The following is a 72,089-nucleotide window of genomic DNA, read 5'->3' as shown; positions in this document are numbered from 1 at the left end:
TGGGTCGGACACGACTTCGCAGTTAACAACAACAACAAGTATAAATTATTTTCCTTTCAATATAGATTTGTTCAAGGACCATCTTAATTTTTTCTTGACTCCTCTCTAAGTCACCATTATTGGATTATGATCTGCCCAAATATTAGTTTCTATCTCTATATCTTGTATCATTGTGCTAAGTTTTGAGGATGTCCATATCATATCAATTCTAAACCATGATTTATGTCTATTTGAATAAAATGTATATTGCAGGTTTTTTTGGATAATTTTCTCTTCATATGTCTTGAATATAGAATTCTTCTGCCATTTTTGAAAACGCTTTAGGTAATATATTTCTTCCTTTCTTCCCTTGTTTAGTGCTTTTATAGTCCAAAATTCCATCTATTATTGCATTGAAGTCTCCCATTATACAAAGATTTTGATAGTTCAACTCTAGTATTTTTTTATATAGTTTTTGTTAAAATTGTTCTTGTTTATCATTTGGTGCATATATTGCTACCATCAGTATCTGTTTTTGATCCATCATTATTTCCACCATTAATATTCTTCCCTCTTTATTCGCATAAATTTGTTTAGGGTTTATCATTTCTTTAATATATAGGGCTATTCCTCTTTTCTTTTGCTGTGCTAATGCAAAATGGAGTTTACCAATTTTCAGTTGTTCTAACAATTTATAGTGTTGTCTCTTAATATGTGTTTTTTGGAGGCAAATTTATTTTTTAATTTTTGTAGTTTCCCTTTTTGAAGAGGAATTCAGTCCATTTATATTCATTGACAGGATCCCACTTTCCTTCTCCATCTTTTTCAATTATATCTAGGTCTTAATCTTCTATTCAATCTTATCTGTCTCTGTTCTCTTGGTCTGTCCCTTCTTCTGTATATGTATTTTTAATTTCTTCTTCCTCTCTTGGTTTAGCTACTCCTTCTATTGCTGTCTCTTCCTGTCTCTTGTTTCTCTCGCTGTACCAGATTCAAAGTCACCTCCTTCCAGAAATGCTTTATGGTTGTCATAGAATTCCATTGCTTTAAGTGGCGTATCCAATCTGTATCTTTTCGTATCCCAATAAATTAAAATCCGTTCTGGGATCAGCCATCTAAAGTTCACTACTTTTTCAATTAATTTTCTAGTTAGAAATTGATATTTTCTTTGGGATTCTATTATTCTCCTAGGAATTTGTTTGAGAACTACAATTTCTTTTTCTTTATATTTCAAAGGGTCCTCTCTCACTCTTCTCAAAATCCCATCTTTTACATGTACTTCTCTAGGGACTTTTTTCCTTCTCACATAGTTTGAATTGACTCAATAGATTTGATCTAATTCTCCTTCCATTTCCCATTTTCCGATTTCTAATGTGTCAGCCAGTAATTCTGTTATCAGGTCTATAAGGTCCTCTTCCTTATCTTCCATTATATTTTGAAATCTTAAAAAGTAAGAAGCCTTTTCCATTTCCATAACTGCTATTGAATCCTCTAGTTCTCCATTTATTTGCATCAATTTCTGGTTTTCATCTTTTAAGTCTTCTAATTTCTGGTCCTCCTCTGCTAATTTATCTTCTTTTTTTAATCCTTTGTTTATTTTTTGTGATCATCTGTTTAAAATTTTCAAATTGAGAGTCCACATTATTATTATTATTATTGCTTCATTTTATCAAGATCATCTTTCATCTCTTCATGATTTTTCGTTGTAGCTGCCATATGAGTAGCAATTGCCTCTTGAATTGGCTGCAGTGTCGCTTGTGTTTCTTTCTGGAAGTTATTAGCCTTTTCTTGTTTGAGCATTGTGTCAATTGATCTCTGATAGACTGGACTTGCAGAGGTAGAGGAAGGGGCAGAGGGTACTTTTTTACCAGCTTTGGATAAATTTGGGACACTCATTTTAATCTTCTAATCATACTTTGTAACCCACCGGGTAGTTCAAAATTTATAATCCAATGAGCTCCTAACAGATAAGGAGAAGTAGGTTAAAAAAAAGGGAAAAGGGAAAAAGAAAGAGAAAAAAAGAAAAAAATATAAAATTTATAAGGTTCTGTGTTGTCAATCTTTCAAAATTATAATCCAAAGTATTTCACTAATAGTAATTTCTTGCCCTTCACTCTGTCTCCAAACAACTTATAAAATTCTAGGTCAAGCTGTATTTGCAATCCAAGGAAGTCCAATGACTTCAAAACAATTTATGTTTTTAACTATAATCCATTTTGTAGAGAAAAACAATCCAAAGAGATTCTTCTCTTTTTCCAGCCACTATCTCCAGGACTATAAATTCCAAGGACATCAAAGAGTTTAGTCTCTAAGCTATGTCTGGGCATCTAGCCAAGTTCTTCTATTCATTCTAGTCATGAGCAACATCATCAGATTATTGGAGGTGACTCTCGGAAGCAGTAATAGTAATTCTGGATTCATGTAAATTCTCCTTCAAGTCAAGCTCAGCTGTAGTAATTTTATGGGCAAGTTCGTGTCGTTTTCTTGGCAATGGCCAGAAATGATTGCCCAGCGACTTCTTCCCATATATGTTTTCAAAGCTTAGCCTGTAGCCCTCAGTCTCCAGTAGTTTCCCATCTGCATACTAACTTTAGGTGGTCCTTGAGTTACAACAATTTGTTTAGTGACTATCGAAGTTACAAAAGCATTGAAAAGAGTGATATATGACCAGTCTTCGCACTTATGACCATTGCAATATACTCACAGTTACATGATCAAAATTTGGGTGCTTGGCACCAGTATGTATTTATAATGGTTGCAGCATCCCAGGGTCATGTGATCACCATTTGTGATCTTCCCAGCTGGTTTCTGGCAAGCAAAATCAATGGGGGAAGCCAGTTTTTTTTAACTTCAATGTGATACATGTAACAACTGCAGTGATTTGTTTAACAACTACAGGAAAAAAGATTATAAAATTGGGCGTGACTCATTTAACCATTGCCTTGCTTAGCAATGCAAATTTTAGTTCCAATTGTGGTCATAAATTGAGGTCTACCTGCAGCTTACTACTACTTAGACTAGACAAGGTTAGCCAGGAGCTAACACAGAGAGAATCTCATATAAAATTGAATAAACTACGGCTCTCTGCAATCTGTGACTCTAGTCTATTTTTCATAGGGCCCCTCACAGGCTATTTCATTCACTTACTTATCTTTGTTATGAAAGGAGGAGGAGGAGGAGGAGGAGGAGGAGGAGGAGGAGGAGGAGGAGGAGGATAATGATGATGATGATGATGATGATATTTTTTTATTTTCTCCAGTTGGCAAGGGAGGTAAATAGGCAAAAGACCTATGAATAAATGAGACAAAGTGAAAAAATGCAACAGCTGCCCTTCGTTTGATGTTTTAGTGCATTTTATGGGATGCTATCCTAGCTCCTTTGTTTGACTGGTGTCTTATTTTTATTAAGATAATAAATGATTTCTTAGCTCAAGTGATTCAAATGCTCAAAACAAAAAACAAATCTTAAGAAACAAGAATTCACATTTGGCTCAGAAGAAGAAATTACAATTTATTACAATTCTCATCTGAATTTTTTAAAGCAACAATCTTACATATCAGTTCGATGCTTAGTCAATGACTGATATTTCAATTGACTGTGTGTTTGTGTATAGATATAGCTTAGATTCTCCAGCAATTGGAAAATTCAGTTACTACCAATGAATAAACTAAAAAAAAAAACTTTTCAAACAGATTTTTATTGGAAGTGTATTCAGCTATAATTACTATCAAAACCCCTATTAAAGTAATTAAGATTCACGTTGAAAACTGCCAATTTTTGATGGGATTGCAGTATGATTTAATTATACCCCAAAGGCTGAACAATTGTGAGAAAGCTTCAGCACTGCAGTCTAGCAGAAGATTTTCTTTAACTCTGATTTAGATTAGAAGAAAGCTTACATAGCAGTAGACCTTTCTTCCTATAAAATGCTTCTCTAAATGCACATTATTGAAGAGCAAATAAGAAACAAGTCTCAAAGAAAAGGAACTGAGCAATGACTCCCACCTAGTGGTAGGGGATAAAAAAAACACCTTCTATTGACAGTTACACAGTAAGCTAAAAAAAATGTCCTTTCCAAGATCTCTCTCTGCATTTTATTTTCCTCCTTCCAGTCTGAATCTTTAAGGGATTGGGAAAAGGAATATTGATTATTATCAGCTCAGCTCTGTATATGCTTTTCAATTCTTGAAGCGTCTCTTTCAGTCTCTAGATGTGATGAGCTACAAATTCCCTAAGACCCAGTCAGCTTGGTCAATTCAAACTGATTGTTTCTTAAACCCAAATTTAACAGAGATGCCAACTTTCCTCTAAGCATCCACTTAAAGACAATGCAATATTTTCACAATGATGTTTACACATTTTTTGCAGCTAAATCCATGTTCTATCAGTTTCCTTTATTAATGCTTTATATTAATGTAAATGTTTGTTTTGAAATGACATTTCCACAATTCAATCAAATGTACCGAGAATTTACTCTTGTCCTAGATGGTTCCTGATGTTCCTGAATATTGTTTTAGGGAATTATTGTATATTTTAAAAAATATTTTTACTTAACTATGGATAACTTTTAATCAGTGGTAGGAACTTAAGATAGATATATCTTAAGCTATGGTGGTGCAGTGGTTAGAATGCAGTATTACGAGCAACTTTGCCCATAGCCAAAATTTTGATATTGACTGGCTCAAGGTTGACTCAGTCTTCCATCATTCCAAAGTCAGTAAAATGAGGACCCAGATTGTTGGTGGCAATATACAATATTGCTGTATAGTCCCTTGGTATTCTCTGTGACATTCTACAGAAGTGAAAGTTGAACTTTAGAGAAACTGATAGGAAAAATGCCTTTGAATTTTGGTGGTGGAGAAGAGAATATTGTGGATAGCCAACATACCAAACCGATGGATTATCACAAGTCAACCCTGAGGCACCAATGATTAGGCTCAAACATCTTACTTTAGACACAAGTTGTGAATACCCAGCCCTCTGAAAAAGGCTCTAATGCTAGAAAGGTAGAAGGAAAGAGAAGAAGAGGACAACCAGCATCAAAGTAGATGTGCAATGAGTGCACCATTGGGAGACTTGAAAGAACAGGTTAGGGATAAATCACTGGGGGGGGGGGAACTATGTGGTTGTTAGGAGTTGAAAACAATTTGAAATCATTCATCAATCAATAGGAGCTTAAGAGCTACAGTACATCTTTTTACAGGAATACAGGAAGCAATTAAAAATTGAGACAGATCACTGATCTATCTAGTGCAGAATTTTCAGCTCTAACTAGTCTTCCAATTTCACAAGTTTTTTCTAACCTGATTTGTTGATGTCAAAAGCTGTGATCATTTATCACTGAACTAAGGGTTACCATGTCCCTTTAATTTTGAGGAAGGTATTTACACTAAAAATGTCCCAGTTTCCAGGAGCCCAGCAGGTGGAATAGCAGTAGCTGCAGCCCAAGTAACAGTAGGATTCGGTTTTAAGGGTGGTTGCAGCCTCACACTAACGAGAGTAAGGAAAACACCATCTGCATTCATTGCTTGTATGGCTACCATAACTAGACTCCAAAAACCTAGCATTGAATACAAACAACTGAGACCCAGAGTGGCGTGTGGCATAGTGTACAATATGTCAAAATATAAACAGGGATATTTAAAAACACACACAAACACACACACAACAGAATTTGGGATATTGTATCTGTAGATGGCAACAGTGTTCATTGAGAAATCTATAACTAGAAATAATTCCATATCAATTATGTATGGGTATCAAATCAGTAGCGTAAATACAGATGATCACTGTATGGCATTTTTTTTTATACCTCTTCATTGTCATATAATGGTTTTTGGATTTTCTTTAAGCCCAAATGTGATAGTCATACAGCATTTATTTGATTCTATCCCAACATTCATTCTGGAGTTCTAACAGTCCTCCTTTTCACCACTATAGCCATCCTTTGAAATAGATCAGGCTGAGGGTGAGTGACTGACCTAAAATCATTTAGTGAGCCTCTGTAGGCTCTTATATTTTTACCACCAATTCACCATAATTCTTTAAATATTTCATACAGAATTGCTTCCATCTGCATACTTTGTAGTAAAAATTGCTGCCTTATCATTGTGAATTTCACAGCTCAGTGATGCAGCTCCAACTGCACTGTCATAAGTATTTGAGGTTGTAGAACAGCATTAATGTGTAAATTTATACAAATTAATGTATCATAGTTTTACTCTTGGAAATATCACTCTCACAATGAAGCAGTATCATTTAATAGTAGTAGTACCATAGGTAGTAGTAGTAGTAAAAATACTGGGCTTTCCTTAGTCTTTTCCTCTTCCCTTACCACTTGTCAGGAGACCTGAAGCCCAATCAGTTTTCACATCTTTTAATTTAAGGGCAATATGTCTCATTCTATTGTTATTTACATTCAAAATATATTTACATATAATAATATAACAATGAAATATTTCAAGCCTTTTCTCCAAGTTATTGCTGAAGAATTGTTTGTAAGGTATTTTGTCATGCAAGCTAACAATATAAAGAGGTGAACGTCACTGTTTTGTTTTCCAGTAAACATGGAACTTGTTCAATGATTTCCCCTTTTTGATATACAGTTAAAAGGAAACTGAATAGCTGCTTAATATGCATATAAGAAATTGCCACAAGATGATTGAGCAAGATCAGCATTTTTTGCTCTTCAGAAACCAAACTGAATATTCATGTGTGCTGTTAAAAAGCCCTCTGGATTAGCGTTCATAATAATACAGTGGAATTACAACATTTTATCAATTACAAAGATGTGGAAGTATCTCCTTGATTCATTGGGCACAATGAAATTGCATTGGTGAAGATTATCTGCATACCACACTTGCAATCTTAAATGAAAAGACCTCTTCAGAGACTTCTCATAATTGAATTGTCATGAACTGTATCATCAGATACATTACATATCCAATTTCCAACAAACTTCTATGAGAAAAATCATGTTTTCATCCAGCAGAAAAATCTAAATTTTCTATGAATAATTAATCATCTGTATAAAATACTGTACCACTACTCACAAAAAATACATTCAAATGTATTTTTTATGTTTATTTTTTAATTTAGTTTTATTCATTTATACCAGGGGTGTCAAACTGCCAGCTCATGGGCCGGACATATCACATGGAAGCCCCGCCCTCCCCATTGTCAGCAATGGCAAAACAGTCCCGATATGTTGCACGACATCACGTGACAGCGCAAATTTGACGTGTCTGATTTATAACATAAAATGTGAAAATACAAAAGCAAATAGTAGGGGACAACAGTAAAGAAAAAGAAAACAAAAAAGGTGTCAAGAAAGAGAGGGGTAGAAACAAAAGGCATTGAAATAATAATAATGATAATGATAATGATGATGATGATGATGATGATAATAATAATAATAATAATAATAATAATAATAATAATAATAATAATAATAATGTTGGAAGGGATCTTGGAGGTCATCTAGTCCAACTCCCGCTCAGAAAGGAAACCCTATATCATTTCAGACAAATGGCTGTCCAGTCTCTTCTTAAAAACTTCCAGTGTTGGAGCATTCACCGCTTCTGGAGGCAGGTTGTTCCACTGGTTAATTGTTCTAACTGTCAGGAAATTTCTCCTTAGTTCTAGGTTGCTTCTCTCCTTAATTAGTTTCCATCCGTTGCTTCTTATCCTACCTTCCGAAGCTTTGGAGAATAGCTTGACTCTTTCTTCTGACTCTCTCTGTTGCAGTAAAATCAAGGATTACAATCAAATCTCAACTTTTTATATTTCTATAGTAGTATGCACTAGCCATTTCTGTATTGGCAAATCAGTCTAATCAGTAAAACCCAAAATCATAATATCATTTTTTCCACCTCAAGCACAAAGTCCAGAAGCAGTTTCCAAGTAGAAACAAAGATATTTATGTTCTTTTCTTTTATCAGCACAGTCAATTTGGCCACCTCTGCTAATTCCACCAGCTTTTGTAACCATTCGTCCATTGTAGGAATTGAGGCATCCTTCCACTTTTGTGCATAGAGCAATCTTGCTGTCATCACCATATATAAAATCAGAGTTCCATTTTTTTTCCAGTTTACTTTCCATTAGACCCAGAAGGAAAGTTTCTGGTTTAATCTTTATGTTCACTTTAAGAATTTTCTGCATTAATGTACGAATCCTACTCCAATATTTCTTTGCCTTATCACATGTCCACCATAAATGATAAAAAGTCCCTTCTTTACATTTACATTTCCAACATTTGTTTGAAATACCTTTATACATTCTAGATAACTTATCTGGTGTTAAATACCAGCGATATATCATTTTGTAAAAATTTTCTTTAAGTTATAATTTAATGTGAACTTTAAGCCTTTTATCCACATATTCTCCCATTGTTCAAGCATCACATTACACCCCAAATTCCTTGCCCACTGGATCATACAATGTTTTACATGCTCATTTTCCAAATTCAATTTTAATAACATTTTATAGACCTTGGCAATTAAATGATCATCATTACCACATAATAGGATTTTCAATTCAGTTTTAGCAAACTCAGAACTATGGCTTTTGTTGTCTAGTTTAAATTTTTTCTTCATTTGTTGACAAGCGTAACTTCTAATTCTAATTCTTCCCTAGACTTGAGGATGGGGTCTCCAGAGTTGAAAGATACTATTTTATCATACCTCCACCAGTCCGGCTTCACTACCATTTCTTTTTTAAAAAAAGCTTCTTGGGGAGACACACATAGGGGCAATTTCATAAAAACCTTGTTTTATATATATTCCAAACTCTTAATATGATGCATCTAATAAAATGATTATTAAAATCAACATTTAACTTTATCGTACCATAAATACCCATACCATTCAAACCTTAATTCATGGCCTTCCAAATCACGCAGCTTCTTATTCTGGAGGTTCTTCCACTCTTTTAACCAAACCAAACAGCATGTATCAAAATACAATTCCAAATCTGGTAAAACCAGAACCTTCTTTCCTTGGCATTTTGTAATAATTTGTATTTGATTCTTGGTTTCTTTCCTTGCCATATAAATTTAGAAATATCCCTCTGCCACTGTTTAAATGGAATATCCATTGCAAGTATTGGTATTGTCTGGAACAGAAGGAGCATCTTTGATAAAACATTATTTTAATTAATTAACTGCTTGCTGTGACATGTAAATAGCTTTAACTCCTTGAATAAAGCTCTCTCCAAAGTCCATTTCTTCCAGGACTTTAAACTTAAAAGTCCAATTTAAATTCTCAAAGGCTTTCTCTACATCTAGGAATATTAAAGCTGCCTGTTTCTCATTGTGGTATTGTAAATGTTCAATGATATTCAGAACAGTCCTCACATTATCCCTTAACTGTCTTTTTGGCAGAAAGCCAGATTGGTCTTCATGAATATAAACCTGTAAAATCTTCTTTAGTCTTTCTGCCAGAATTGCAGCAAAGATTTGTAGTCATTGTTCAGTAGTGAAATTGGTCTGTAATTTTTTGTCTTTGTAGGATCTTTGCTCTCCTTCAGTAATAACACAATATTGGCTTCCTTCCACGTTTGGAGTATCCTTCCCTTCTGAAGTATATCATTCCTTATGCCCTTTAGTGGCTGTGGAAGTGCTTCCTTGAAGCACTTATAGTATTGACTTGTAAGGCCATCTGGTCCTGGAGCTTTACCTGGTTTCATTTTTTAAATAGCTTCTGGTATTTCGAAGAGTGTTATTGGGTCATTCACAAGTTGCCTCTGGGATTATGATAATTTAGGTAACCATTGTCTTAAAAGATATTCATCTATTTTAGACCTATCTAACCCCTGTTTTTTATACAAGTTAGAATAAAAATTATGAAAAGTCTTTTTAACGATTTCATTGTCAGTTATTACTTTATCCCCTTCACAAATTTTCTCAATCATTTGCTCTTTCTTTTCCTTCCTTAATTTATATGCCAACCATCTCCCTGGTTTATTTGCAAATTCAAAATGTCTTTGTTTCACATACTTCATTTTTGTTTCTATTTCTTGAACTGTTAACATAGACAATTGTTCCCTTAACAATTTAATTTGATGTGAAAATTTTACATAGGTGTCTTTTGCTACTCAATTTCTTTCTGTCTAATCTCATCTAATATTTTTTGCATCTTTTCCAGGGATTTCCTCTTCTCTGAACAATTATACTGTATGAAATAACCCCTCGTAACAGCTTTACTTACATTCCACACAGTTGTTAAAGCTGTTTCTCTACCTAAATTGCTATCAAAATACTCTTTTAATTTTTTTTACAGTCTTTCACAATCACCTCTTTTTGCAAAATAACTTCATTTAATCTCCATCTGTAATTCAGCTTCTTTCCTCTAAGTATCAAAAGCACTGGGTTATGATCAGAGAAGGATTTAGGTAAAATATCAACTTTTGAAAGTTTATTTGCAAGATTTTTAGAAACCCAAATCATATCAATCCTTGAAAAGGATTTATGTCTTTCTGAAAAAAAGTATATTCTCTAGCAGAACCATTTTTTAATCTCCTTGAATCTATTAATACTAAATTATCCATCATGTCAGAGAAAATCTTCACTAATTTACCTTGGTAGGGTGTAATCACCTTAGATGATGATCTATCTAAAGCTGGTAAAATCACTCCATTCCAGTCCCCCAACATGAACCAATTTACATATGAAAATACTATTAACTGGTCCATAAAATATTTCAAAAATTTACATTTATCATCATTTGGCCTCTATAGGCCTACTACTATTGATTTTATTCTCTTGAGCTCAATTTCCACTACTACAAATCTATTATAGTCATCTATTAAAAGTAACTTACATTTAAGTTGGGGTTTTATATATAGAACAAGTCCATTAATCTTCTTTAAACCAGCAGATATAAATCCCTCCACTAGTCATTTATTACCGTATATGCCGGCGTATAAGGCAACTTCCACAAGCGCTAAAATCGGTGCCAAAGACAGGGGTCGTCTTATATGCCGAGTCGTCTTATACGCCAGAAATACTGGTAGTTTCTGGCGTATAAGACAACGTTCTAGGAATGCGGCTCAGCGACAAAGACGGGGGTCATCTTATACGCCAGGTCACCTTGTACGCCGGCATATACGGTAATTATTTCTTATCTTGACTTCCAGTAGCGCTGGCCGCACCAATGGCGGCTATCTCTCAGCCGTCCACCTGAGAAAGTGTCAAAACCGTGGAGACAGCAGACAACAGCTGACCCGCAGTTCGGAACTTCTTTCCCCAGGCGAAGGGGAGGAAGTGAGCTCTCCTTGGATAGTGGTAGAGCTCCCCAAGACCCTAAAATTTCTTTTTTTGGGTCGGAGGGTGAGAGCTCCCATGACGTCCAAGGCTTCTCCACATCTCAGGTGTCTTTGTTCTTTTTTTGGACAAAGCAAGATGCTGCTTCCACATCTGCGCTTAAAGTGAACTTGTGAGTAAATTTTAAAGCAGACAGAGCTGACCAGGAGTATTTATAACTGTGATTATCTTGAAACTTTAACTCTGGAAAAGAATTAATTTTTCTCCTTTTCTTAGAAGTTAAAATGGCACTGGGATGTTTTTTTCTATGAACGAAAGGAAAGAAAGAACTTTCACTTGGCTACATTTGGCTACAAAGTTTGAATAACGTAATGGATTTTGGTTATTGATACAAAAGACAATAGTTTTACTTTTTGTTTTTTTATAGGGGGCTTTTTGCTTTTCTTTTTTCTCCTCCCCCCCCCCTTGTTTTCAAGATACTAGTTGAAGCAGTTTTATAAATTAAAATGGCTTCAAAGCGTCTCGCAACTTCTGCCGTGCCTAAAGCTTTGATCTCTTCTCTGGTTATACAGACTGTTCAACAAGCTAAACCCAGGTCACCACCACCTTCTCCACCACCAGCATTTACGTTAAAAGACTTACAAGATGCCTTGGGAAAAGCAGTCTGACAGATTAGAGGAGAAATGGAGGAACTTTTAGAGGACAGAAATAGGGAAATGAGGGAGGATATAGTACTTGCTTTGCAAAGACTTGCCTCCCATGTTGAGAGGCTGGACGATCGTATTGATGATGTTGTGGAAAAGGTTGCAGGTCTGGAAGATCGAGTTGGTAAAGTGGAAAATAAGGTGGAAATGTCACAGGATGAAATTATCATGTCTCAATATAGAGATATGGAATTTGCTTTAAGAATTAGAGGCTTGAAGGAAAACATGCAAGAAAATCCGAGAGAGCTGGTGGTGAAGGATATAACTTTGATTTTAGGGTGTGAACCTGAAGAAATATTGAGAGATATAGAAAAAATATTTAGAGTTAATTCATGGATTGCAAAGCAGATAAGAGATGTGGTTATTTATTTTGCAAAGAGATCGCTTCATAATGAAATTATACAAGCATTTTACAAGCAGAGATTTCAAATTGCTGCTCAAGATGTCATAATTTTAAAAGAAATTCCTCCAAAAATTTTAAGAAGAAAGGATTTTGCCTTCTTGGCTGATGAGCTTAAAAAACGACAGCTTCAGTTTAGATGGGAGATACCGGTCGGAATAGCGGTGAGCTATGTGGGGACACGTTATAGACTTAACACAATTTCAAAGGCAAAAGATTTTTATATTTCTGTCCTGGTAGCAGGCTCACCACCATCTCCATGATTTAAAATACCAGAGGAGAAGTTGGGAGAACAGTCAACTGAAGGTGCTATCTTAGTGGGGGCTGGAGAAATACAGGTTATATCTTCACAGCAGCCTTTTGAGATGAAAGAAATTTCAAAGGAACAGAGAATGACCCGAGCAGCCCATAGATGTAAAGAAAAGGAGCAACAGAAGGTGGAGGCAAGAGTATTAACACAAGAATCGATTACTTCTGAGCCTGTGGGAGGAGCAAAACCGAAGAGATCTTCAACAGCGGATCTTCATGCAGTCTTTTCCAGGCTTCAGGCCAGTAGGGATGGCAAAGCTCCTGACTTGGAATGTTAATGGCTTGAATTCTCCACAGAAAAGAAGGAAAGTATTTCATTATTTGAAGCAATATAATAATGATGTTGTATGCTTGCAAGAAACTCATATTACTTTAAAGGATCAAAAGTATTTGATTAACTCTCGGTTGGGTTTACATTTTATATCTTCTGTTCCAGAAAAAAAGGGGGTGTAGTTATTTATGTTAAGAAGCACCTATCAGCTAAATTAATAGACTCTGACTCTCAAGGAAGATATGTTATTATTGAATTAGAGTTGTATGGTAAGAAACTTCTTATAGTGGGTTGTATGCCCCTAACCAACAACAAAAGCAGTTTTATAAGTTTTTACATCAAAGATTAATCTCATTGGATTATAAATCTGTTATTATGATGGAAGATGATCTGGAATTGAGAGATATTTGGCGGGAACAAAATGTGGAAGATAGAGATTTTACTTTTTTTCTGACAGGCATCAATCATTTTCAAGAATTGATTTTTTCTTAATTACTACTGATTTATATTCTAGTGTTAAGAATGTTAAAAATTTTCCTAGGACATTGACGGATCATAGTCCTGTATGGTTGGAATTATTTGCTGAGAATGGGAATAGAAGATCTTGAAGGTTGAATGAGAACTTATTTAGATATGAGGTGACTTTACAGAAGTGTAGAGAATATTTGAAAGAATTTTTTACTTTAAACATGTATAAGGGTACTTCAATGACGATGGTGTGGGATGCCAGTAAAGTTTACATGCGAGGAGTTTTGATTCATATGAATAATGCTCATAGGCGTAAACTGTTGCAGAAACGTAAAGAGTTGGAAGAGGAGATTAAATTGAAAGAGAAAGCATTAATTTTGAATCCTCTGGATAATAAGTTAAAGGCTTCTATAAATATGCTTAAAGAGCAATTTAATATGTTAATGGCTGAGCAGGTTGCAACCAACCTACGTTATATGAAACATAATACTTTTTGTAATGCAAATAAGCCTGGCAGGTGGTTGGCTTATCAATTACGGAAGAAACAGAGGTTAAGGACTATAGATAGAATAAATTATGAAGGTAAAGTGGTTTTTCAGCAAGATTTGGTTAAAAAATCTTTTTTAGAATTCTATACAAAATTATATACTGGTGAAAAGGTACAGGCTTTGGATATAGACAAATATCTACAAGCAGCTCATTTTCCTAAGCTTACAAATGATCAACGAGATGAGATTAATGGTTTAATTACTTCTGAGGAAATTATTATGGCAATTAAACAATTAAAGGTTGGCAAAGCACCTGGTACAGATGAATTGACAGCAATTTATTATAAAATATTATCTGAAGAGATGATAGTACCATTAAAGGAACTTTTAAATAGTATATTATTGGGTGCAGAAGTACCTCCATCTTGGAAAAGGGCTTTTATATCGTTGATTCCAAAAGAGGATCAAGATCTTACTCAACCTAAAAATTATAGACCTATATCTCTTTTGAATACAGATTATAAATTTTTTTCTAAAATATTGGCAAACAGATTAATGTCCGTTTTGAAGCAAGTGATTCATACTGATCAATCTGGTTTTATAACTGGAAGATATATGAAAAATAATGTTAGACAGATTGTTAATTTAATTGAGTATTTGGATAAAAACAACTAGATTCCTGCAGCTTTAATCTTTTTAGATGCTAAAAAAGCTTTTGATCAGTTAAATTGGCAATTTTTGCTAAGAGTAATAGAGGAGATGAACTTTGGGGATAAAGTTTTGCAAGCCCTTATGGGCATTTATCAACAACAATTGGCTCAAATTATAATTAACGGAGGGTTAACAGAAGCCTTTCAAATTGAAAAAGGTACAAGACAGGGGTGTCCTTTATCTCCCTTATTATTTGTTCTAACATTAGAAATTTTATTAATAAAAATTCGTGAGTCAACTATAATAAAGGGAATAATAATAAATAAGAAGGATTATAGGTTGAGAGCTTTTGCTGATGATTTGGTTGTTACTTTATCACAACTGACTCACTTGGTTTTAGATTTATTACAGATTATAACTCAGTATGGGCAAGTTTCTGGCTTTAAGGTTAACAATAATAAGACTAAAATATTATCTTAAAATATGACTATTAAGGAAAAAGAAATGTTAGTTAACTTGATAGGTTTTGAAATAGTAAAAAAGGTTAAATATTTGGGAGTGTATATAACAGTGTCTAATGCAAAATTGTATAAAAATAATTATGAAACATTATGGATTAAAGTGCAGAAGGATTTAAATGATTGGAAAAAACTACAATTATCTTTGTTAGGGAGAATTTCAGCGGTTAAAATGAATGTTCTACCAAAATTTCTTTTTTTTGTTTCAGATGATACTTATTTTGAAGAAAGATGTTAATTTAGATGAATGGCAGAAGGGTATTAATAAATTTATTTGGGCAGGGAAAAAACCATGAGTTAAGTTTAAGATTATACAAGATGTACGAGAAAGAGGACTTAAGATGCCTAATTTGAAATTGTACTATGATGCTGTGGCTTTAACATTGGTTAGTGATTGGATTAATTTAACAAACCAAAATATACTTTCTTTGGAGGGATGGGATTTATTATATGGATGGCATGCATATTTAATTTATAACAAGAAAGTAGATAGGGCTTTTAAATCTCATATTTTAAGAATTGCTTTATTGCGTGTCTGGAAGAAATATTATTATAGATTAAATTATAAAATGCCAATTTGGGGGGTTCCTGGACACGCAGTAGAGGGGATATTGAGAGGTGTGAAGTTGGATAGGATTTCTTATAATCAATTGCTTAAATTGGAAGGGAAGGATTGGCAATTAAAATTGTTAGATGAATTAAGGCAGGAAAATATTGTTTACTCTTGGTTTCAGTATAGGCAATTGTTAGATAGGTGGAGTTTAGACCAAAAGGTTGGTATTACTTTAGAGGATGAGAACTTGATAAAACAGATTAAAGATCAAAGTCAAGCTCATATAAAGAGAGTTTATAATGTATTAGTGGAATTGGATTCAGAGACGGAATTAGTTAAAGATGGGCTCAAAATTTTCAAGAGCCGATTTTATTAGATACATGGGAGGCAATTTGGGTTGGGAATGTGAAGTTTACTCAGGCTCAAAATTTAAGAGAAAATTTTTATAAAATGGTTTATAGGTGGCATTAGGATCCCCAAAAATTGTGTCGCATGTATCCCAATTTACAGCCTAAGTGTTGGAGATGTGGTTGCTTGGATGCAACCTATTATCATATTTGGTGTATGTGTAGAAACATAAAAGTTTTTTGGGTTAAGATTTGGTGGAACATTCAAAAGATTTTCAAGAGAAAGATAACGTTTTCACCACAATTATTTTTGTTAGGTATTATTGTAGATTGTGATGCTAAAGAAACTATTTTAATGTTGAATCTTATTACGGCTGCAAGGTTACTGGTTGGGCAATATTGGAGGAAAGATTCTTTGCCCACTATAGAAGAATGGTCGCTTAAAGTTTCTAATTTAGCAGAAATGGCCAAAATTTCTGCTTATTTGAAGGATCATTCACAAGAAAGATACATCTCAGTGTGGAGAAGATGGATAAATTATGTACAGAATAAATATGGGATTAGAAAGTATCATTTAATTTTTGAATAACTTATAGTTTAAAGTGGGAATTGTCTATATTGTTATTTTTGTTTCTCTTTAAAAAATTCTTGTATTTAAGTTAAAGTATTTTATGGTTTTGGTTATTGGTATAGTTGGATAAGCTTAGTTAGAATTTGTTTGCTTATTTGTAACCCTGTAATCAGCTCTGGGAAGTGAGGGGGGGTTAGGGTTAGGATGGGGGGGAGGGAGGGATGTTGTATTGTAATAATTTGTATAAAACTTTTCAATAAAAATATTTCTTATCTTGTTTCTTGATATGTGTTTCTTCGAGGTAAATTATATCAACATTAAGTTTCCTCAAACAATGAAATAATACATATTAAACATGGCAACCAGGAAAAGTATGGAGAAGACTGAGAGATTATCAGGAGATTTAGAACTGTTAAAACCATTTATGGATGAATATACAGCCAAAACACATGAGTTAATTCAGAACGTGAGAAGAAGCATCAAAGCTAAATTTAATGCTTTGGCAAAAGAGCTGTGTGGTGAAATACAATACTTGACTGGAAAGATTAAGAAGGTTGAAGTGAGAGTTGACCTTATTAATCATGAAATGGAAAAAGTGAATAATTTGCTGGAAGCTGACTTGGACCAAAATGCAATTTTGGAATGTCGGATAAAACAGTTCCAATTAAGATTTCAAGCTATTCCTGAACAGACAGGAGAAGACATTAGATTAAGGATGGTTAAAGCCTTGACTCAGTTGACCAATTGGGAAGAAAAAAATATGAACCTAGAGCTAGATAACATGTAAAGAGTAAACTCCAGATCTGCCACTATGAGAAGATTACCAAGGGATGTGTTAGTTCACTTTGTAAGAAGAACAACAAGAGATTTTGTTTTGGACTGCCATTTTAAATCTAAACTGAGAATAGAAAATATGGATATTATTGTGCTGAAGGAAATCCCGTTGAGAATTCTGAGAAAAAGGAAAACATATGCTTTTCTTACTGATATCTTAAAGAAGAAAAACATCCCATTTCGTTGGGATAAACTTGAAAGAGTGATATTTACTTATCAGGAGCAAAGATTCAAATTGAACTCTATTTAAAAAGCCAAGGATTTTCTGATTAGATATAAACGAATTTTAGAGTTAGCTGAGGAACTGGATGGAGATAAGAAATTTGCAGCAGAACAATGTCAAGAGGATAGTACTGTAGAAGAGGATAAGGCCGAGACAGTGGTACAGGATTCTGCTACTTTATGCAAACATGGAGATTAAGATGGCCCCCGACTGAGAACAGGCCTTCTTGGCCTTTAGGCAACTCACACACAAGCACACAATAGGTAGCATTTGCAGTTCTTTCTCACACAGTTCCCCAGGAACTCCTACTGCTAGAACTACTATAATTCATGATCCCTACTACTAAAGAAAAGCATTTCTCTCCCAAACTCTAGTGATTCTCCTGACAGCTCTAATGTCCATTTTATCAAATCTTCTTTCTTATCTTTCGGTTTGTTTTGAAGTCTTGAAAGATGTCTTTTCCATATTTTTCTTTGTCTGGGTTAAGCTGTAATTTTCTTTATTTGTGGCTTCCATCTTTGGGTCACTTTCCTCTGGTTTTTGTTCTATTATCTGATTTATTTGTTCATTCTTTGTCACCATTTTCTGATAATTTTTTAATTGTGAGCTTAGGACAAGGATGTGCTCATTTATATCATCAAAATTATTTTTAATCTCATCTTTATTTGAATCAATTGTCATTTGTATGAGTTGCAACATAGCATACATTTCCTCCTGGAAGATATTTGTCTTGTCGTGAAATATTACTCCTGCAGATCTCTGATGTTCCAGACTGGGGATATTAGAAGAGAATATTGCATGTGGTTTCTTACCACTTTTAGTTGTATTTGCAACCTCCATTTTCATCAAACCAACCAGTCTTAAATTCCAAACACTATAGTCTTATATGTTTCTTATCTTTATAAACAATCCAAAATGTTCAACCCTTAAAAAACAATCCGGTAATTTCCCCCCTAGAAGAATAGCCAAAAAGTCAAAAGTTTTTCTTTCTCTGCAAACAATTCTTAAACTTAAATATCTGAGCTTATAATTATAATTATAATTGTTTATAATCCAAGAACGTTGGCAGTTTTCATAACAATTGTATTTCTCATTCTGCAATAGATAACCCAGTGTATTTTCTTTCCTCTATCAGCTGTTCTCTGTTTAGCTAAGAGTCACTGAGGATCAAAGGGATGAATTGTGCTCTGTTTCTGGGCGTCTTGCCAATTTCTGAGGCGGGGCAGCTGTAGTTCTATACTCTGTTCCACCACTAGATGTCAGTAGCTATTTATTTTCTAACTTTTAAAACAAAAAGATTTTCTTATAATTTCATAAATATTCTTTTAAATGGAAAATCTTAACAATTTCATAGTTTTCAGTTTTATCCAGATTATAGCTTTACATTAGTCCATTTCGATGCATTTCTGTCCCCCATAAAAATTAAATCGCCACTTCCATCTATGGAAGGGTGGGGTTGTAATCCCCTTCTCACTTTCGGAGGATTTTTTGCTTCTTGAGGATCTTTTCCAGGAAATTCAAAATAGAGAAGAGAAGATCAATATCTCACCCAGCTCCAATACACTGTTCACAGTTGTTATTAGTTGGTGCTTTTGGATTTTGGATGCCAGTAGCTTGGGCTAGTCACTGGAGTGCAGCTAGCCTTTCTCCTGTTGGGTTGGAGGGCTTCTCCTGAATCAAATAGATCAACTGCTGTCTTTCCGTGATCAATGGGGAGCTCCTCCTCCATAGCAAAACCAGTCATGGGGTGCGGAGCTCCGCAATCTCTCGGCCGTGTTGCTACGACGAAAAACTGGACATCTTCTTTAAAAAAACATTTCTGTCTTTTAGCACTCAGCTGCTCCCAGTGGCTCTGTTCCCATAGCAATAGAAACCATCTCCCCTCTCACTTTCCGAACAATACTTACATCATCCACCCCCACTCAGCTGCCTCTTTGCTTGGTTTTTATAGCTGTTCATTGCTGGGCAGCTTGGCTGGCTAGGGGAGGTTATGTTATGTTAGAGTTAGGTCTTAAAGGGGAGGGCACCATCAGCCCAGCTAGCCACTTTTCAGGCAGCCTGCCCTTTCACATAAACTACTGAAACAATAAACCATATAAAACGTTAATTTAGCATAAGTGGATGGCAATATCTATCCAATCTTGGCTGATTTTAAAAGTGATAAGCAAACTAGCTTGGACTTGGTTACTACTTCTATTAGATATTAACTAGAAATCTCAGAGTTGTAAAACAGACTGGGAAACAATTATAATCTCTCTCTATACTACTAAAACTCTCATTGCATTGATCTGTTTGTACCCTCAAGATAGCTCAAATGATGCATTTATACCATAACAATTTTTGAATCAAGGTACCTAAAATCTGCTAACTTAAAGAATACATTAAAAAATAGGACCCATGACTCCTATGGATTTGACATTTCCATGATGTTCAGACTAATTTTATTCACAAAATCATGGCCAGTGTTGTGTCCTGAGCCTGCAAATGGTCCTGGGCTGTTGCAAGCTGCCCAGGACCAGATTGAGTGGTGCTGGCCTAGCGTGCATGTGCGAGGCATGGAAGCACGCCAGATTGTTACCTTTTTGCCGGGGATTCTATTAAAGGAGACAGAGAGGCCTGCGAGCCTCAGAGTTGTGTCGAAGAGAGAACTACTGAGAATAAAAGGCTGTTGGAATTACAGAATGTGTGCTCTTCATTCGCCGTTGACTCGAGGACTCAACACTGGCGACGAAGGTGGGATCGCTTACAAGATCAAAGAAGAAGATTTGTAAGCTTACCCCAAGAGTCCTGGAGAGAGGAAGAAGGCGTTAAACTCAGCACCTGGCCTGCCAGTACAGCATCACTGGAGGTAAGCTGGCTGATAGACCCCTTCCTAGAATAAGAAGCAAGGATGACAAAGATAGGGAGATTGTCTGAATTCGACGTTACTCACCCAGAAAAATGGGAGTCTTATGTTGCTAGAGTAGAAAATTACTTTAGAGTGAATCAAGTTAGAGAAGATGGCTTGAAGGCCGCTACTTTGCTGTGTGTCTGTGGTCAAGATGCATTTGAAATTGCAGAAAATTTGGCAGCCCCTGCTCCTCTTGAATCTGTCACTTACACAGATTTAAAGAAGTTATTGAAGGAACATTTTCAGCCCAAGTTGTCTGTTATTGCGTGGAGACACACGTTTGAACAGAGGGATCAAAGAGCTGGTGAATCAGCCAAAGAATATATTGCAGCCTTGAGAAGAACAGCTAAGCCTTGTGACTTTAAAGATTTAAAAGAAAGGCTGAGAGACCGATTTGTATGTGGGCTTAGGAACAGAGACTTGCAACAGAGACTCTTTGCAAAAGAAGACATTTCTTTCCAAGATACTTTGAGAGAGGTCACTGCAGAAGAGGCAGCAGGTGGGGTGGTCAAGAATATGAGGCCTATCAGGAACAATCCAGAAGCAGTCTCCGTGCACCATGAGGGAGTCCAGGAGAGCTTGGAGGAAGATCCTGAAGATGAGGTGGATCATCTCTACCCATCCAGAGAAAGGAAGCAGAAGGAAGGCAAAGAAAAGTCTTCAGCTGTACCCAAGTGCTTCAGGTGTGGAGGTTGCCACAAGAGGACCGGCTGCAGGTTCCGTTCTGCAATCTGTAGAGCATGTGGCAAGCAAGGCCACATAGCAGCTGTGTGTCTGGGCCGTCAGAAGGTACAACCCCGAGAAGAATTGCGCCTGAAAGGTACCAGGGTCCCCAGCCAAAACGGTGGGTTTCTGTGCATCACGTAGAAGCATCTATAGAAACTGTCACTTAAGGTGAGGTTGCAAGGAGTTCCATTGGTTATGGAACTGGACACTGGGTCTGCCCTTTCAATCATTTCTATTCACACTTTCAGAAAGATTTGCTCTAGCAGTGGGTTCCAGGCCAAACTTAGGCCATCCAATATAGTCTTGACAGACTTCCAAAATTCCAAGGTGTGTGTTAAGGGGGAGGCCACCCTTAAAGTACAATACAAGGATTTTGAAGGTCCATTAGATGTATTAGTAGTTGGGGGTGAACGAATGAGTCTCATTGGACTCGATTGGTTTGAGGCCTTGGGAATACAAGTTACAGGGCTACACAATTTGCAAACGCCAGGCCTACAAGAAGTCTGCAAAGAGTTTGCAGATGTCTTCAGCCCCCAGCTAGGAGCTTACAAAGGCCCCCCAGTTTCTTTGAAACTGGACCCCACTGTCACTCCCATTAGGGTGAAAGCAAGGAGAGTACCCTTTGCTTTAAAAGGGAAAATTGATGCTGAATTGGACAAATTGATCCAGCAAGGTGTTTTAGAACCTGTTGACTCAAGTCCATGGGAAACCCCCATAGTTACGCCTCTCAAGGCTAATGGAGACATTCGCATCTGTGCAGACTACAAATGCACACTAAATAAGGCATTGCAACAGCATGCATATCCTGTACCTATAGTCAGCCATATTTTGGCCTCCCTCAAAGGGGGGGCGTGTTTTTGCAAAGCTAGATTTAGCACAGGCTTATCAACAGTTACCTGTTGATGAAGCTGCTGCTGAAGCAGAGACTATTGTAACTCATAGGGGGGCATTCAAAGTCAAAAGACTACAATTTGGAGTAAATGTAGCTCCTGGAATCTTCCAAAGTGTAATGGAAAACACTCTGAGAGGTATACCAGGGGTTTGCCCCTATTTTGATGATGTCCTTATTGCAGGAGAATCCACTCAGAATTTAGCTGAGAGATTGAGGGCTGTTCTGCTGCGTTTCAGAAAAACAGGTCTCAAGCTTTAAAAAGACAAATGCAAAATTGGAGTGTCTTCTACAGATTTCCTGGGATTCAGAATAGATGCCAGGGGTATTCACCCTGCTGAGTCTAAATTGAAGGCTGTACTGCAAGCTCCTAGGCCTAAGTCTAAAGCTGAGTTACAAGCTTTCCTGGGCCTCTTGAATTTTTATAGTGCTTTCATACCTAACAAAGCTAATGTAGCAGAGCCACTTCATAGACTCCTAGACAAGCAGGCAGTGTGGCAGTGGTCACAAGCACATGAAAAAAGCTTCAATGAGGTTAAGGCCTTACTTACATCAAATGATGTGTTTGCACATTTTAATGAAACTCTTCCTGTGTGCATCACTTGTGATGCTTCCCCTTACGGGGTGGGAGCTGTAGTTAGCCACTTAAGAGCTGATGAAACTCAGGTTCCTGTTGCATATTACTCCAGAACCTTGTCCTCTGCTGAACGAAACTATGCTCAGATAGATAGAGAAGCCTTGGCCATTGTCACTGGAATTAAAAAATTCCATGATTTTCTATATGGCAGACACTTCACGGTCTATACTGACCATAAGCCTCTGTTGGGGTTGTTTACCACAAACAAACTCCCCATATCATCTCTCCTAGAATGCTGAGATGGTCTATCTTTCTGTCAGCCTATGATTTTTCATTGGTTCACAAACCTGGCAAGGAAATGGGCCACGCTGATGGCCTAAGCCATCAACATTCTTTCCATTCAGGCATTGCCTGAGTCTCCCTTAAATGCCAGGGATGTGGCTGCTGAATCAGCCACGGATCTCACACTCACTCGTGTGCTGTCATGGGTTTTGTCTGGATGGCCTGAGAGTTGTCCAGGTACTGAGTTCCAGAGTTTCTGGCTCAAGAAGCATGAGTTATCCACTTTCCAGGGTTATCTGTTGTGGGGCAGCAGAGTTGTTATTCCTACCTCAATGAGACCTAGAGTCTTAGCTTTCCTCCATGAGGGTCATCCTGGCATTGTCAGGATGAAGGGGCTTGCGTGTAGCCATTTATGGTGGTCAGGTTTAGACAGGGAAATAGAGGCCCAAGTGCATGGATGCTCATGGTGCTGTGTACAAAGAGAGAGGATTTAGGGATTCTGCGGGCAAATATGTGTTACATGGAACTTGATAAAGCGTCTTCTCGATGCAGTACAAAAGCCAGCAAAGGTTTCAGTTATGCATTGTAAAGGGCCATCAGGGGGGAGTATGGACTCTGGAAATGGTGCAGGAACTGAATAGGCAGGTGGAAAAATTTAGACACTATGTTATGGAGCAAACACTGCCTAGGTTAGTAACAAGATGTCATCCTTTTAAACCTGGGGATAAGGTGTGGGTGAAACATTGGAAACATAAACAACTGGAAGAGAGATGGAGAGGGCCTTATGAGGTGATAATGGCCTCTCCTTTAGCTATAAAGATTGCAGAATCTAAGTCCTGGATCCACTGGACCAGAGTCAAAGCAGCCGCAGAACCTCTGTGGACAGTGACCAGGGATCCAAAGGTTTCTACCAAGCTCACTCACTCTTAAATGTGTTTAATGTGTTTAATGAATATTTTATTGTTTGTGTAACAGATATTACAGTAGCACAAGTGTATCCTGCACATATATCTACGGCTGTTCAGCTGGAATTCAACCCCTTGCTAAGCCACCCCGGAAGCTGGCTTTCTACGCACGGGAGAAGAAAGGATGAAAGGATTATTTCTGCTTTTATATAGTACTATTGTTGCATGTAGTAACGTTTGTCTTTTTAATCTAGGCCAATGGAGCAAGCCAGAAGAGGCTCCACGTATTGTTCAGTCTTATGCTATAGGCACTGGCACTTGTGATGGTCACCCCCCATTGGTTTTTCACCAGAATGTTGGAATGGTATCTTGCCTCATCCTTGTCAATTTCCACAAGCATTTGACAGAATAGTTAAAGAAACTTGCATGACAAGACAACCTGTCAATCCCGAAGCCTGTCAATATGCTGGGTATATTCTTAGAAAAGGCATATGTGTAAAGGCCCCATATAAAAAGCCTCCTCCTCCTGTCACATTGGAATGTGGGCCTCCTTTATTCTGGGGATGGGAGCGGGTCACCCTAGTCTCGCAGTTAAAGACGGGATGGAAGGGGACTTGCATTGTACGTGTAATTCCAGTGGAGTTTGGAGTTACTATCCAAAAACTTCAGAGGAAACGCCCAGAGAGAAAATGAAGTAAAAGGTCCCACCAAAAAAAGGATGTGCCCCATCCATTGGAGTCAAGGATGCAATATAATTTGTGGGTCCAATTGGCTAAACTAGCCAACGCAACAGATTTTTGCCTTTCTGAAGCATATGACATGGAGAATCTGCTGTCCACATGTTTAATACCAGTATGTGTTCCTGTCACAGCGGCCAAGAAGTTCAGTCAACATGAGTTTAAAGAACATATAGGCTATGAAACAATGTACAGCTGGGGTCACATTTCCAAGTTTCTACCACCCGATGCTTTAGCTTTGCATACACCTAATGTAGCCATTCCAGAAGACTTACAATGTGCACATATTACAGGTTGTGAGCAAAGTATACCCCTACCTCATTGCCTGAAGGTGAGCCAAGAAAAGCTGAATTGCACATCTTTCCAATCAGTGTCCTTTGGTTATGCAAACATATGGTTACCTAGAGGGTGGTTCTTCACTTGTGGAAAAGACTCCTTTAATTACATTCCTGCTAATCTAAGCACATCATAATGCTGTTTAAGTAGACTGACTACCTTTCTACCAGATAGATCACTTTTTACCTCCCCTAACACCACACAATACAAGAGGGCCAAGGTTCTAACTGAGGATTGTGATTCCTCTCGCACTCTTCTGAACGCGGCTGAATACAATGCTTTGGCTGTCTCATTGGTGGGAGTTCCTGCACTTGCCCTAAGGGCCCATGTCAATATAAATTCTGTTGCCTGCAACTTGGCTAAAACTATAAATGCCACTTCAATAGCCTTGTCTGACATCAATCAGGAAATGTTAGAATTACGTAAGGCAATCCTGCAAAATAGGGCAGCCATCGACTATCTGCTACTCCACCAACACATGGGATGTGAGGCTTTTGAGGGGATGTGTTGTTTTAATCTATCAGATCAATCCCCAGTTATAAATAAGCAAATTAAAGTACTCCATAAAATGGCATCAGAGCTGCAAATAGATTCCCTGGGAAATTGGTGGAGTAACTTATGGTCTTGGCTCCCAATGGGTCTTATTGGAAACATTATAAGAGCAGTAATCATCTTTATTGCTATTCTGATCAGTAGCTGTTGTCTTCTGCAGTGTACCTTTTCAATGATGCACAACATAACACTACCTAAACGAGTGTCTCTGCTTGCAGAGAGGAAAGCTACGGCTCAAGTTATGGCTATGTGGGAATTCCAGAAACAAGAATATAACAACATACACACATCAGACCCAAGTGTTACAGAATGAAACTTATCTGCAAAGATGAGATAAGTCTCATCAGGGGGGAATAAAGTGGGAAGCTGGAAAAATACTGATTGTCCGACAGAGAATGTGGGTGAAAGGGAGGTTTTCCTGCTTACCAGACAACCCTTAAAATTAGAATGGCCAGACATCCTGTTCTCAGCTCTGCACATGATATATTGCAAACTGTTTATCACATGGTGTATTGAAAACTGCTTAACACTTGAAATATTGCTAAAAGCATTCCTATGTTAAAAGAGGAACTATAGATTATAACCATGTCTAGTAGCTTTCCTATGTTAGAATAAGGAACTATAGAATGTAACCATGTATGGAATATGTCTTGATCAGGAAATACTGACGTATTGGGGTTTATAAAAATGATCATCCACGCCCAGTCGGGTGTTCAGACTTTTTTTAGCTATGATAGCTCTCTGAACCTGCGCAATAAACTTCCCTTTCCTTGAAAGAGCTGACTCAAGTCTCTCACTTCTACAACAACAGGTTGCATCCGGACAGACTGGCTCCTAGGGTCACCCAACCCAGGGCACCGCAGTGTCTGCAAGTGGGTGCCCCAGTATGGACCCGGAACTATGGGCCTGGTCACCTGTGGGTTCTGGCAGTAGTATGCAAGATCACTGGTCCATTGTCCTACGAGGTTTCCTTGGACAACGGTCGTGTCCTTCGGCGGCATATCGATCAGCTGCGTACGAGACTGGACTCACCCTCTGCAACTCCTGGGCTTTCTCCGGGGGGAGGAGGACCACTGTGGGCAAAGGGAAGGGTGTTGGCAGCAGCTGGGACCAAACAGAAAGGCTGAAGAAGGCCTGTTCCAAGGTTCTGCAAGTGTCCCTAACAGGAATTCAGGGGAACAAGAAATAATACAGGCACCAGTGCCTACTCCACCAGGGAGTCACCCAGGGGGCATACTCATCATTCACAACCACAATTCAGCACTCCAAGCAGGGAGAATAACCGGGAACATCCAAACAACCCAAACAATGCAAGAGAACTGGCACACAAACAATTAAGCTGGCCCAGTACTGCTACTGCTTCCAAAAAGAAGTCTACACACAGGGAGGTAGTCAGAGAGGCAAATCCTGATTCTGGTACCTCCGGCATAGAATGGGGGGCAACCGAGTATTGGGGCACTGCAGAAACCCATGACAATCCCATTACGGGGCTTGGGAGTGAAGGGACGCGTTCCCTTGATAGGTCCATTGTGGACTTGGAGAGTACTACAGAAATGCCAAATACTGGCGGGCACTTAGAGGGGCCCGAGAGCCTGCAGTTAGGCAAGTCAACCAGGTATAGTGGGGAGCAAAGTCCTGGTCTGACGAGCCCAGTGGGCAAGCAAGCAGACCAGGCAACAGGACACAGTTCATGGGGACCACCAGGGTTTAAAAGAGGGGGCAACTCCACTCCAATCTCTGCACAAGAGGAATTAGGGGGTTCTCAGAACCTGAGGAGGTCACAGAGAGTAAAAAGATCTCCCAAATACCTTGAAGATTTTGTAACCTTGCTGTCAAAGCAAGGGAGGTGAAGAGGGTGCCTGCTGTTGTTGAGGGAACTCGGAAGTGTGGGTGTTGGGCACTTAATTCCAAAATAATAGCCTGGTACCGTGCTGTAGTGTGGCTAGTGAGTAGCTGCAACAGATGTGGAGGTTCCCTGGGTTGGCACACCACGCTCGTGTTGAGGTCGTGTATAACTACCTATATAGTTAATAAGTCTCATCCGGGGGGGGAAGGGGTGTTGTGTCCTGAGCCTGTAAAGGCAGGCTCGGGACGTTGCAATGGTCCCGGGCTGTTGCAAGCTGCCTGGCACCAGACTGAGTGGCGCCGGCCTTGCACGCATGCGAGGAGCAGAAGCGCGCCAGATTGTTACCTTTTTGCCCCGGGATTCTATTAAAGGAGACAGAGAGGCCTGCGAGCCTCAGAGTTGTGTCGAAGAGAGAACTACTGAGAATAAAAGGCTGTTGGAATTACAGAATGTGTGTTCTTTATTCGCCGTTGACTCGAGGACTCAACAGCCAGCATCCTCACAGTCACATGATCAGAATTTCCAATGGTCCCTGTTGAGTCCGTGGCGGGAAACAGACACGAGAAGCAGCTGGAGTTCTCAGTTTCTTTTATTCAGCGTTCAGCTTACAGGAAGATGGCTTCAGCCTCGCCCAAACGCCTCGCAGCCTCTTATATAGGCAACTCCCGGGTAAATGGGTTACTTTTCCCGCACCAGCACCCGCGCATGCGCACGGTGCTGGCGACAGCCTGTCTGGTCCCGGGCAGCTTTGCACCTGCCCGGGACTGCCTGCAAACGCCTGAGCCGTTTGCAAGGCTCGGGACATAACACCCCTTTCCCCCGGGCTAAAACTACTACCAACATACAACATTTATTTTATACGACAATTTGCTCCCCAGTGCTCCCACTGTTTACTGGCTTTTGCCTTGCCAGCAATGTTATGTAATCTTCTAGGTACTTAGGAGATTTCTTTGCTCTCTGTGACCTTCTTAGCTCTGGGTTACTGGCATAAGTCCCCTGACTGGAGGGAGGCGTGAGCCTGTTCTCTCTATTGTGCCCTGGTGTCTTCCAAGGACTGTGCCCCGATGCCTGGCCTGCTTGCTTGCCCACCGGGCTCGTCAGGCCAGGGCTTCTGTTGCTTTGTGACCTGGTTGTCCTACCTAGCTGTAGACCCTCAGGCCCCTTGAAGTGATAGCCACTGCTGGGCGTCTCTGTAGAACCTCCTAGGTCAGTCCAAGACCTGTCAGGAGGCTGTCCATTCCCTGAACCCCATTCTGTGCTCGGGCTCGTGTGGGTTTCTGTACCTTCCCAAAACTCAGGTGTTCCCTGATTTGTGCTAGGGGTGTTGTAGTCGGGACGTGGCTCCTCGACTAGCTCTGTGTATGTTTGACCCCCTGTAGGATTTGGGGTAAGGTCAGGCCAACCTTGGGAATTTTGTGCCAGCTCTCTTGCGGGGAATGATTTGTTGGGATGCCCCCGGGTATCCTCCGTTACTGGAGTGCTGTGTGATGTGTGTGGAAAGGGAGTATGCCCCCGGGGTGACTCCCTGGCTGGAGTAGGCGTGAGTGCCTGTCCTACAGATGCTTCTTCGCGAAGCGCAAAAACCTACCCTATTCTGGCTGGGGAGTCTGGTACCCTTCAGGCGTTCTTCTTGGGGTTGTGCCTTTCGTCGGCCCAGACACACAGCTGCAATGTGCCCTTGTTTGCCGCATGCCCGGCAGGTAGCGGAGCGGAACTTGCAGTCGGTTCTCCTGTGGCGACCTCCACAGCCGATGCACTTGAGCGGAGCCGAAGAGCTTCCCTTCTGGTTTTCTTCCTTCGCGGGGTGTAGACGGTCGACTTCCTCGTCCGGATCCTCCTCGGAGTTTCGTCGGACGTCTTCCTGGTGCACGGACGCACCCTCTGCACTGCTTCTGATCGGCCGCATGTTCTTGACGGCGCCGCCTGCTGCTTCTTCTGCGGTGACTTCCCTTAAGGCGTCTTGGAAGGATAATTCTTCCTTAGCGAAAAGTCTCTGTTGTAACTCTCGATGCCTTAACCCGCACACGAATCGGTCCCTCAGCCGTTCCTCGAGGTCCTTGAACTCGCAGGGCTTGGCGGCCTTCCGTAACGCGGCGATGTATTCCTTGGCTGACTCACCGGACCGTTGATCCCTCTGTTCGAAGGTGTGGCGCCATGAGATAACGGACACCTTGGGGTGGAAGTGCTCCTTCAGCAGCTTCTTCAGGTCTGCGTAGCTTACAGACTCTACTGGTGCTACAGGTGCTACAAGGTTTTCTGCAATTTCGAAGGCGTCTTGGCCGCAAACGCAAAGCAGGGTGGCAGCCTTCAAGCTATCTTCCCTCACTTGGTTTGCCTTGAAATAGTTCTCCATTCTGGATACGTAGGACTCCCACCGCTCTGGATGTGAGACGTCGAATTCCGAAAGCCTTCCGATTTTCGCCATCTTCGGATCTTCAGGAGACGGGTCTATCAGCCAGCCTACCCCCGAATGCGCACCGGATTGGCGGGCAGCTGCCGAGTCGACGCCTTCCTCTTCCGCCGCTCAGGACTCCTTGGGTAAGCTTACACTTCTTCCTTTCCAGGTAGTGCAAGGCATCCCACCCTCGTCGCCAGTGTTGAGTCCGTGGCGGGAAACAGACACGAGAAGCAGCTGGAGTTCTCAGTTTCTTTTATTCAGCGTTCAGCTTACAGGAAGATGGCTTCAGCCTCGCCCAAATGCCTCGCAGCCTCTTATATAGGCATCTCCCGGGTAAATGGGTTACTTTTCCCGCGCCAGCACCCGCGCATGCACACGGCGCTGGCGACAGCCTGTCTGGTCCCGGGCAGCTTTGCACCTGCCCGGGACTGCCTGCAAACGCCCGAGCCGTTTGCAAGGCTCGGGACATAACAGTCCCCTATCAGCTTCCAACAAACAAATTCAATGGGGAATGCAGGAAGTTGGATATCACTCCTAGTACCACTGCTTTTTTGCCTTCTCATGGTCATTCTGTTTATCTGTTTAGGTAAGTAAACATGAACTTTTTATTGAAGTTCATTTGCCACTACAATTATTTTTCTATTTATGATATATTATTTTCTTAACTATATTCTTCTTAGAATATATTCTTTTTTATCCCCAGCATTGTCAGCCCAAAATTTTAATGTTCTTTCTAGACTCATCAGACTATCTTTCTCTCAAAGAATGATCCAATGAATCACAGGATTCTCTAGTAATTTGTAAGACCCACAGGAAAAAGAACTAGTAAATGACTTACATTATGGAAGTCATGTTTGATCTGATGAAAACACATCACTTGATACTGCAGAAATTTCAATGTAGTACTGTAGTTATTATTTTGCCACTTTTCAAGAAAACCCATTTCCTGTCCATTAATGAGAATGTTTAATCAATTTCTCAGCTCCAGAAGCAATATTTTAAATACTGAGTATTAAAAAACTACTCAGAGTAAAAAACTGAGATATTGCTAACATATTATCTACCAAAGGCTTACCGTTAGCTGTCATTGCTATCTTGAAGATTTTTATAGCATTTGGGTAGCCATGAAGTATGGCATTACTGAAAGATGCCAAATACTGTAGAGTTTTGTTTTGATTCAACCTCACCTTTAGCCTGGAAAAAATGTTTGTAGAATTGGTAGCCATAAACTCCATGCTAATTACCTCTAATAAACTATGCTTTCAAAGATTAGTGTTATCTTTTTAATTATTGCAACTAAACTTCAGGAATCATGAGAATTTTTGATCAGTTTTGTAAAAGGAATTGGAATTGGCACTCTTTGATTTGATGGAGCTAAACCCAAATAAAACAGTTATTCAGAAAAATGATATCTTAGAACTTCAAAACAAGAATTCTTATTAGAAGCCCAGCTTTCAATACAGTAGGTCGGTACTTATTCAGAAATCATAATAATGAAGGCTTCTTCAGAGTGTACTATTGCAAAGCATCCTCGAAATTACGATTCGGAGGGCTGTGGGTTTCTAAAATTGGAAAGAATCGCCAAGTCACACTCCCCTTGATTGATTCTTTATTAACAATTCCGTCTTAAAACTGATTCCAAGTTCATTTTATTGCCAACACAAATGATAGACGAATACGAGGTTGCGTTGGGAAAAAGATTCCCTAGAGAAATGTACCGCATTTTTAAGTTATCTAATATCCTATTTTTGTATCTCTATGGAGAAGTCCGCCGACCGCCCCCATCCTCCCAGGATCTCCGTCTCTGCGCTTCTGTCTTGTCACGTGGCCGCTGAGAGGCGGAGACTCCGCGCAGCCGCGAACTGGAAGCAGAATGGCGGCGTCTGGGAAGGTTGGACGGCGAAAACGCGGAGCTGCGATCCGACTACCCAAGACCGACAACACGACCCCAGGTGATACCATCCTCCCTTGTCGAAGTGTGACTGCTAGTTGGACGTGCCATGTGTCTCTCTATTGTGGCTTATGCTGTTTTTTTAAAGGGAGCACTTGGGCGTATAAACTAATTTGTGTTGAAGTTGGTTGTGAACATATTGTGGTGAGATCGCTGGCTGTTTGCTGCTCGGTGCTAATTACCATATCTGGGCTTCAAAATCCATATCACTAAGAAATACAAAACATCTTTTGGCCTTCCATGCTGGCTCAGGAATTCTGGGAGTTGAACTCCACGAGTCATAAAAGAGCCAAGGTTGCCTATCCCTATAGGGTATTCTTATTCTCTCCGTGGATGATAACTATGCAGTGGATGTCATTTATTTTTAAATTAAATTCATCTTAGAATTATGTGTCGGACATTTATAGCTGAATTTTTAGTGTGTTCAGGTTTGTTTTTTCTTCAATGTATTATTAAATTGCTGTGTATGCTCTTGGGCTAAAGTGCAAAATAGCTAAATTCTGAGTAGCTGTGCTTTTCTTGCAAGAGAAGATGTATAAAGGCATACAATAGTGGCACCCTCCAGCTTTTCTATTATATATTAAAATTCAATATATGAGGAGACAAGGTACTTCTGTATGTCTAGACCAGGGGTAGGCAACCTTGGCTCTTTTATGACTCTTTGGCTCTTTTATGAGCTCAGGAATTCTGGGAGTTGAAGCCCACGAGTCATAAAAGAGCCAAGGTTGCCTACCCCTGGTCTAGAATGAGGAGGAACTGTCAAATCACATTGGTGTCTGAAAGAAAAGAGACACTGCTTCACTGTTAACTGTTTTGGGAGGATTTGGGGATTTTTTTTGCAACAGCAAGGTCTTATGAAATGCTCTGCTTTTAGATTTTTTTTTCTCCAAAGCTGCAGTGAAAACATTCTGAAGTGGATTGCAACAAAATACATAGAAGTCCCCAGTTATTAAAAAAGTTGGGTTATTTAATTATCCCTTTTATGAAAGTCTTATAATGGCTGCATTCATAACCAGCAATTGCTTGACTATGGTAGGTCTGCCACCAACAAAGGGGCAAATGAAATGTATCTCCTTGCCAGTTGTTCTTTTTCGTGTTCCAGATTGGCACTGTCATAGCACTGCTTCCTTTTGACCAGCTAGGGAACCTCATTGCTAGATTCAAACTTGTCTGCTATTCTTTCTTTGAATAAGTAGAATAGAACTTGTTGCTGAACATTCTGTTTCTCCAGTTAATAATCTTCAATCCAAATATTTTTATGTTTGAAAGACATTCTAACATAAATATTTTTGCCAACAGAACATGAATCAGGACTTCTCACTGTGCCTGATGGATGGAAAGAGCCACCTTTTACAAAAGAAGATAACCCTAAAGGGCTTCTGGAAGAAAGCAGCTTTGCTACTCTTTTTCCTAAATACAGAGAAGCTTATTTGAAGGAATGCTGGCCATTAGTGCAGAAAGCTTTGAATGAACATGTAAGAATCTTTACTTATACTTTCACAGAGATAATGTTACCAAACCACTTAAAAAGCATGGATTTTGAGGAAAACCATGTCTTAGCTATATTGATGAATAACAGGTGTTAACTATAGATGATTCTCTCATTTATTGTCTATTTTGTGATTTCCATATATGCAGATAAAAAAGGCTATAGTAGTATGTTCCTTAAGCAAGAGATTTCTATTCTGACTGCACAAGAGTTCCTATAATACTTAGGTACAGTATGTATCATATCAGTTATTTAGAAATAAATGTACTATATTTTCCGGCGTATAAGACGACTTTCTAAACCCTAAAACCAATCTGCCCCCTAGTGGCCAGCCCTATTTTTTTTTTACAGAAATAAGCACTAACACTGTGTTTCTCAACCTTGACAATTTTAAGGCATGTGGACTTCAACTCCCAGAATTCCACAGCCAGCAGGACAAAGCATTCAAAAATCCCATTTTTCTACATCGCCCATCACTTTATTCTTTTTCAGGAAAAGCAATTAAATAGTAGAAAACAGTAAGCTATATAAATTAAGGACATTACATCTACAAAAAAAAGAAACATTTGATTTACTTCTTATACCTATAGCAGCAGTCATGAATATATGGAAAAACTTTTTGATTCAGCAAATCACATTGATTAAGAAAGATACTGGTCAAATTAAAATTAAGAAAATAGATGATGGGATCTACCAGAGAGAATATTAAAAAAAGAAACATTTGTTTGAATATGGTTAAAGAAACAGAAAAGATTCTGAATACATATGTCATTCTAAGAGAGATGAATTCCTTAAATAATACTGTATGCTTTCCCCCCCTTTTATTTTATTTCTTGATATAAGTAATATAATACTGCTGAAATGGCCTAGATGAAGTAAATGTTTTAGATAATTAAATGTGTCTGAATTTAGGGAAATTATAATGTATAAAAAAGAAAAAAAATAAGACCTAAAGGATTAGATGACTAGGCACATTAAATGGAATATTTAAAGATTAAATATATTTTATCAAAATAATAAGAACTATATTATTTCAAGGTTTGCAAAGAAGACATTTTGGGGAGAAGGGGAAATCAATTAAATGTACTATGTGGATTATAGATTATAGAAACCAATTGTTAATGATTTTTCTTTACAAATGTAAACCCAGCAAACACACTGTTTACCAACTATTAAGTGATTTATGTTTTAAAAAATCAATAAAATATATGGGGAAAAAAATACCAGCTGAGTTCAGGAAGCATTAGGGAAGCAGTGGTGGGCAACACTCACTTTCTAGCAGCAAAGGAATGGAGCTCCTATTGTGCTCATCTATAAACAGAAATTCAATATTGTACCGTATTTTCCGGCGTATAAGACGACTTTCTAAACCCTGAAAATCTTCTCAAAAGTTGGGGGTCGTCTTATATGCCCAGTCGTCTTATACGCCGGAATATACGGTATCTCAGATGTTTTATTAATAGGCTTCTGTTACAAATATGTTTGAAAGCAAACGGGATAATACTGATTCCAAGATTTTAGGGTGCCCTGACCAGGATGTAATTAATGAGTTATATTCCTTAACATATGCCCATGTGCTCATCCCCTGTTTGTTTGCTTGTTTCTTCTGGCTCCAGATTGACTTCCCAGGTAAAATATCCAGGCTATTGGGAGATGGCAGAGAAGAGATAACAAAAGAAAAGAGTAGGAAATAGGACCTGGAGATTTCAAAGGTTGCAATGGAAGCCTCATTGGAGCACAGGCCTGAGTCCCTGACTGACAACAAATCCAAACTTTCTTCATATAAGTTCTTTTAATTTTAAAAGGCATCTGCTTAAGGTTTCTAAATAAAACCCTTACCATTATGAAACTTTAATTCCTCTTTGCTCCTAGATACCAATAGATTTTTTTTGTTTGTAAATTTTATTGATTACATACATTTCTGAGATCATTAAGAATTTGTTCTGTTCTTCTGAGAATAGTTTGTTCTTTTACGCTACAGCATATAAATGCAGCTTTAGACCTAATTGAAGGAAGCATGACTGTCAGCACAACAAAGAAGACCTTCGATCCATATGTCATCATCAGAGCCCGAGATTTAATAAAACTTTTAGCCAGAAGTGTTCCATTTGAGCAGGTTTGTTTTTCTATCTTTTTAAACTTTAATTCTTTGATTTCAAGAGCTCTGATAACAAACTCAGCCTGATTAAGAATCCTGATTCAAAATAGTTTATTAGAAGAAAATGAATATTTTATAACTAGATACTTGATTATATCTGTATATATTTAACTTGAAACTATCTCTGATTTCCATTTAGTCTGTACGTATCCTTGAAGATGATATAGCATGTGACATCATTAAAATAGGGTCCTTGGTCAGAAACAGAGAAAGATTTATAAAAAGAAGACAGAGGCTTATTGGTCCAAATGGGTCTACTCTAAAGGTATGTCTTTGTTCTTGTAACTCACTCCAAGCCATGCTTATTCAAAAATAGATCCTCTGTAAATGCTTGTTTTCATATTCAGTAAAATACGTACCTATGAGTATTGCATCCTGAAATGTATACTGTTATCTTATTTTGACATAGGCGCTAGAAATATTAACCAGTTGCTATATCATGGTTCAGGGGAACACTGTTTCAGCTCTTGGACCTTTCAATGGTTTAAAAGAGGTAAGATCATCTTCAGATAGAACATTTTGCACATTCAGTTCAAGCTGTAATAGTAGTTTTCATTTTCATTTGTTGTTGTTGTATATTAATATAAAATGAATATACATTAAAAAAGAAAGAACCTATATACTGGTCCATAATAGTAATAAAGATTTGATGTTGGGAAATTACTTAAGAAATCAGTTATTATATTGAAGTTTTATCTATTGTGTTAACATAATTTTCTCTAACAAGCTAAACTCTGTGGCCATGCTGTGCAAGACAAAACATGATATAGGTGAAGCAGAACGTCTTGCTAACAGAAATCTGATCACTGCCAAAAAAATGACAGCGTGCAACTTAAGAATAAAATACAAATTTGACCTGATCCAAATTCTTACAAACTAGTAATCCTTTGTGCAATATATATAATTTAATTGCCAATCTGCTGTTCCAATTATGTCTTCATTAATTTTCTGAAATGACTAAAGGACACATAATCATACTTATAGAAAATAACATTGCTTTTAAAATAATCTTCCAGTGTTAGAAATATAATTTCTAAATGTATATAAATATATACATTTATATGAAGCCACTGGATGAGATCATCAGACAGCACGGGGTGAGGTTTCATCAGTATGCTAATGATACCCAGCTATATATCTCCTCCCCGAGCTCTCTCAGTGAAGCGGCTGATGTGATGGGCCGTTGCCTTGAAGCCGTGAGGGTCTGGATGGGGTTTAACAGACTCAGACTCAATCCTGACAAGACCGAGTGGCTTTGGATGTTGCCTCCCAAGGATCATGTTAACTGTCCAGTGTTGACTCTAGCAGGGGAAAATATATCCCCTTCGGAGCGGGTTCGCAACTTGGGTGTCGTCCTTGATCCACAGCTGAAATTGGAACATCATTTGACGGCTGTGGCTGGGAGGACCTTTGCACAAGTTCGTCTGTTGCACCAGTTGTGACCCTACCTGGACCGGGAGGCTCTCCTTACAGTCACACATGCCCTTGTCACCTCACGTCTAGACTACTGCAACGCGCTCTACATGGGGCTACCCTTGAAAAGTATTCGGAGACTACAGAATGGTCCAGAATGCAGCCGCGTGAGTGATAGTGGGTGCTCCTCGGTACACCCACGTTACACCTATCCTCCGTGAGCTGCACTGGTTGCCTATTGGTCTCCGGGTCCAATTCATGGTGTTGGTTATTACCTTTAAAGCTCTATATGGCTCAGGGCCAGGCTATTTGCGAGACCGCCTACTACCTCATAGTTCCCTTCGTCCGGTTAGATCCCACAGGCTGGGCCTCCTTCAGGTCCCGTCGGCCAAGCAGTGCCATTTGGCGGGGCCTCGGGGGAGGGCTTTCTCTGTGATGGCGCCCACATCTTGGAATCAGCTCCCTCCGGAGATTAGGACCGCTCCCACCCTGTTGGTTTTCCGCAAGCTGCTTAAGACCTGGCTTTTCCGGCAGACCTGGGGTTTATAAAATCTGACCCCTGGATGAATGTTATTGTATTGTTTGCTTGTCAAGTTATGTTGTGTTTTTATTGTAAACCGCCCGGAGTCCTGCGGGAGTGGGGCGGTCTATAAATTATAAATAAATAAATAAAATCATCTAGGAAATAGATATTTTAATTAACCTGTATCTTACAGGTTGCGTGCAGCCTTTAGCATCCATTTGCAATTCCAGAATTTTCTCCCACTTCAGGGTATAAGAAGCCAGTTTTGCCTCTTAACACCTCCCACACTCTTACTGCTCCACAAAAAATATCCAGAAGGAGAAATGGAACCAAAATTTCAGTCCTACACCTGCAGGACTTGGGCAGGGCAGAAACAGTGTACAGTATTTAGCCACCTGGTTAAAAATGTTTGCTCACCTTTTGTTTAAATTATTAAATCAGTTTGTAATCTTGTCTTTTTTTAAAATTAGGTTAGGAAAGTTGTTTTGGATACCATGAAGAATATTCATCCCATATATAATATCAAGGTAAAATAAAAATATTTGATCTAAAATCATTTTGGCTGTGTTTTGGGCAGAAGAATTGTATGTTTTTCCAGAATTCTGCAGTGAAATTGATTGAATTTAATCCCAAACCCCATATTCAATAGATGTCAGAGAATGATAATAAACCCATTAAATTAAAATAAATTAAAGATGTCAGTTCTACAAAATACAGGTTGTAATTCTAACTTATTCTAAGGCATGGTCAGAGAACAAGGGAATGCAGTAACTTTGCATACTGAATTGATTTTTAGCTGTTTTCATTTCAGCTTCTTTGCTGTTGAAAATGACAAAAATTCCTCCAATTACCCAAGGAGCACCCATGAAAAGATCATGGAAGTTTTCTATACCTAGCAACCCATAATTCAGCAGAGTATAAATCTATAGAATATAGATTTGCTCCTTTAAATATTTAAGAATGCAAATTCATGTGAACACAAAATTCGAATAAATGTGCAATTTGCTTCTTATTTTTTGCATGTCTGCGGTTTATTGGTTCTACAGTTAATCCTTGACTTACCATAATAGAGTCCAGACTTTTGGTTATAAATCATTGGGATTGTTGAGTGGGTCACCACATGACCTGGCTCAATTTAGGACCATATCATGGCTTTCCTTAGATAAGATAACCTTTATTGTCATTTTTATACTGTGGGCATAATGGCCCACATCAAAAATGAAATTTAATTGCCCGCTCTCAAAGTGAAACACATACATGACACACACCTAAACATACTATGAACAACATATGTATAGACCCACATCCCTACATATACGTAGCAAATAAATATTAAATATTGTCCATCTTGAATATATAATGAAAGGAGGAAGCTTGAGAGTTCACAAGGTTAATGCTGTATGGAATGAAACTCTGACTGAATCTGGATGTTCTGCTTCAGATACCACAAAGCCTCCTCTCAGAAGGTAACAAGGAAAACAGGTCATGAAGAGGATGTGTAGTGTCCCAGATAATCTTACGGACCCTGCTCAAGCAGCGCTTCTGTGCTATGTCCTGGATGGGATGGAGGGAACTGCCAATGATCTTTTCAGCCATTCTCACCACTCTGCACTGCCTTCCTGTCTGAAGCAGTGATCCTTAAGTGACCATGCAGGTTATTAAATGGAACATGGGGTGCTTTAGGTGATGAGGGAGTTCTTAGGAGACCTACTACAGGCCATGTGCAAGTTATGGGATACTATAGTGTGGCTCCTTCTATTGAAGTCATTTCCTCTAGGAATATTTGCTTTTGTTTTGTTGTTTTTTTAAAGGTAGTTATTACATTTATTACAGTGGAATACTGGGTCAAACCAAATCTTTGATCTGCAGAGCTCATTCTCATTCAGGAATTTTGAAATTTCTTGAGCTGTGAGGATGCTTTAAAACCCTGGACAAAATTTTATCCAATCTCTGTTCTTTTAGCCATATTCAAACAAATGTTTATTCACATAATAGTCCATCTGGTAGGGCGAGTGAAATCTCTTGTATCTGTCTCTGGTCTTCTTTTGCTGAGTAATTTTCCAAGTTGATGTTATCCGCTTACTCAGCAGTTCCTGTATTTTACAAATGTTGGGAACACAAAAGATGAAGTAAGTAAGATGAATACTTTCTGTCTCCCAAACGTTGATGGTTCTCCTGATAATTCTATAGTCCATTCCATTTTTCTTGTTGTATCAGAACCGTGTAGATTTTTTCCTGTTTGTGTCAAATTGTAATTCTTGTCCTTTGTTATTTCATCAATTTGATCATACTCTTCTAATTTGTAGTCTGCTGTCTGATTTATTTGTTCATTTGTTGTTATTTCCTGGGTGTTTTTAATTGTAGATTTAGATTGGAAATATGCTTATTTAAATCATCAAAGTTATTTTGAATTTCCTCATGGTTTGAGTCTATTGTCATTTTTTATTTGTCCTAACATTATATATATTTCCTCCTGGAAAGTATTTATCTTACCTTGAAATATTGCTTCTGGAGGCCCTTGATTTTCCAGGCTAAGTCCTTCAGGAGAAAATATTGAATGTGGCGTCCTGTCATTTTTTGATACGTATGTGATGTCCATGTTGTCTCCTCCCTTCAAATAATATTTCATCAATGTTTTAATTCAAAAGTCAGTTTATCAGTCAGTCAAAATTACAGTTCAGTATGTTAAGCCACTTTAAATCCTTCCTGTAGATTCTCCTCTAAAAGATTAGCCAAAAAGCCAAGGTTTTTCTTTTCCATAAACAGTTCTTAGATTTAAGCAATAATCCAGGTGTTTTTTTTTCCTTTCAGACACTTTTTAATCTTATAGCTGGCTTTTCCTTTGTTCCCAGCTGTCTTCAAGGCTATTTGCAATTCAGAGGAACAACTTCTTTGTTTCTAGGCATTCTGCCAATTTCTGAGTCCTTATTGTTAGTGTTCTATTCTCTGATTCTCCACTAGATGTCAGCAGTTATTTCTTTTTTCAGTTTTTTTTTTCAATCAAAAGTTATTTTTGTTATATATTTTTATAATTCCATCAAAAATTCTTTAGGGTATAATCTTGACAGTTTTTTAGTTCCTAGATTTGTCCAACTGTAGTATTTTAAATCAAATTTTAGTATACCTCTTTCCTCCTTTAATTTAATTCGCCGCTTCCATCTGTAAGGGAATGGGGATACAGTCCCCTTCCTTAACTTCTGGAGGTTTTCTTGCTTTGGGGATCTTTTCAAGGATTTAGTTAGTACATAGAAGAAAGAAGATCGGTACTCTCACCAATTTCAAGCACACTGTGTTCACTGATGTTCAGGTTTGTGCACTGGGACTTCGCTGCAAGTAGCTTGGGCTAGATGTTGATCTCACGCTAGCCTTTCTCCTGTCGGATTCGGAGGGCTTTTCTCGGATCAAAGGAAGCGATTGCCATCGCTTCGTGATCAACGGAGCACCCTCCTTCATGGTCACCTCTTCGGGGTGACTTCAGACCCATCTAGGGTCCCCCTAGCAGGACGAAACTAGCTGTGGGGAGTGGAGGTCCGCTTTTATGCGGTCATGTGCTACAGGCGCAAAACCAGAAGTCTCCGGAATATTTGCTTTTGTTTTAACCCACAAAAGTGAAACTAAAACCTCTTAAAACTATTGGGCTTAGCAGCCACACCCACAGAAAAGTCAGAAGGTTTGTTCAGCAGTGTCGTAATTTTGAATGGTTGATGAAGGAATAGTCGTAAGTCAAGGACTACTTGTATTAAAAATCATCTGAAGCAGAAGAATCATTAAGTTGAGCTAATTGTTACTTATAATTGAAACACTTTCTCCTGTGTTTATATATACAATTTTAAATGAGTTTATGTTATATCTGGGATGTGATATGAAGCCTCCTGATTGTTTCTTAGGTTAGATAAATTAATAGAATTTTTCTTCTAACTTACTGCTTGATATTTTAATATGTTTGAAGACACTAATGATTAAAAGAGAATTGTCAAAAGATCCTGAATTAAGACTGCAAAGCTGGGAACGTTTTTTGCCCAAGTTCAAACACAAGAATTTGAACAAACGGAAGGAACCAAAGAAGAAAAATGCCAAGAAAGAATACACTCCCTTCCCACCTCCACAACCAGAAAGTCAGGTCTGTTTAATCTGAAATGTTACTGAACAACATAAAAGAGTTTTCTGACAGCTAATGTCTGTAGTACATGGATAGCAAACTATGATGTACCAGTTGTTTTAAGAGAAGGTAGCCCTCAAATATAGTGAGGGAAATGGGCGGTTCCAAAATGTGATAAATAAAGCCAACAATAACTCTAATCCATGGATGGCACAGGTTCCCCATTCCTTATTTTAGTGTATTGTGAAATTTAACCAACATTTCCCTATAAATATAGCCTAAAGATAACAATAACCAATTGTAGCTTTTTGGAAATAATTGTCTTTCATTGCAGTATGTGTGTGTAATGATTTGCTACCCAAAATGAACTTAGGTTAAATTAATAGTATAAGTTGATTGTGTATAAATGAAAAGAGTTTTATGTTTAATAGTATTTTCTCAATTTTAATATACTTGGCAGTGATGTCAGAATTATGAAAACCATTAACTTCTGTTTTTTTAAATAAGAAATATCAACAACTGATTTTTTAAAATATGGAACCAAGGCAACAATTTTTACTGTGGAATATGTATGCTCATGCTACTTTTACAGGTTGATAAAGAATTAGCAAGTGGTGAATATTTCTTGAAAGAAAGTCAGAAGAAGCGTAAGAGAATAGAAGAGATAAAGGTACAGTATCTTGAATTCTTTGTTAATTAACATAGTTGCTGGTTATGACCAGAATGAAGTGATTTGTTAACTTAATATGTATTTAATTTTGTATGTGCTATGCTACATGATCTTTTTTTATGTTTAGGCAAAGCAAGCAGAAGCAATTAGCAAGCGACAAGAGGAGAGAAATAAAGCTTTTATTCCACCTAAAGAAAAGCCTGTTGTAAAACCAAAGAAAAGTAAGATTAGTTTCTTATTGTTAACATTTTGCAAATGACAGTCTCCTTATTGAGAGGAAGCATTTTGATCTGTTACTTACATAATAAATTACTACTGCCGGGGCTTTTTGTTGAGAAGACTGAGGGACAAATAAATAAATGGAAGGTTAATTTGCTAAAAATGATAATTATATTCTAATTCAAGGAAATACATTGTTTTTTGAAATACACAAGATAACAAGAATACCTCCCTCTTGACATTTATATTCTTTAAATCTAAAAAAGCTAATTTATAAAATTAAGAGGCTGTGATTTGTAAGACTAAGAATTGATCCACCCCAATAATAGTAATTTTAAGCAAGATGGGGTAAATCAAAGTTCACTGATACTAAAGAACTCTTCTGTAGCATGGACGCTATCTACCTTTTGTAGACAAAAACAGTTAGAAAATTCCTTTGTAAAGATAGTTTCAGATAACTGCTATTCTCCCAAAGTTCCTGTGCTGGCTGATTAAATATTAGCTAAAGACCATGCTTACTAATCAAAGTATTAATTACTAGATTAATCTGAAATACTATTAATATGCTTTGGAAGTTATTCAAATTTAATTTATATTTTTGGATCCAAAAATCTATATCTTATGGTTGAATTAGAAGCTTACAACTTGTAATCTCTTTAGCAACATCTCTGTATGGCATTTTAATATAACTGGATTCATTAGCTTGTCATGTAACTCTTGATTTTTTGTGTTTTATGCTTTCATTGAAAAATGGATTTACTTGTTATGCTTGGAAATGTTTTGCATATCTTTTGGATTAGACATATTAATAAGAAAAAACTTACTCTTTTACTGTGTAGCAACAACTGAAACAAAGATTGATATTGAAGCAATTAAAGAAAAGGTTAAAAAAGCAAAGAAGAAGGTTGGAGCACTACCAGAAGAAGAGATTCAAATAAAAATTGCAGCAGGTGAAAAGAAAAAGAAACCATCTTTAAAGTTATAGCACTTCATTTTTTGCAAGGAAGAAAGCTATGAACTCTAATTTTATATTTGTTTTTATTTATTTGCCTTATTGTCAGTTAACATCATAGAAGATGAAAAATTGCATTCCTTGAGGAAAGAAGGGGAAAATTACCTTTCCAAGTTTTTAATCTAAAATTGACAGCTTGCTCTGTTGTATTTTAAACAATGTGGGAAATATTTCCATATGTGTGATATCCATTAGAATAAACAGTTGACTTATAGCTATTGGTGTAAAAACGATAGTATATGCAGGATTATCATTGAGAAGATTTTGTACAGTGTACAAATACCAACAAACTTGGTTTTGTTTGTTTTATTGCATGGGACTCTGAAAGATAGTTGTCTAGAACATTTCAAGAAATAACAGGTTTTCTGAGGGCAGCTGAAACATTTTCTAAAGAAAAATGTATATTGCTTTATTAATTGATTTTGTTTACTAGGCTTGCATAAACTATTTACATATTTCCTTAATCTTTATGGAAGGGGACTACTTTAAGTTTGGTTTATATTACTGGATAATTTTGCTTGCCAAATGTTGGTTGCAATTGAATGTTGAGTTATTGTTTTCATTCAGATCAACAAAGAGCAAGAGCGTGATAAGCAGAGTAGAATGGTACTTGGTGAATGTTGTTGTCAGTAATAACTTTATGTTCATTGCATGTTTATCTGTGGAAGACCTTTTTCTGCTACTTGTACTTTTTTTAATTCCTAAAAAATATTTTGAAAATGTATCTAAAAATCATGGATGTCTTACTATTTTTATCAATTCATTGTTTAATACCTTACAAAAGTGCTTAGTTTTTGTTCCAGTTTATTTATACATATACATTCTGGGATAATATTGCTTCAAAAAAAAGACAGTTACAAAAGTTATTAAAAATGAAGATGTTCTCAGGACTAGAACGATGATGCAGTAGGTATCACAATATGGCGCCACCCATACTTCACCTACAAATAAATTTCAAGTTATTTACAGTTGCATCTAGATTAATGACAAACCAATGTAAACAAAAGAAACTTGTGTAAATTTGAGATTTCTTAGATAATTAAAGATTGATATTTTATTCATGGAAGTTCTGTTTTGGAAGTTTTTTTATTTTTTAAAAAAGACCCTAACTTGTGACAGATGAAGAAATGCATGCTAGTCCTTTTACTTACCACAAAGTCTGTGTAAGCAAGGTTCTCCGTGACATTCACTGCATGGTACTCCTGATTTATATGGCCATGTTGGATAATTCCCACTGTGCAAAACAACAATTTTGTCAGCTCACTTTATACAAAGACAGAAGAAAAAGTTCAACCACTCTTCTTCTTTCAGGTCAGTGCTTTAACTTGAATTATAATCTGGAATAATTTCTGGTAAATACTGGTCATTAAAACCACAGAATGGTGTTACTAGAAACTGTAACACAGCCAAATATAACAAGTTTTCTTAAGTTTAAATCAATGAGACGGACCCTTTAAACTGAAACATTTATTTGCTAGTATTTTTTACTATTTCCAAATTATTTCAGTTTTATTTAGAAAGTACTTTGAATTTGATTGTTTGGACTATCAAATTTATATTAAAGGCAAAAATGGTTATTAAATATTCAGTAATAGTGTTTAAAGTGCAATTAATTCCTTTCTTCTTTGTCAGCCTTTTCCTTCATTCCCACCTTACATAAAAGGGAGATTGAATACCAACTTTGCTTTAAATCTTTCAAATCACTAAAAAAAGGAATAGTATTTAAGTACAGTATTCTCCAGTTTTTGTGTGCTCAACACCAATAAATGAACAAATGTTTAAAAAAAAGGCCAAATCAGTGAAATCTGTAATTACCAAAATACTATCCATTGAAAGACTCATTGAGAAATTAACACACTCAGCTGAACTATGACCTGAAATTCAAGATAACACATGAACAAAGATTAATAGTTTAAAAAATGCTTTCTTGGAATGTTTTGCTTTATTTTTGCTATGCTTGTTCAAATTCTATTGCTGGTAATGGCATTTGAAGTTTGTGTTTATGCACGTTAAATGATTCTTTGATGTTGGACTCTTTGTAGCAGTTCCTACCCATTTTGAATTTGTCTCCGCTTTATATTCTCCATGATGGCTTTTATGAGAGATTATTTTAAGATGTTGGTTTTAGGCTACTATATGTTTTGTTCAACATTTATTTTTTCTTTTTTGTTTCTACATAAAGTTACAAAGGAGTTTATACATTGTAACTTGTGCTAGTGATCTGCTCTCCAAAGAGGGAAGTAAGCTATTTCCTTTCTTAGCCACATACTTAAAATTACTAAGAACAGAAGGTGACATAGCATTTATTTTATTTCCACTTTTTTTCACTAGCAAGTAAGATCACAGACTGTGGGATCTCTCTCTCTCTCATATGATGAGATTAAAAGGTTGAATACCAGGTAAAGATCTTCTCTAAAAAAAGTATGTCATGGCACTGTAACTATATAATAAGACACTAAGGCAGGATCAAGATGAGTAAAATCAGAAGACTTTAGGAGAAGAGGGTTAGGACCTGCTTTTTTCTCTATGTCAACTACATTTCTACCCTGCTTTTAAAAAAATTCCCAGAGTGTCTTAGTTTCTCACTTGTAATAATAACAACAACAAAAAATCAGCCTTAGCAGTAACAATTAAATCCACCAAAATAAAATGATGAAACTCAGCTGAGAACTTGTTTAATTATTTGAAAAGCTTATAATCAAGAAGATCTTCATAGTCAAGGATTATGGGCACAGAGAGAGAGAGAGAGAGAGTCCTTGAATTCATCTTCCAGTAGAATTACAGTTGCTGCTTGCAATGCTTTTGTCCCTGGCATTAACAATCTTACAGGAATAGCCTACTGTCAGGCCTTCCTTTAGTACAGTGTTTCTAAACTTTGGCAACTTTAAGATGTATTATTTAGGATTTTAAATCTTGCCTCAGCACTTTAAAGGGATCCAGAATGTTAATAGGATTGATTTCCTCATAATTCAACCCATTCCCTGTAATTACAGTTAGACTAATCTGATATGGATAGGTCTGGTACATGACCAACCAAAGCTAAATTTGCATTCTGGAGATAAAACTCAGCATTTGTTTTTACTGTGGGTTTTAATTTTGAGCTATAATCAAAGAAGTAAATGGGCCTGAATACACAGAGGTACCGTTGCTCAATTCCTAAAGGAGTTAGAGATGTTCCTTCCTAAGATAATTTCTGACAAATTGCAATTGAAAAATCTTACCTGGGTCCATAGTCACAAATGAAGTGTGCAGCATTAGGTTCATTAAAGCCTTGTACTATAGGACAAAAGTGAACAGCACAGCCAACTTTGTAGGTTTCTGCCCAAACCATCTGAAAATAAATTGGTATATTCTGTGGTAATTTAGTGTATACTAGTATAATTTAGTGTATACTATTAGCCCGCAGTTGTGCTAAAAATAGGACATCTGCTATGTAGCATTTTCTTTAACAATAATGATGACATATGATGTTAATGTTCAAAATAACAAAGAATTAATTTACAGGCATACTAAATCAATAACTGACAGGTAATATACCGAAGTTAACTTAACAAACTTATACGAAGTATCCATGCTGCTTTGCCTAACCCAGGGGTAGGCAACCTTGGCTCCTTTATGACTCGTGGACTTCAACTCCCAGAATTCCTAAGCCAGCATGGCTCAGCTTGGAAATCTCTCCCTTTCCCCTCAGCATGGCTGGCTCAGGAATTCTGGGAGTTGAAGTCCACAAGTCATAAAAAAGCCAAGGTTGCCTACCCCTGGCCTAACCAAACTCACTGCTGCTGTTTTTTTCAGATAAGATGCATAGACTTAGATTGTGAAATTATTTTGAAAACACCACTCACTCTTATTTTTTCATATCTTCTGTAAATACTAATAAAACCTTTCAGAATAAAGTGTCAGCTTTTTCACATATAGATTGGGATGAGGATAGGGAAATGAATTTTTGTGTAATGAATCTGTAGATTTATATGACCTAAGCGTCTTTCCTTAAACATATGGAAAGTTGTTCCCATGGTTAGAGATCTGAATAAATGAGATTCAACTTTTGTTTGCTCCCAATGATCATGTGTAAATCTATTTATATAATAAAAACACCTGATTAAAAACTTGTCTGTGACTTTATCATTCCATCAAGGATCATTAGAAGTGAATGATTTCTGATTTATTGGCTAGACCCAAAATATCAGAGAAGGAACATTTTCTTTGACTGGGCAAAACAATGCATATTTCTTTTTCCTTCAGGTTATTAAATAAAATGGATACAAGAATAGCTAGTGAGTTGCTGTTAAGTTTGAGATTGGGTTCAATGGCAATCCACAGCAAATGCCAACAAGGATAACCAAGGCACAAAGCCATTGGACCATGGAAAATGGTGATTATTTTTAAAAAGATTGCATTGGTGGGGTGAGATTTCTGGTGGCTCAACATATGCCTTTACAGATTGGTCACTTTTTTTTTTGGCATAGGCAATTTTTAAAGTACAAGTGCAGGCTTGCAAAGTGGAATCAAGCAATTTGGAAGTTGTAACTACATTAGTCCAGGTTTTTAAAGTAACTGCCAACTGCTATTTTTAGAAGTCATAATGCAAGATATAATTAATGACTTACCTGAGTATAATGCCCACATATACGTTTACAACTCTGAGTAGCATAATTGTAATGTTGGACTTCATTGTACCAAGTAGTGAGGGCTAAAGTCACATTAAAATACCAAATGGTTCCAGTCCAAATATTTTCTCCAATTACTGTGAAGTTTGGGTGGGCCTTCCCTGGTGATTGGAGATCAGGATTATGATTAAATTCGCACATCTTTGCCCAGCCAAGAGCAGTCTTTGCAAGATCATGGTCCCAGCTCTACAAAAGCATAATATATAATATGATCACTTTATTTGATATTCCTGGGTTATTTTTCAAAATAATGCAATTGTCTTTTACAAAGTAATTCCCCATCCCACCCTGCCACATAGATTTGTATATAATTTTTATCCCTCACTACTCACTCACTTCTGCAGATTGCGGAATATATAAACCAGAATGCTCAGTGCCTCCTGCCCTGGCTTTGTACTCTGCTTTGTAGTTTTTACAAAAACAAGCTAGCTGCCTGCTTGTTCCTGACTCATCCGTATGGATATGGCTGTAACTAAATCAGTGGTTCTCAACCTGTGGGTCGGGACCCCATTTGGGGTCGAACAACCATTTCACGGGGGTCGCCAAACAAGGCTGTCCGCCATTTTTTCCCCCTTTGGCCACGCCCCTGGCACCCGGTGATGTATAAGAGGTTGGGGGGTCACCACAACATGGGGAACTGTATTATGGGGTCGCAGCATTAGAAAGGTTGAGAACCACTGAACTAAATAGATAGCAAAAATGTGAAAATTTTACATTATTATGCATTGCATTGTACCATGTGGAATAAACTACAACTACATTAAGCCAAAATCAAATAAATCATTATGTAATCCATGAATCCAAACTGGCATACTATCTTTGACGTAAAGTCAGGAAAGGCATAAACATTATTTTATACACTATCCTTCTTTAAAAAGAAACAGCCTGTTAGGGGAAAGGGGATCCTGTGGGACTATGGCACCTTGCTTATTTTGCAACACAGTAGTTGTGATTTTCTTCTCAGCTGCTATTTAAAATTTGCCTCAATAGCTGGTCACATTAAATGGGATACACATTTAGTCCATTTCCACTGGTTCTCAGCCTTTTGGCTAAGATTAAGCTTGTGTAGTCCCTGTTCTCATAAAATGCTTAGCTGGATCAAGAAATCCCGTATGGCTTAAATTTAGCCCACAGGATATTCAGACTTGCATAGAATTAAACTGACTCTAGCCAGTTTAACCTGGTAGAACTAGAACAACTAAAGCTAAGGCAGTTGTCCCCTTTTGCCTACGTAGACTACCACGGCCCAGAATGGAACATACACCCCAAACACTGGGTGGCTTCCCCAAACACTGGGTGGCTTGTGATATTGCCAACATGTTCCTGAAGCCAAGGTTCATGGGATGCTAGTAGCATTTCTTGGAGAAAGTGGGTGAAACTTGATATTCCCTAAATACAGGTAGTCCTCAACGTACGACAATTGAGCCCAAAATTTATGTTGTTAAGTGAGCTTTGCCCCATTTTATGACTTTTCTTGCCACATTTGTTAAGTGAATCACTGCAGTTGGTTTTTTTGTAATATATTTTATTGATTTTTTAAAAATATAAATCACTTAATAATTGGTGAACAGTGTGTTGTCTGGGTTACATTTGTAAAACAATCATTAACAATTGATTTCTATAATCCATAATCCACATAATGGTTTTAGTTGATTTCCTTTTTTCCCAAAATATCCTCTTTTGCAAACATTGAGTTAATATAATTCTTATTGTTTTGATAGATAACAATTAAATATATAATTTTTTCCGAATATTCCTAAAAATAATAATCATATCAATATAATATTTCTTTTCTATCCAATCATTCTGGTTGCCTTATCATAGATCCTGTTAAAGTCCTTATTTTAGTTTGTTTCTCCCACCAAATCTAGGTATTTTTACTGGTTTAAGATTTTCTCAAAAAATTAATTAAATTTAAAAATTTCACTCTATTTTTCCATATGAACTATCTCACACTTTTACATTTCTTAAGGAATAGATAAAACAATGAAAAAAAGGAGAGCAAGAGTAAAGAAACATAAAAAATAACATACTACTTAAAATATATATCCCTCCAAAGCTAATATATATTTATTTCCTAAATTTCTTATTCTTTTTAACCGTAATTAAAAATATGTTTAATCTTTAAACATTCCATTTAATACATCTAGTCCAGTGATGGCAAACCTTTTAGAGACCAAGTGCCCAAAAACTGGCCCCACCCCTGCTCCACCCCCTGCTCTGCCTCCACCCCGCCTGCCCACAGGACCACTCATCGCCTCCAGGGCCCACTGCAGATCGCTCAGCAGTGCCATGGCGGCCATACCCTCTGCCTGCGTCCCACAGCATCAACTGTGCGCGATGGGGTGTGAGGGCAGAGTCTTGTCTATGCTGTCTGGCTGCCATGTCCTTGGCTGCACTGCTCTGCATGGGCCACACTCGGGGCGATTCTCCTCCAGGGGGGGTTCTGGTGAGGAGGGGGTTGTGGGGGGAGGCAAGGCTGGGGCAACGGCACGTGCCCACAGAGAGGGCTCCGAGTGCCGCCTCTGGCACCTGTGCCATAGGTTTGCCACTACTGATCTAGTCCTTTAACTCTTATTCAAAACATTTTTATCCATTATAATTTTCTTAAATTCAATCACATTTAAGTAAAACATTTCCTTTATCTAAGTAATTTCAACTTTTTTACATTACTCATATCAAGAAAGAGAACGAAAAAGGGGAAAAAGGATACTATATTATTTAGGGAATTCATCCCTCTTAGAATGACATATATATTCCAAAACTTTTCTATTTCTTTAACCATATTCTCCGATGCTCCTGACATCTCTACAGTCCATTTTATCCAATCTGTTTTCTTATCCTCAGATTTATTTGTAGTCTTAAGGGATAAGTTGTTTTTTCCAATTCTTGTAAATTTTTTCCCACTAGGATTAAATCATGTTTCCTTGCTTTGTTAAGCTCCATCTTTTAAGTCTCTATTCTCAATTCTATATCCATTTATCTATTTTATCTGCTCCTTCTCTGTTGTTGTTTTCTGGGAATTTTTTTGTTGTAGAGTTAACTTAGAAATAGATTGATTTATATTTTCAAAGTTATTTTGGATTTCTTTGTGGTTTAAAGTCATTGTTGTTTGAATTAGTTGCAGTATACTATGTACAGTATCTCCTCCTGTGAAGTATTTATGTTTTCTTGATATGTTTTTTCTACGTGTCTCTGATCCATGATGGCCAAGAATTTGAGTTTTTCTCAAATTAAATAGATATTTGTAATTCAAATTTGTAATTTGTAATCCAAATAGTTCAAAAAAGATTTTTTCCCTAAAATTTATAATTCTCTTTGTCTACAGCCCAGATTATTGTTTTTTTTTTTGTTACAGTTGTTCTTTGCTGTTAAAACTTTGAAGGTCACAAACACAGATTAGCTTTTCCCAGGTTTTGCCAAATCTTATATTAAAGTCATAGCTGTCATAGTCTTCATTCACCACTAGGTGTCAGCAACTATTTGTTTTTCAATTTCCAAAATAAACAATTATCTTTAAAATGAGAGTCTTAACCATTCAAACAATTTTAGATTTATCCAGGTATAAGTTTTAAATTTCAGGGTTTATATTTATTTAACTTCCATATATTTTGATCCTCCATAAAAAGATTAATTCGCCACTTCCGTTAGTATAAGGGTGGGGCGGAAATCCCCCTCCTTCCCTTTTGGAGGTATTTTGCTTCTTGGGGATCTTTTCCAGGAAATTAAATGTAGAATAGAAAAGAGAAGACCGAATTCCTCACCCAGTTTCAAGCACGCTGTTCACAGTTGTGCTGGTTAGTGCTTTTGGACTTCGATTGCTAGTAGCTTGGGCTGGTCGATGCAATACCGTTGGGTTAGAAGGTTTTCTCCTGTTGAGTTAGAAGGCTTTCCCCAAGTCGAATGGAACGGCCGCTACTGTTTCAGAATCACTGGAGCACCCTTCTTTCTTCGTCATCTCTGGGGTGACTTAGACAATTAGGGTGTCCAGGCATGGGGAAATTAGCCATGGGGGTGTAGAGAATCCGCAAGACTGCAAAACCGGAAGTCCTGAATCACTGCAGTTGTTAAATTAATAATATGGTTGTTAAGTGAATCTGGTGTCCCCATTGCCATTACTTGTCAGGTTGCAAAAAGTGATCACATGATCCCGGGAAACTGCAGCCGTTGAGTCAGTTGTCAAGCATCTAAATGTAAATCACATGACTATGAGGTTGCTGAGTCATAAGTGTGAAAAATGGTTGTCACTTTTTTCAGTACCGTTGTAACTTTGAAGTCACTAAGTGAAATGTTGTAAGTTGAGGACTACCTGTAACAATATTTGACCCAATTGGTATGATTGTTTGCTGCACAAATAGTTGGTAAGTTTAGTGAAACAATTATCAAAACATGGCTTAGATATAATGCCAGAGTTGTTCCTCCCAGAAAGGTGGGTCTTTTTTACACCAACTTTAAGAAGACCAAGGATCATTACATTTGCCAGAAGTACTAAGGAACAATAACATGATACACTGGTATTCTTTGGGATTTCTATCCCATCTAATTTTTTAATTATATAATTTAATTATTTTTGAAGTTGGCATACCATAAAGCAGGTAGTCTTGGGTGCTAGAGACTTATTTAAGGGGGAAAAAATAGTGCTTTGTTTGAAAATGTGCCTAACTGCTCAGAAAAGAGATCAACAAATGTTAGGATGACAAAAAAAGAACCTAAAGGGTTAAAGTGTAAATGGTATTTTGACTAGTTGTGTCTCCCATAGCAACTATTTTGCCAAAAGTAGGAGTCTTTATAGTTTCCATTTGGAGTTGATGTTTGCTATACCAGCTCAAAATTTCCAAAGCTTCAAAAGAAGCAGAATCAGTAGCAAACCTTGTTAGTGAATTAGTTTCAGCATAGCAAAATCCTCTTAAAAGAACTAGAAATGTCTAAGTCAATTCTAAACCTACAAGAAGTATGAATTGTACATTTATCATTGCTACACATTATGATGATTCCCTTACCATCCGTTTCATGTTGCTAGCTGGTGGGTCCACACTGGATCGGAATCTATTATGCATTCTGACACATTCTTCCATGAATTGTGAATTTTCAATATCCGGTAAGGTATGTTGGGTATAAAAACAACAGCACACTTGTAGTTTCAGGAACAATAAAACACCAAAGATCAGGCTTTTTTCTGTCATTCTGGACTGCTACACAATGAGCCAAAATATTTAAAACATAAGCCAAGTTGTAAACAAAGTCCCTTAGGCTATTCTGTTTGACAACTTCTACTTGGCTTTTATTTTATCTTCTTTGGTTCCGCTGCTAACGATTAGAGGCACCCGGAAATGAATTGAGCAAATACCTTCAAGGCAGAGCCTAGTGATGAGTCACTTTCACCCACTGAATTGCTCCTTTTCTTACACTCTCTTGTATGTAAATCTTAAGTAGTGAAGGAACATAAAGTGTCCTTTGATTTATTTTGGCAAGTGGACTAATTTTAAAATATTCACTGCTGTTTTTTATGGTTTGCATTAAGTGTTGAAATCCAAACTTAAAATTAAATGTCAGGAACTTCAATGATTTAAGAAGCCAGATTTTATCAGTAGAACAAAACAAAACAAAACGAATAAATAACATTACATACATAAATACAATAATTGTCCTGTATTTCTACCAATTGTAATGAATCAGTTTTTGCCATACTGGGACCATGGAGATTTTCTACATTTGCCAAAGTAGGTTTAAAAGTTATATAGTAGCTGGAAAAAATTGCATTAACAGTCAGAAAATAAGTAAACAGAAAAGATAATGAAACACACAGAGAGACACACACAAAAGGAGAGTTGTTTGACCAATGAATTAATTGTTGTTTGCTATTTAACCAAATCCTGGTCAATTCTAGCCTAAAACCATTTAATTTAGAATGGTATCTGCTCATAACAAAATATCTACTGGGTTGTAGACATATTTTTTCCTCCAAGTATATAAACAATATATTATCAAAATAAAAAAAATTACTGAATTTCTATTTTTCAATTTATCCTGAAAAAAAAAAATATTCTTTTTCTTCAGATTTTTTCCACATTTGTTTTTTTCTTGGCTTGCTCAGAATGCCTGTCAAAAAAGCTGCCCAATGAAGTTAGGTTTACTTCTTTGCTATCCCATGGTTTGGGATAAGTATGTTTCTATCAGATGTATTATAAAAATCACACAGCACTGTATTTAGGTGACAATGTTCTTTATTCAGATGTAATATCTTGGTTGCTGGTTCAATTACCATATTACTGTTTCCATGTTCACTGATTGCTTCCAGATCAAACTGATACTGAAGAGGCTATTAAATGACCTTAAACAGCATTCATGAATTTCCCCAGTGAGATTTTTTGTTTGAATCAAGAGTTTTAACTGTTGCTATATTATGTTTATTTCTTTACAATAAATAGAGCAGATAAAGTTTTTAAAGTTATTAAGAAAACAGAAATTGATTAGGGGCCATTCAGAGAGTCTATTCATAAAGCAATTATGCTTCTCATTACCCTACATTACCTACATTATCCTGGGGTCATCTTTTGTAAACTTCTGAGAAGCAGAATCAATGGGGAAGCCAAATTCAGTTAACAAACATGGCAAGAAAGGTCATAAAATGGGGCAAAACTTAACAACTGTCTTGCTTAGCAACAGAAATTTTGGGCTCAATTGTACTCATAGGTTAAAGACTAACTGTAATAGCAAGAAATATAGTAATCAGTTTTAGAATTGACAGTGAGAATATTAAAATAGTTTTGAAGTTTGGTACTAGACACGTTTCCCAGGAATACTATGAATAGCCCCCCCCCAAAAGGGGGGGGGAAGGTGATCATAAGTCCTCATTTGAGGCATAAATGAGCAGGCTCACATTATATAAAGACCCATCTCCTTTCAGAAGTCCATGATGCTGGGATGAATGGAAGAAAAAAAAAGAATGAACAGCAGTTAAATAAATGGAACGGATTTGAATGGCAATGGGTGCACTGTTGATAGACTTAAAAAGCCAGGTTGGGATCAAATCATCCTGAAAAAGGCCCTTTTATTTGGTTGTAAGAATAAATACAAATGTGATGCACACAATCTATCAAATATTCAATCGGGCAAATATTCATTATGCATCATTGTATAGAACTTCCAGCTGCTACCACATCTCCTTCATATGAAGGTACCAACTTCTCAAGTTTGTTATTCTACTGAAAAATAAGAACAAAAATTGCAGTCTGATACCAGAGGTCCTGTCTTCTTACTCCACTCCATATGGAAAAAAAATAAATTGTTTACATCTCCTCCACCTATATCTTTTTGCATGTTTTTACTTGATCATATGCCAACCCTCTCAATTCTAGTGAGGAGCTTTGAAAAAGGTCTTTCATCTTTGTCCTTGAAATATCTTAACCCTAGAAACCATAAACAAGAGTTCTTGCAAATGGGGAAATAGACTACCTGCAAATTCCAATATTTTATTTCTCAGCTTATTTCCTGAATACAGCTGAGACCATGAAATACCATCAATTCAAAGTCCCTTTGGAAATACTTGGAAGGATATAAACTGGAAAATTGAAGCTACAAACATACTAGGCAAACAGCAGCGCTACCGCATTCCTTTTGATGTATATTCCCCATAGTGTGCCTGCTTACTCTCTTGTAATTCCTTCTTCTCCAATGAGTGTAAAAATAAGTATTAATTCCTTTATTGGTAATTATCACAGCTAGGAATGAGCATTCCAAAAAGTGATGGAGTAGGAAAAAGAAAAGCTGAAATAAAATCATAAGCACAGTAATGGTCACATTATCTTTTACTTAATAATTGTATCATTTAGTAACTAAGTTGCTGGTCCTAATTGTGGTCGCTAAACAAGGCTATCTGTACTCCATAGCTCATGGCATCTGTGTGTTCTCTGATCAAATGTTAATTTTTCACACTTTATCCTAGCTTTCTACAGTTTTTGTTTGATGTTTCAGCTTCTTTAAAAAAATAGCCATAGATATTTTTATTTACTGGTACTAACCATATAATCAAGATAGAACTGCTTTATTGAAGATGGATAATTTTATTGTAAATGACCCAGAGAATTTTGACTGTTAGGATGTTATTACTCTTCCCTTTTAATTCATTGTGGTCAGCCAGAATAGAGGTTGTATATATATAGGGAAAACATGGTAAAATCATTATACAAAAAATGCAAGCCTGTTTTCTATCAAATATTTTGGATTGCATTATAGAAACAGACCATAATTTAGACTGATATTTAACAAACTGAGAAATCAGCCAAATTTCATCTTTAGCATTATAGACCTTACATGCCAACTGCACTATTTGCAATAATTTCAGTTAGTATAGACTATATGTAATGAGAGGATAGGGAACCACATTCTAGTTGTGGTGTCAACGCTGCAAATATTGTATATTCTTGCTTTTGACAATATGTAGAATTGTCTGGTAATTATGGGGTTAATACAGAGCAGAAGGGGGGTTGGGGGTAAAGCCCAGAAAGAAAGAGGAAGAAAACATTTGACCTTCACACTAATTGGATAATGTGAGATATGACGGGTAATTTAGGGAGGGAACATGCTGATAATTTAACTGCTCAGAGGAAGAGAACTTAGGTCCTAGCATCCCTCCGTTGTGCCTGTGCCGACATTTTGTAACAATAAAAGACTTTTAGGAAAATAAATGCCTGGAAGTTCTTTGGAATGTTTCATTAGCCGGAACCACAATGGTGTGGTATGAATAGGAGCAACAAATGTATGTGCATATGGTATGCAGAGTATAATTCAGAATGCTAATACTGTTTTTATCAAACTTTTCGTCAATATGATGAGGAGCTTTATTAGTACGGTACAGTAATACAGTACTGTATTAGTACAGTAATCTAGAGCCATGGTGGCAAAGAGGTTAGCATGTAGTATTACAGGCTAGTTCTGCTGACTGCCAGGAATTCGATCCTCACTGGCTCAAGGTTCACTTAGCCTTCCATCCTTTTGAGGTCAGTAAAATGAGAACCCAGATTGTTAGGGGCAATTGCTGACTCTGTAAAATGCTTAGAGAGTGCTGTAAAGCAGGGGTCCCCAACCTCCGGTCCGTGAACCAATACCAGTCTGTGGCATGCTAGCAACCGGTCCGCACAAACAAGCAAAGCCCCATCCGTGGGATGCAAGCAGCACACAAATCTACACACTCTCCAGTCCACGGAAAAACCTTTCTCCATGGAACCAGTCCCTGGTGCCCAAAAGGTTGGGGACCTCTGCTGTAAACCATATGAAGCAGTATATAAGGCTAAGTACTATTGCTATTGTTAAATTACTGCGTCCTGACCATACGCCTTTGCTAGATCTAAATGCAGTGCTGGAGCAACCATGAGCCATACAATTGTGTCCTAGTCAATAATCATATATAAGTGCCTTCTGAACATGACTGCTGTGCAATCATACATAGTTGAGTTAAACGGAGTTTAACATATACAGAAGGTATGTGCAATTTATCATATTAATATTTATTAATCACAACTCCCTTATTTTAATGTTTACAAAACATGGAACATATTAAATACATTTTGTTTTATATTAGTATCATCTGAACAAAAAAGGAACTTTATTAGTACAGTAATACAGTACTGTATTAGTACAGTAACCAAAATTAAAAAACATTAAGAATTTGTTTGACAAAATTCCATAAAAACAATGAATTGAACCAAATCTATTTTTAAAAGATAGAACAGGAAAATAATGTAACAATTCATGTAAATATAATCTTATAATTAACAAAAGTAGTCAAAGAAAGTTTTATGCATACAAAATACTGAAGATTATTTAGAAAAATTTAAACCTGGATAACAGATTTGTAAGTAATAAACAACAGCAAATGCCAAAAACATTAACAATGGTCTTAAAACTGCAACAGCAATGCAAGATGGATCACATATAATCCGCCTTTCAAATGGTGGATACCATCGTGAATAACCTAGGTTAAAAAAACAAGAGAGGGAATGTAATGATCTTCTTTTAAAAGTAAGTTTAAAATATAAAAGGCAATTGTAATACATACGAATGCTGTTTTCTTTCTCACGTTCAGGATTTCCTGTTTTTAAAAACAAACAAGGTTCAGACAAGTCAGTTAAAGCTTTTAGAATATTTTCTCTTGATAAACATTTTCATTTCTTATACAATAAATACATTAATTAGCAATAGCTGTGATGCCACATTAAGCAGAACTATCAAATTGATTATAATGGAATGTTTACTCCTATTTCTATGATACTCATTTTTCTCCTTTTTCTCCCAAAAGGAGAAAAAAATACCACTGCTCTACCAAAACAAAATCTGAAAAGACTGAAAATCAAAATAATTTTAATGAACTGTAATATGATCATTTTTTTTCCTCCTGGAACTACTATTTATTCAGATTTGTACTCACTACAGAGGTTGTCTTTACAAGTGTCTCCTTCTGGACAGTTATTGCATGGTTTTCCCTCTTTATAAGGGCGTACTCCACGGTAATTGCCTCTAAAAAACAGTGGATGAATATATTCTTAATCATACCAAATATTTTTAAGTAGACAAAAACTAAACTGAAAATTCAGCTGAAAATGTCAATGACCTTACCTGAAGATACCAAGTCAAAATGTTGTGCAAAATCTTGATACTTCTTACAGAATTTCAATTATCTCTTGTGGTAACAATGCTAACATCTCATAATCCTTGAAAATAATCTGATTTTTTTATTATTAAAAAAATAACAATTAAGTGACTCCATGTTTAATGTTTTTCGGAATAACAGATGCACTTATGCCCAGGTGTCCCCAAAGTGCTTTTTCAATAGGCAACTGGACTTTAGTTTTCTTTGAAGATGTTTTGCTTCTCATCAAGAAGCTTCTTCATCTCTGACTGGATGATAGGAATGGATGGATTTATATTCTTTGCAGACATCTGGTCATTTGCATTCTTTTAGTCATTGAGGTCACTTGGAGGTTTATCTGTGTCCTCAGTGTCACCTGAGTAGTGCAAATGGGTTTGGAGCCTTCTTAGAACTGCTGAAAGGACTGTTTTGTAGACTTGAGATCGATGTCGTATCCCTCCCCCTCTGTTGAGGGCTGTTCACTTTTGACATAGATTGCCTCTTTGATCTCTCCTTCAAACCAGCAGTCCTCTCTGTCCAAAACGTGGACTTTGCTAACTTCAAAAGAGTGGCCTTTGTTTTTTAAATGCAGATAGACTGCTGAATCTTGTCCTGATATAAATCCTTCCATTCCCCACCATCCAGTCAAAGCTGAAGCAGCTTTTTGGATGAGAAGCGAAACGTCTTCAAAGAAAAATAAGGAAGTCCACTTGCCTTTTGAAAAAGCGCCTTTGGGACAACCATGACCTGGATGGCTGAGCAGCTCCAACACATAACCTAAATTTGAAATTGTGCAAGTCCCTTTATTGTATATTAAAAAAATAATCATGCAGAACTTTTCCTACGAGTACATAGTTCTTGCTGTACTCAGTGCAACATATGAATTAGAGAATGGCTCCTATAATACCACTGCTCCACAAGCTGCATTGGTTACCAGTCTGCTTCCGGGTGCAATTCAAAATGTTGGTGATCACCTTTAAAGTCCTTCATGGCATAGGTCCAGGTTGCTTGAGGAATTGTCTCACCTCACTAAGATTGGCCTGTACCACTCATGCCGGCAGAGGAGGCATGCTGTGGGTCAGCCCAATTATTCCAGCTGGCAGGAGGGCCTTCTCTGCTGTTGCTCCTGCCCTCTGGAACATCTTGCCCCCCCCCGATGTGAGTTGGGCCCCAACCCTCCTATCTTTTCTTAAGAGCCTAGACGTGGCTGTGCCAGTCAGCTTGAGGGAAGTGGTTGATTAATAACAGATCCCACCCATCCCCCACTCTGCCCCCACCCTCCCCATGTGTTTTTGATTTTAAGTTTGATTTTAACCTTTTATGTGTTAACTTAGATGTAATGTAAGCTGCCCAGTTACCCTATGATAAGATGGGTACCCAATAAATAAAAAAAGATAGATAGACCGACCGACCCACCTCAAGAGTAGTAATCCTAAAATAATAGATGCATTCTATCCTGCTATTCTGTCAGCAATGAAAATAAAGTATGTCCAGGTTTGCAAATATTTATATCTCATAATTTTGTGTAATGGAAGAAAAAGTAACAATAAATCAGAAGCACAAATCAAAGTGCATATATTTATGTATGTATGTATATATATATGCCCATGTGTGTGTGGGTATATGAGTTAATAGCTTCACATGAAAATTAATCAGAATGAATTCTAGGTGTTTTTATTCTTCACAAAAGTTAAAACATCTTTTAAAAGAATCTATATCGGGATTAAATGTATTTCAATTGTGTTAGTACCACATTGTCACATGGGACAATTCATGTGATAGAGGACTCACCACTGTCTTGTCTTTAAGCAAAAGAAAGCCATGATTGCGAATTATTTCATTTGGATTCTTGTACTAAATAGGAGTCAATCTAACATGTTCTGAAATATACTCCCTCCCTCCACCAGAAATATGACAATGTTACAGACTCTGCTCTTCGTAGTTCTCCTCCCATGACCTCCACTATTCCACAGAAGTGCCCATTAGTAATAGAAGTTGAAAGCCAAAAATATCTAGTTTTTCAAATTTCTCTGCCTCTTTGACTAAGATTGAAAAGCATAATAAATGACCTGAGTTGGGGTAGCATTCACTTTGTTCTTCTGCTCTCCAATTTCCATAATCTTCCTACCTTTGCAATCTTATAGCTCATCCTTTTCTTCACAACAGGCTCCCTGATGCTCTCCTTTTTTGTGCTGCACAATGTCCAGGGGGAAGGTTGGAAAGTTTAATCTCTTTATTTCATAAACCAAGACCTCATCTATTCTATTCCCAGCTGATTCTTTCCATGGCTTAAAACAGGGGTCCCCAACCTTTCTGGGTTGGCGGCCCGGGGCAGAGGTGTTGTTGTTGAGGGACCTTTACATGCACTAATGGCCTGCGATTGCGAGCATGACGCAAACAGGGCCACAAGCACCTGAGCGACGCTAGCCATGATGCCATGATGCTAGTGCGAGTGGGAGGAGTGTGCACTTGCAGCAACGCTAAGGTCTGCACGATGCTCGTGATATCACTAACTCTGGCACAATCCGTGATGTTAGCATGAACGGGAGGTGCACTTGTGGCGATGCTAGTACCTGCGTGATGCTGCAATGCTGGCATGAGTGGGGGTGTGTGCAAGTATGCACACACGCATGCACTAGCCAGCCACTCACCCGGCACAGTGGCCAATAGCCCATGGCCCAAACAATTTTCAGTGGAGAGATGTAAATTGTGATGGAGATGTAAATATATTTAACTGTACTTGTTCACTCCATCAAATGCCTGGTGGGCAAATTGGATAAGATTATTTGCATATCTTCTTCCACCATCAAAACTGCATATTTTCCTCCTCCTTGGAACAATTGAAAATAGCACCAGCTAGGCAAAAATGTGATCAATAGAAAATATGACAGGATCAAATCTAGTTTTATAATTTATAAAATAGGAACTTTTCTTTTTTTAACAGTACGAAAAGGTTTACAGAATAAAATTGCAAAACAATTCAAGTAAATTTTGGAGTTAAAAAAATACTAATGACATTTATCTTGCCACCTTTTTCCAGAACATAAATTTATTTATGAGATACATGAAGCTGCCTAACAGTATACAGTATTCAGAGTAAATAAAGAAAAAGTTTTTTCAACTAATTCACAGAACTAGGAGATTTACTTTTAATTTTTACATACAAGTAGTCCTTGACTTATAACTAGAATTGGAACCAGAATTTCTCAATGGTTAAATGAGTTATCATGTGACTGGACCTGATTTTACACCTATTTTTCATTAAGTGAATCACCACATCATTAAGTGAATCCAGCTTTCCCTACTGATTTTGTCAGAAGCTGGTTGGGAAGGTCACAAATCACAATCACGTGACCCTGCAACCATCATAAATGCAAACTGATTGTCAAGTGACCAAATTGCAGTCACATGACTTGGGGATGATGCAACGTTACAATGACGGTTCATAAATAAGTTTTTTCAGCACCTCAGTAACTTTAAACTGCCATTAAACAAATGGTCCTAGGGGTTACCTGTGCTAGCAATTGGGTTCTTCTATATAAAATATAATATGTATTCTACCATTGACATGTGGCCTCTAACAAAGAGATTACATTTACTTATACATTTATATAAAGTTAAGATGTAGCTTTGAGAACTATATACTACTAAAAATCTAATTGTCGTGACCGTTAACTGGATGAAACATTATATCATAGAGGAAGGTACCTCAAATGGGCTAACTTACAGAATACATCCAAGGTATGGTTGTATTACTTCCTCCCAAAGGAAGGCTGTTGTGCAGATGAACTGCTACTGCAGTCACATGACCTTCATTTCCAACATTCTGTGAATTTCCCAGCCAGTCTTGCAATCCTTTGCTCCCTTCACCACCCAGCACCAGCATTTACCTGTCTGTTGAAAAGGTAAGAAAAGGAAGGAAGGAAGGAAGGAAGGAAGGAAGGAAGGAAGGAAGGAAGGAAGGAAGTTCCACATAGTGCCCATACTGCACCCAGTGCATTCCTTTCTGTGCTGCCACTTTGTGCCTTGCTTGACCTGCACTGCCCTCCATGTGGCTTCCTTGACACATCTAGCATCTCTTGAGGGATGGGAAAAGGAATGGTGAAAGAGAGGGAGGGAAGGGGGGAAAAAGGAAAAGAGGCAGGAAATTGCTCCAACCATTTTTGCCCTCCTCCCCATTCTTTCATGGATTGCCTAGTAACTAAATATATTTCTAGTCATGTTCTTGCATGGTTTGAAAATTTTCTATGTAGTTTCCTTGTAACTCACCAGCTGATTTTTTTTATAAAGTTAATAAAAATGTATGTCAAATTATAACATTTAAAGTTGTTACAGACAGCAAACTAATTGAAAAGAAATTGTTTAAAATAATATATGTAAATGCATGAACACAATTTCAGATTTCTTTAATATGTGTTAACTTACGCTGGAGCATAATTGCACACTAAAATGTTATTATTTTTTTCTTTTCCATCCATGTAACGGCAGTAAACAACAGCACAGCCAACTTTGTATGAAGCAGCCCAAACTACCTGAAAAAGGAAGAACACGTTTTGAATGTCAGTTTCTCTCCAATCTTTCTGTTTTGATCTGCATTTGGCCAATATTTATTTTTCACATTCTAAACCACCCATCTTCCTCAAAGAGGGAGTTAATTACGTTAAAATTTGCCTAAAACAAAATACAGGTAGTCTTCAATTTACAACCACAATTGAGTGCAAAATATATGTTTATTAGGTGAGTTTTGCTCCATTTTAAAATCTTTCTTGCCACAATTGTTAATCATTGCAATTGTTAAGCTAGTAACATGGTTGTTAAGTGAATATGGCTTCTCCATTGACTTTGCTTGTCAGAAGGCTGCAAAAGCTGATCACATGACCCTGGGACACTGCAACTGTCATAAATATGAGTCAGTTGCCATGTATCCGTATTTTGATCATGTAACTTTGGGGATGTTGTAACAATCATACGTTCGAAAAATGGTCATGTCACTTTTTTCCGTATCATCGTACCTTTGAACAATCACTAAATGAACCTTTTTAAGTTGAGGACTACCTGTACTTTGTTTTGAGATTGAAACAAAACGGTCCTTCTTTAAGTGTTAACATCAAAATATTTCAGTCAGGCTGTATTCCACTTGAACTGCCCCCCCCCCCGCTCCTGTTTGGCCTGCTGGGTTCCATTCTTGGGCTGGTGATAAGAATATATGAGATTTTAATCTGCCACCTAGTTGTGTAAAGTCTGGAATAGTGCCATGAATTTGTTTCTGATGGCCCAACACATACCAGGGGTTGCATGTCAGATGTTTTTTTAAATTATGTCTTGAGAAACTTGTAACTGATGTGGTAGCAAAGAACATTAACACCAATCCATTGCCATTGACAAACCACTTTGTTTACTTTGTCTTATTGGTGCCACATTTACTATAGGGAGACAAGATCTATTCAATCAAAATGTTCCAAGCAATTGATGAATGCTATATGGTTCCAAATGCTTGAGGGTTTTCCAAAGATGTATACCAGGCAGCTCAGCTGAGGTCTTGGCTCAGGATTCTTTGTGCTCTTAGTTTAGCCACCCATGTGCTGCATTTGGGTCCTTCCCACATTGTCAAAGCAGCCAAGGAGATGATCTGTAACTGGGTCCATGCTATGATGCCTCACTGTTTGTAGGAGAGATAGTACGCAGTATGCCTGCCAGAATCAAAACCAATTTGTTTCCAACCTTCCCTTTTGGTCAGACTATAGCTGCAGTCCAGGAACTCCAGAACTCTGGAGAAAATGGATTATCTAGACCCGTTTGAGTTGGGTTTCAGGCCAGGATTTGATAAGAAACTGCCTTGATTGTGTTTGTAGACCACTGGCAAATCTGCAATGGGAGTGGTGCATCCATTCTTCTTCTCCTTGATTTCTCAGAGGCGTTTGATACCATCGACCATGGTACCCTTCTGGACTGGCTCCAAATATTGCAAAGGGGTGGCACTATTTTGCAGTTATTCTCTTGTTTTCTTCAGGGACAATTCTGTTGATGCTGTTTGGGGAGAAAGGTCATTTTCTAGGCCAGTGGTGGCGAACCTATGGCACAAGTGTCACAGGCAGCACTCAGGGCCCTCTCTCTGGGCACTTGTGCCATCGCTCCAGTCCTACCTCTCCCCATGGCCCCCTCCTCACCAGCAGCTCCCCCATAGGAGGGTTGCCCCTGAGCATAGCCCAGGAGGAGCAGCACAGTCAAGGACATGGCAGCCGGGCAGCGGGGACAAGACTCCGCCCTCGTGCCCCGTCGAATGCAGATGATACTGCGGGACACGGGCAGAGGGCATGACCGCCATGGCACTGTTGGGCTGCCTGGACAATCTATGGAGGCAGTGGGTAGCCCTGTGGGCGGGTGGGGCGGGGCAGAGCAGGAGTGGAGCGGGGGCAGGCAGGGCCATTTTTGGGGCACTCGTTCTCTAAAAGGTTCACCATTACTGTTCTAGGCCCTCTTCAATTAGGGTGCCACAAGGTTCAACTTTCTCTCTCTTTCTATTCAACATCAACATGAACCCACTGTGTGATATCCTACATCACTCTGAGGTTTAGCATCATCAGTGTGCTGATGATAACTAGAGAGAATAAAGACAATGACTTTGACAAAGATAAGGCTAAATCCGTTAGCCAAAGCCATGAGGAGACATGGCTTAAATCCAAAGCAATGTAATCTATGCACAAATAGCTAAAACAGACATAGCACAGCCAGACTTCCAAGATTCTGTTATTATAGCCAATCTCAATAAAAGGAGTTGTAGCCTTCCTGTGGAGTTGATTCTCGGTCTGGTTTACTTGACAATAAGCAATTATATCTGCTGACTGAGACTTTTTGATGTTTTGTTCCAGGATATAAAGGCATGTAGAATGCAGAAAATTCTCTGATTGAATCCTACCAAGAAGTGCTTATAGTTTCCAGGATACCTGGTTCTGAGTTATTTCTTCTCTGAACTTGGATGGGATTGCACTTCTCCATTCAAGGCTGGGATGAAATCTAGAGATCTTTAGAAAAGTCTCTGTTCAGCTTCATCTAGTGCAGCACTTGTAACCTTTCCTCAATTGGAAGGCCCTTCAGACAGCCACTCATGTCTTGACTATTGTACCATACTCAAAAGCAGCAGGTCCACAACTACAACAGTGTGAGCAGTTATGGATATGTCACATGACTATGTAACATCTCTGCTCCATAACTTGCACTGGATGCCAATTTGCTTCAAGGTACTGGTTATCACCTATTAAGTATTACATGGTATAGGACCTGATTTGAGGGACTGCCTATCTCCTGTGGTATCTGTCTGGCCAATTAAAACTAATAGTGTTGATGCACACTGGGATCCTTCAATTAAACAATGTCATCTATCTGATCCCAGGAAGCACCCTTCTCTGTTGCAGCACTTGCATTATGAAGTGAGATACTCAACTGAGATTTGGATGATTCCCTCCTTGTTGGTGTTCCAAAAAACCATACAGACTTGACTGTTCTCTTAAATCTTGATTAGTTGGTTGATCCCATCTTTGTTTACCATTTTGCTCATCTTTCTTTTTCTTTGTTAAGATCTGGTTCTATTGTTTGTTCTCTCTTAATATTGTTTTTATTTTGGAGGAATTATATTCAGCACAGAGTCATTTGGAGTTAGGTGGCATAAACAAATATTTACAGATGAAATTAATTTTTTTCCTTTTTTAATTTCTCAGTTGCCTTTTACCATTATTTGTTTGTAAATAAGCAATCTTACACAATAACTTCACATACTAAGCAGCTGTAATCAGTACTTCATAATTTACTATCACAATGAACTATGTGAACACAAAAGTACACATCTTACCTGGGTATAATGTCCACATACTTTGGTGCACTGATGGGTAGAGAAAGTGTAGTAGTTTACCTCATTGTGAAATGCTGTAATTGGACCCTTAGCATTAAATGGATTTCGGCTTGCACCTCCCAACCACATATTTTCTCCAGTTGGCTTAAATTTACGATCAGGATGGTACCTTTGATTAGGATTATGTTTCCAAACACATTTATTTGCCCATGCTCTAGCAATTCTAGCTAAAGCTAAATCAAATGTCTGCAAAGCATAAAATTATCAGTTAAGCTTTTAATCATATTTATCTCCCTCTAATAAATGCACAAATATCAAACTGAGACCCATCAAAATACTGATAAGAATTTCTATCATGTAGTTCATATAAAGCAAATTATTTTTTTATTAAAATCTGGAATTTTCCAGAAGATATAACATCTAAAACATTTTCAGAGATGATTCTTACTTACTTGTAATGTCTGTATAAAAAGTTGGTTTTGTATTTTTAAAACTATAACTATAGTTATAACTATAAAAATAAAATTTATAATATTAATATATGTGCAAGAAAAACATTATACATAATGCTTTGAATCACATGTGGATACTGATTACATATTGAAGTAGAATAGTCTCCAGTGAAGATTTAATAGGATGATTGTCCAACAAACTGTTGCAATGTAGATTGATTTTATAACTGATCAGCTATATCTTTTTCCAAGATATTCTTCTCAACTTTCTATTCTTACCCTACCTTTATGTTAATCAGAATTAACACAAAGTTTGCTTAATATGTGTGGATCTTCTGCACTTTTGCTTCCTCCAAGCTTTACCTTATACATCTAAAGAGATTAATGTAAGTACATTAAAACATGCAAGTGCACATCAAAGCAATATGGTTTCAAAATAAATTATCAGTTATCTTGATGGATCATAATCTGAATAAGAACCACCATGAGATGTTCAGGTAAAATATCTTTCTGCTTACCAGATGTGAAGAAAAAAATATTGTGAACTATCACCACCTAGTACTGTATATAAATCCAGAGTTACTGTATGTGGCACATGTTGGCAACTCCCATTTTTAAAGGAATAGAGAAAAAAGCTACCAGAACCAGGACAAGATCATCATAATTCCTCTAAGAAATTATTACTATGTTAGAAATTATTTTTGATTTTTCTTAGATCACACCCTTTCCTTCTGCCACAGGTTGCATATTCCAGACATAGTTTTTAAAAAATGCATTTCAATGTTACCAGTAGATATGTGGATTAGCAGAAAGAACAGTAATAATTATACAGATTAAGGAACAGAGTATTCCACGTGTTTTTAACTTCCTTTTTCTATGGCAGTAGTGGCAAACTTTAATGTGGGTTACATACAACTAACTACTAGCCTTAGTTCTGTTCATTATAGCTAGTTTTGGTATCCATTTGTGCACTGAGAGATTTCTTATTAGAGGTTATCTTTCAACTTTAAAAGATCCCTGCAATGGGCAGAAATAACTTGTCCTAAAATGAAAAGAAGGGAGCTATAAATAACTAGTATCAGCAAAATAAATGTTGCTGCAACATAATATAGAATACTCCCCCCCAGTGCAGAACTTATAAACTATTTCCTTTCTCATCTTCTGATTTATTAGATAAGTAACCAATCTTTTCAGGCTGAGACTGCTGATGGAGTCCAGCAGCCAGACTCAATGCTCACTTGAAAGTTAACATTCTGAGAGAATTGGGGAATGTTTCAAACTTCCAGCAACTTGTTTGCTTTGATGCTTAGCTATGTTTTTAATGACTTCACTTTTAAAAGTTAAATGCTTTTTACATGCTTCTAATGACTTAACTTTTAACTTCTAGATGTGGCTTAGGGATCACTGGTAGGATTCACAATCAGATGCTTATCGTTACCTAATGGAAACCTTTTGTGCAATGGTTTGCATTTTATTTTCTTAAATACATGCATTCATTTTCTTGTACGAGAGCAATTCGGAAATAAACCTCTGTTTGGTTATCAATAACAAACATTCGCAGGTATAGAACTTTTATTATACACATTGGAAAACTACAACATTACATTACTTTTTGACATAATTCCCATTCAAATTGAGGCACTTGTCGTAACAGCTTACAAGGTTTGAAATTCCTTAGTCGTTTGGTGCCAAATCTGGGCTATGGGGGGGGGGGGTGATCAAAAACATTCCAACGGAACTGCTTCAAAGGTTCTTGGGTGCATCTAGTGGTGTGTGGGCAAGCATTATCATGAACCAACACACCAGAAGTTGTGCCACAGAAAATCCCACCAAACGTGAAGATTCCAAAGGAGTACTTCTAGTGAAGTTCATGGAGCGTGGTTCAACCATCAATTCAGAAGTCTACTGTGACGAGCTATCCATAACAAGTGTCCGGGCACGCTGACTTCTGATGTGGTGTTAGTTCAAGATAATGCTCACCCACACACCGCTAGACGCATTCAAGAACTTTTGAAGCAGTTCATTGGAATGTTTTTAATCACCTCCCTCCCATAGCCTAGATTTGGCACTGGGCTACTACTGAGGAATTTCAAAGTTTGTAAGACATTATGGCAAGCGCCTCAATTTGAATAGCAATTATGTCAAAAAGTAATGTAATGTTGTATTTTTCCAATGTGTATAATAAAAGTTCTGTATCTGCAAGTGTCTGTCATTGATAACCAAACAGAGATTTATTTTCAAATTGCCCTCATACTTCTTCATTAAATTTATATACTTTTATTATATAAATTGCAGAATACAATTGCAGCTTGCAAGTAATTCAACACATATATACACAAAAATACTACTAATAAAAATATATATAAATTAAACCAAACAATAAAACAGGCATGTCAAACTCGCGACGTCACGTGATGTATCGGAGCTTTTACGCCATTGCCGGCAATGGGGTGGGCGCAGCTCCGGTATGATGAAACCAGCACGTGGGCTGGCAGTTTGACACCCCCGCAATAAAAAATATTCTTGTGAAAAGGATGCATCCATCTCCTTGTTTGGGAAAAAGGTGAAAATAGGCAGAAAAATCCCTATGGAAAACAGCTCAGGAATCATGGCTTGTTCCCCTAGGACTGCAAAACTAGATGGAGATAAGGGCGTTCAGATTTGCTGGTTCAAGCTTGGAAACTTGCTGAGTGATTTTGCCCTCGTCCCAACCTTTCAGCCCCGGTTATCCTATATTGTGGGCTATGGGATTAACTTTGGAGGAATGATTAAATTGAAACTCCTGGGAAAAAACTGTTTTTTTCTTGAGATATCCGTTCTCCCCCTCGTTAAGCTTTTCCAACTGGACGGTCCCACAAACTTTCGCCACTATCACAGGCACCAATCCAAATGACTTTCGGCCCCAGGGAGCAGAACCCTCCGCCAGCGAACTTGGGTGTCGTAACTGGGTCCCCGTCTAAGCGGCGGCACGCTAACAGGCAGAGGCTTCTCTTTTCCTCAGAGCCCTGGCTACCTTTTCCCCTCTAATGCCCCCGAACTTTCTGCCCCCACTCGCCAGCAAGCCTTCGAACCGCTCACCATGTAGAGCATATTGGAGGCAGAGGGCTTGACTTCGCTGCGGAACTTGTTGTGGATGTCGATGTATTGGTTGATAAAGGTACGGTTGGTGATGTCGGGCAAAGGTGCAAATTTACTTTTCGCTTCTCCGAGGAAGAGGACAGTCGCCAGCTCCGCCGCGCCCCACCACCAGAGGCTCCTCATGGTCGCGGCAACGACGAACTGGCGAGAAACTGCGCGCGCACTAACGGTCCTGCTGCAGCCGCCGTCGCGGAACTTGGTAGCCCGGCGCCCAGGATCTTCCCGAGGGGTGGTCAGCCAGGCTTGCAAACCTATGGGAAACGATTGCTTCAGTCTTCAGCGCCCTCCTCCTCCGTTAGGATTGCTAACCCTCTTCTGAATCGCATAAGGCTTATTTGGGAGTAAATTCTACCCTAGTCCGTGAAGTTTACTTCTCAGAAGTCATACCCTGGATTCCTCTGTTCAGTTTTTAATCCTAGGCAGGTTTAGCCAGCAGTCTCCTGGAAAGAACCCAAGGGTGGTTTTTTCTCAGATGAATAAATATACATTTTTTTATTAGTAGAAGTTATGTCTGGAAAATGGACAGCTTATTGCCTTTCTCTAAATATACTATTCTATTTTGAAAAAAAAATTCAGGATTTGTCAGATGAAGATCCACTGAATGTCAACAAATTATCTGCCTCCCATTATTGTCTTCTCATCTGCTCTGTGTGGGAGGCATTATTTTGGGTTAGGCCTGTAAAATGTGCTGGGTTTAGATCTCCATATATGTATGAATATGCATGTCATATTGAAACAAATCTAAGATGCTGTTGTAAAGTGGGAAAGAAATAGAATAACACAGAATAAAGAAGAATAAAGTATAATAATAATAATAATAATGAAAAAATCACTAAAAGCAAAAATCATGTGTCTGCATAATCTCTGAAAAGAAAGCTGTGTTAGCCAAAAGCTGTATTAACAGTACGTGGATGACCTAATGCATATTTAGAAACATTGTATAAAAATAAAAACTGCCTTCATTGTATTCCCATGAGAAATGGACCTAACGTGTGAGAAACTATCTGAATGTTACACAAAAGTAGATTCCATATACAATGTAAGATTCCATCTATGCTTCCTTTGTTCCTGAGAGAAAGAAACCTATAAAGCTTTAGTTTAGACCCTCCCCCTTGTTCAGAAATTTGCTGATTGTTAAGTCACTTCTGAACCTTTTTGCGCAAAAATAAAGATCTCTCTTTCACCCATGGAATTTCGTAAAAGCCCTTTATTTTTTTAAGGCTTTATTTTTCCACAAGATTTATGGCGACTTCTCCACTGGGACATTTTTAAGGGCTTTTAAGAAAAAGGATTTAACCTTCCAAGATGGATTTCCCTGGTGGGGCCCCCCCTCTCCTAAACGATGACAGTTCCAAAAGCCGGCTTCGTAGCTCTTGACTACGAGGAGACCTCGACGGAAGGAAAGGGAATTAACCCATCAGGAAGCATTCCAGTCTGAGGATCCGTGAGGGTGACAGACAGATCTTAAATCAACAAAGGAGTCTGGAAAACGCCTGCAGGCAAGTATTGTAAAACAGGGGAAATCTGATCCCTTTTGGATCGGAAGAGGGGACTGATCACCCCCTGAGAAGGCAAAGGTGGCGTCCTTAAGCCTTCAGTAGGCAGGATTGTGTGGGAGGTTAAACCATTGTAGCTCATGCTGAGTGATCAATGGTAGTGTATTAGAGGAATGGGTGGGAAAAAGTCAAAGGAGAGCATTGACCAGATGCCATTCCAGTGCATGTTAAATAATTTCAAAAAGGGTTTTTCTAGGGATTATGGAGATCCAAAACCAAATCCAGCCATGTTAAAAAGATTCTGTGAATCTGAGTGGACTGCCCTGGGCGTAGGGTGGCCAAAAATGGGATTGGCGAATCCCGAACTCGTTGCACGGGTTCATCAAATTATGACTGGAAATGGTTATTGGGACCAGTACCCCTATGGAAAATCAACATTGCACAGAGCCCAGATGGTTAGCAAAATGTCAGATAGAATGTGCAAAGATATATTTGGCAAGCCAAAAAGCCAAGCCTCAAACAAAAGCTAAGATTTTCAGCCAGGAAGATAGGGAGGAAATTGCCAGACCACCCCCCTATGTTCCTAGAAGAGAAGAAGGGAGAATAAACCAG

The 72,089-nt window shown here is 37.7% G+C and overlaps 3 protein-coding genes across 3 annotated transcripts; 1 reads left to right on the top strand and 2 right to left on the bottom strand.

Moving 5' to 3' along the window:
- Positions 1 to 31,510: 31,510 nt before the first annotated feature.
- On the top strand, positions 31,511 to 44,033 carry KRR1 (KRR1 small subunit processome component homolog). The gene is made up of 10 exons (XM_039342320.1): positions 31,511 to 31,666; positions 32,965 to 33,140; positions 35,136 to 35,270; positions 35,452 to 35,577; positions 35,722 to 35,805; positions 37,719 to 37,775; positions 41,198 to 41,368; positions 41,940 to 42,017; positions 42,145 to 42,238; positions 43,076 to 44,033. The coding sequence occupies exons 1-10, from the start codon at positions 31,588 to 31,590 to the stop codon at positions 43,219 to 43,221; spliced, it is 1,146 nt and encodes a 381-aa protein (XP_039198254.1). The 5' UTR covers positions 31,511 to 31,587; the 3' UTR covers positions 43,222 to 44,033.
- LOC120307489 (glioma pathogenesis-related protein 1-like) lies at positions 43,998 to 53,262 on the bottom strand. Its single transcript, XM_039342321.1, has 5 exons — positions 52,919 to 53,262; positions 47,859 to 48,104; positions 46,470 to 46,579; positions 44,400 to 44,482; positions 43,998 to 44,189 (listed from the first exon to the last, which is right to left on the bottom strand). The coding sequence occupies exons 1-5, from the start codon at positions 53,099 to 53,101 to the stop codon at positions 44,053 to 44,055; spliced, it is 759 nt and encodes a 252-aa protein (XP_039198255.1). The 5' UTR covers positions 53,102 to 53,262; the 3' UTR covers positions 43,998 to 44,052.
- A 4,141-nt stretch (positions 53,263 to 57,403) lies between these two features.
- Positions 57,404 to 70,851, bottom strand: LOC120307487 (GLIPR1-like protein 1). Its single transcript, XM_039342318.1, has 6 exons — positions 69,922 to 70,851; positions 66,392 to 66,637; positions 62,971 to 63,077; positions 58,345 to 58,433; positions 57,976 to 58,008; positions 57,404 to 57,891 (listed from the first exon to the last, which is right to left on the bottom strand). Exons 1-6 carry the CDS (start codon positions 70,102 to 70,104, stop codon positions 57,737 to 57,739), a joined length of 813 nt encoding a protein of 270 aa, XP_039198252.1. The 5' UTR covers positions 70,105 to 70,851; the 3' UTR covers positions 57,404 to 57,736.
- Positions 70,852 to 72,089: the final 1,238 nt, after the last annotated feature.

This window comes from Crotalus tigris, unplaced genomic scaffold, assembly GCF_016545835.1.
Source record: "Crotalus tigris isolate CLP2741 ecotype Arizona unplaced genomic scaffold, ASM1654583v1 scf7180000017785.2122318, whole genome shotgun sequence".
NCBI lineage: Eukaryota > Metazoa > Chordata > Lepidosauria > Squamata > Viperidae > Crotalus > Crotalus tigris.
The sequence above is the reverse complement of the archived record's forward strand: the minus strand, read 5'-3'. Positions and strand labels throughout refer to the sequence as shown.

Bases quoted from the DNA above. Each gene is read 5' to 3' on its own strand.
- LOC120307487 (XM_039342318.1), bottom strand. From the start codon at position 70,104: ATGAGGAGCCTCTGGTGGTGGGGCGCGGCGGAGCTGGCGACTGTCCTC. The intron at 66,638-69,921 runs GTGAGCGGTTCG...TATGCTTTGCAG, and splicing joins CCTCCAATATGCTCTACATG to ACATTTGATTTAGCTTTAGC. The intron at 58,434-62,970 runs GTAAGTTAACAC...ACTGTTTTTTAG, and splicing joins GTGTGCAATTATGCTCCAGC to AGGCAATTACCGTGGAGTAC.
- LOC120307489 (XM_039342321.1), bottom strand. From the start codon at position 53,101: ATGACAGAAAAAAGCCTGATCTTTGGTGTTTTATTGTTCCTGAAACTA. The intron at 48,105-52,918 runs GTAAGGGAATCA...ATGCTTTTGTAG, and splicing joins CTAGCAACATGAAACGGATG to AGCTGGGACCATGATCTTGC. The intron at 44,190-44,399 runs GTAAGTAAAAGG...ATTTATTTGTAG, and splicing joins TTGCTTACACAGACTTTGTG to GTGAAGTATGGGTGGCGCCA.
- KRR1 (XM_039342320.1), top strand. From the start codon at position 31,588: ATGGCGGCGTCTGGGAAGGTTGGACGGCGAAAACGCGGAGCTGCGATC. The intron at 33,141-35,135 runs GTAAGAATCTTT...TTTACGCTACAG, and splicing joins AGAAAGCTTTGAATGAACAT to CATATAAATGCAGCTTTAGA. The intron at 37,776-41,197 runs GTAAAATAAAAA...ATATGTTTGAAG, and splicing joins ATCCCATATATAATATCAAG to ACACTAATGATTAAAAGAGA.